We start from the raw sequence: 72089 nt of genomic DNA on the forward strand, positions 1-72089 counted from the left end.
AATTGAAAAATGAAACCTCTGAGTTGCGCGTAAAAACAACCCGTTTACAGAATAGCTATGACATTTTGCAAAAAAAATTCGATACTATTCAAAACGAAAACAATGTCCTGAAGCATGATAATGCTGCATTAAAAAGTCAAATTACGGACTCGCACAACTTAAGTATTCATACAAAGCAACAGTTGGATTCCCTCACACACTCCATTGCCGCTTCAAACATCCAAAACGTTACCACAATACAAAGCAATGTTGACACGCTTACATCTCAAGTAAAAAGTCGACTTCATTCATTGGAACAGAACTATGCTCTTCTTTCTAAAGAGATCAGGCCCCGGCGCCATAAAACTATTTGAGTACAGTTTTTTTACTCAGCCTGAGAATTTTCTCAATTTTTTTATTCTCAGCAAAATACTCCGCCATAAAAAAATTCTCAGGTATTTTCTTACTCAAAGTTAAGAATATTCTTAAATATTTGAGTACAGCCAAAACCATACTTAAGTCAAGACTTAAGACTTAAGTATTATATAAACAATGGCTGCTGTCCATGTACGCCGTATGAGAAATCGCAATCGTAGACAGAGACACCTACCTAGGCCAAGGGTTTTTAGAGACAGGCTCAATCCACTTGAGTCTATGGATGACAATGAGTTGTTTGAGAGATATAGGTTTCGTCGACCAACCATCACTTTTATTTTAAATGGAATTCACCATTTTCTTGAGCGTGAAACTAGGAGGAATTTCGCACTGTCTCCAGTTATTCAGTTGTTGTTATTTCTAAGATTTGTGGCAACAGGCACTCACTTGAGTTTAGTTGGGGATAGCTTGAATGTATCTGAATCGGCAACTGGGAGGGCCTGCAGAGACGTTTGTCAGGCCATCATAACCGTATTTCAGCATGTTATTTCTTTTCCCGTTGGTGAGAAGGCTATCCAAGTAATGGAAGGATTTAGGAGAATTGCTGGTAAGAAGCTGCTATCTATTCAGTTTCAGCATGCATCTTACTCATCATTTCACATAGCAATTTTCCGAGTAATCGGACTTTTGTGTTTCACAAACACGTCTAAACCGGTTTACGCTCATCACCACTATGACTAGTTTTTGGGCTCTCTTTGAGAGCACTTTTAATATGTTCATACAAACTAAATTGTTGGTTCTTTTTCATTATGTGACATTATGCCAGTTTTTCTGACCTTCTTTGCCTTCCCGGCTTTAGTTTGAACATGTAAATTGTAAACATTTGCTGTACGTACCTAATTATCATGTATAGTATACAGATTTTCTTGACAGTAACAACGAAAATGATGAAAATAATGACCGTAAGATTACCAAATAAAATTGCATTATGCAGTTTAAAAGATACTATAATGCAGAGATATTTGGATAATTTGACAATCTGTCAGGAACCCTACAGTAGAGGAGCGTCTGCAAAATCTTAATAAAAACGACTTCGGACTTGCGTCATCCGGATCAACATGGTTGCTTCGTACCTCGAATAGCACCGTCCCTTTTTGGGGAATGTTTGTTTTATGAAGTAAAATTCAAATCCCTTTATAGTATTTTCCTCCCTCTAAAAAAAGAAGAGAAAATACAAGGGTCGACAGGAAACAATACTCAAAAGTTTTCTCTGAGTTCATCCCTCTACTTTATTCCACTTTACAGATAGTTATTTTTTCGTTAGAGGGCTATTGCAACTACATGTATGAGGGTCTGGATTGGGGGGGGGGGGGGGGGTGGTCTGTTATTCTGTAAACATTTAATTTTCACCCCTTTTTTCTCTAATCTTTAAAAAAAATAACCCCTTTTTTCTCTAATCTTCAAAAAATTAACCCCTTTTTTCTCTAATCTTCATTTTTAATTCAAACCCTGATGTATTTTCCAAATATCCATTACCCGATAATTAAATATTCCACCGGGTGAATAAGAATTTTCACTAACATAATCGTAAACTTTTAAAATCAGTTAATAAGCCATGTAAAAAATGAGGGGTTTAAATTACAAAAATCTCCGTAGAAATGAGATGTACCGTGACTTATATTATAACATATCATTAACTTACCGTATGTTGCTCCTATTTAACTTCTCATACTACATCATAACTTTCACAATGAAATGCCTTTTATAGCCGACTATGCGGTATGGACTCTGCTTATTGAAGTACATTGCCCTATAGTAGTTGTTAATTTCTGTGTCATTTGTTCTCTTCATCTTTTTATATACATTGTAGTCAGGAAGCTAATGTTCAATGACAATTGTTTGTTAATGTGGTTCATAATTGTTTCCCGTTTTTATAAAGATTAGACCGTTGATTTTCATTTTTGAATGGACTAAAACTAATCATTTTTGAGGCCCTTTGTAGCTTGTTGTTGGATGTGAGCCAAAACTCATTGTTGAAGCCCATGCTTCGACCTATAATGCTTTACTTTTCCCCATGTGGGTGTTGGATGGAGAGTTGTCTCATTTGCACTTATATCACATCTTTTAACATTTATATGAGCATAAACCTTTTTCAGCTGATGCCCCTGGAAACACTATACTTTTGTCTCAGTATTTTACTCTTTGTGTAGGCAAGACAAAAATGAAATACGACTGAAATCATGACTAAATTTCAGACACCAAAAAAGCAATGTAAAGTCAACAGCTTCTTTTTGTCGGAAGAAATAGATCAAAACACAAAAACTTAACACTGTGCAATGAACCTTGAAAATGAGGTCACGGTCAAATAAAACCTGTGCGACTGACATAAAGATCATAAAATATTTCCATACACCAAATATAGTTGACCTATGGCATATAGTATTAGATAAAAAGACCAAAACTCAAAAACTTAACTTTGACCACTGAACCATGAAAATGAGGTCAAGGTCAGATGACACCTGTCAGTTGGACATGTACACCTTACAGTCCTTCCATACACCGAATATACTAGCCCTATTGCTTATAGTATCTGAGATATTGAAAACTGGGCCCATAATCAAAAATCTAATTACATGTTTAAATTCAGCATATCAAAGAAGCCCAAGAATTCATTTTTTGTTAAAATCAAACTTAGTTTAATTTTCGACCCTTTGGACTTTAATGTAGACCAATTTGAAAACCGGACCAAAAATATATAGAATATGGCAAAATCCGTATCACATTCGACCAATATCATCCCTCGGGCTGATATTGGTGTCTCAGGATGATACGACATATGATACAGATTTTACCATGTATTATTCTCTATATATCGACCTCATACAAAGGCTATATTTGTTTAATATCCAAATTATATATTGTACCAATTTGCACTATATATTATATAAGTTGTATTGTTTACGAACAAATAATTCTTAAAAGGTTGGTCGAGAGGACCTCCGGTAGTTGAGATTGATGTTGGCTATTTTTCAATAGACCACATTGGCCGAACTTCTTTTCATAACAAATGTAAACAAGATGGCGGTGATAATAACAAAGAAGTTAATAAAATTCAATTCACTGCACGTTATTCGTTAAATAAAATAACTAAAACAAATAGATTTGTTTGAATGATAAGAATTTTTGTAGTTTAATTTTTACAAGATTGCAAATTTCAAGGTATACATATTTTTGCATAAATATACAACTTATGTGGGACAGAGGTTAAGTGTTGGGAAAACATATTTTCCTTATTTCAAATTTTAAACAATTATAAGGATTGAATGCCTTTTTAAAGGAATTCATTGGTGTATAAACTGGACCAAATAACTCATAAACATATAATAAAAGTCCTTCAGACTTCAATTTGTTTGTGAGTGAATTGGTTGAATTTACACACCAGTGAAGTCCTTTAAATAGGCTTTAAATCCTATGATAAAATATTGTTATTATACTGAGCACCTTTTAATGATTCTTTTTTATATTTGAAGGATTTCCAAATGTACTAGGATGTATAGATGGGACGTTTGTAAAAATTATCAGCCCACATGAAAATGAAGCCGATTTTTTGAATCGAAAAGGAGTGCACTCTTTAAATATTCAAGTAAGATTAACAATTACAGAAAATAATCCTTCAAACAATATCATTTTTTTTTTGTGCTGATATAATCATAATTTCATTCAATTACAATTTTGCATTGTACTTCGAAAAATGAATTGTCGATTGTCAAATTTGGAAATAGTCTTATATGCAAAAAAGAGAACTGTATTTTAATGCAAAAGTTAAAACTATTTATTTATTTTTATATTTAAATAAGCGGATCTGTTGTGTGCAATTAAATACTACATTTTTTAAGGTAAACAATGTTAATTTCAATTCCTGATAATTTGAATGTCATGCCAATCAGATTACATGATACATACTGTTTACATTAAAAAATATGTTGCCTTAGTTTTAAATATACCATTCTTTTTTTTAAAGATGGTTTGTGATCCAAATTTTAGAGTCACTTCTTTATGTGCAAAATGGCCTGGATCAGTGCACGACAGCAGAATTTTCAGAACAAGTGGACTATGTCAACAATTTGAAAATGGTAACTTAATCTCATTTTGTTTATTCTTATTAGTAGAACTGTAGAAAAACTTCTTAATCTTCAAAACTAAAACTTTACATACTAACATATAGTATATTCCAGCATTTACACATATTTTAGGTTTAAGATGAACTTGCATGTAAATTTACCATAAATCTTACAATATAATAATGAGTCATTTAAATAGCTAACACAAGCTAGTAAACATATATACATATTTGGTCATTTGGTGTTGATATGCTAATTACAATTTCTTGTATATAGTTTTTGTGAAGGAATGCAAATAAATTGTTGTGCTTATACTTAAATGCATCAATAGTGGGGAGATAATTGTGAAGTTACTTCCCTTTGCTGAAAGTATATTATTTGATTTTTAATACAAATAAATTGGAAGCTGTAGTTTCTATAACTGTTTATGTTACAAGCTTTAACTGCTTTAAACTGAATGTTGATTTATTTGATTAATTTGAAATACAATCTGTAAATATTACATTAAAAAATTATTTTAACAGGAATTCACCAAGGACTGTTACTAGGGGATTCTGGGTATCCATGTACCAAATACTTGATGACCCCGTATCTAAGTCCAGCTGATAACTGCCAGGGAAATTTGAACAGAGCTCTTTGCAGAACACGGGTTCTAATTGAACAAACATTTGGGATACTAAAAAGGAGGTTCAATTGTTTACATGATGGTTTAAGAACAACACCAGAACAGTCTATTAAATACGTTACATCATGTGTTATTTTACACGATATCGGCATTAATCATAATGACATAATAATAAATAATAATATTGAGGAACTTGCTATTGCAGATTGTACGGGTTGTATTAATATGAACCCAACCTTTGACGGCACCGCAAAAAGGAATGACATTGCAAGACAATTTTTTTAAGTAAACCTTGCATTTGTAAACATCTTACTAGATTTCCATATTCACATTCTCTTGACCACACTTGATTATTATAACATAGAACTTTTCTAAGTCATGTCTGACAGGTAAAAATACATTTTTGGTCTTATTTGAATTAATAATTACGAATATATTAAAAAAATAAGGGATCTCTTACACAAAGATTTGATAAGCAATATGCAACATATTTATAGCCACTACTGATCTAAAACCTGAATTAAATATGCTGAAATATACAGTTGGTTACATTTAAATGATATGAATATATGTCAAAGTGACAAATTCTAATGCAACAACGTTTGTAACGTTCATTTTGATTGGATAACGTCACTTATCTACAGGGCATCAATTAACAATTGATGCTATGGAACGTACGCGCAAGCGCAGACGGCATATGCCAGTTTTTAAATACATGTTTTAACGTTGTTTTTTGTCAGTTTCATTAGAATGGAGATAACAATATTGTATTTTAAGCTCCGACGGCATCAATTGTGGATTTGATGGTCGCAAATAATCGTTTACTGTCTCCGCTTACGCGTCACCAGTTAACTGAATTTACGACCATCAAATCCCCAATTGATGCCGTCGGAGCTTAAAATACAATACAGTTATCTCCTAATTGATGCTATGAAACGTACGCGCAAGCGCAGACGGCATATGCCACTTTTTAAATACATGTTTTAACGTTGTTTTCTGTCAGTTTCATTAGAATGGAGATAACAATATTGTATTTTAAGCTCCGACGGCATCAATTGTGGATTTGAAGGTCACAAATACTCGTTTACTGTCTCCGCTAACGCGTTGCCAGTAAACTGAATTTGCGACCATCAAATCCCCAATTGATGCCGTCAGAGCTTAAATACAATACAGTTATCTCCTAATTGATGCTATGAAGCGTACGCGCAAGCGCAGACGGCATATGCCACTTTTTAAATACATGTTTTAACGTTGTTTTCTGTCAGTTTCATTAGAATGGAGATAACAATATTGTATTATAAGCTCCGACGGCATCAATTGTGGATTTGATGGTCGCAAATACACGTTTACTGTCTCCGCTAACGCGTCGCCAGTAAACTGAATTTGCGCCAATCAAATCCACAATTGATGCCATCGGAGCTTAAAATACAATACAGTTATCTCCTAAATGGTTACAATGTTAAACAAAATTTTACCAAGTACATGTGTTTGAATGAAAAACAGTAATAATTTTAAGTTATTTAAAATTGAATGCCAAAATATCCAGATTTAAAGGAAGGCCAAATAAAAATATATGTGTGGTTCCAGTTACATACTTTTAAAAAATAGGGTTGGTAGGTCAGCAATTTTTTTTTTTTTTTTTTTTTTTTTAATGTCAAAATCCGGAAAAGAATCGTGTGTTTACCGAAATTGTTTCCCTTATTATACACGCCCCAACCGGAAGTTTGACATTTTTACATGGGTGTGGTTGTAAAATGAACAGCCATGATACATTTTTAGTTAAATTTTGTTGCATTCTGTTATGAATTCTTGCATTTAACCATAACAGATACTTGTGATGGAAATTCAGATGACAGAAATCTATGAATTTAATTATTTTAATTCACAATCCTCAAAATTTGATCTTTTGAAAATTTATTTTTAAGAAATGAAAAAAAAGTTCTAGGGTCTGGGGGTTTTAACTAGGGTTGGTCGGGTTACTGGAACCACACATATATTTTTATTTGGCCTAATAAACATGTTGTAATTATGGTTCATTTAAAATTTGTACACAGTCAGGAAACTCAGACTGAAGTTTACAGATTAAAGTTTGTTTTTTCAGGATAAAAACTTCTTTTGCCAATTTCAAATTTTCTTGTTCCATCTTTATTTTTTTGGTTTCTTCACGCAACCTTTCATTGTCCAACATTAAGTTTTCCTCTTCCAACTCTGCCAAACTCCTTCGTCCCCTTTTGATGTTTCCTATGGACATGAATTATAAAACATATAAAGTTGTTATAAAGTTATACAAATGTACATTCTTTTTGAATTTCATGATGAATCTGCTTTGTGAGCTGTGTCATAAAATAAGTTAATATCAAACCTTCTTATAATAAAATAGCTGAATCCATTTAAAGACATCAAGAAAATTAATTTGTATTTATTAAGTTATGTCCTATATGCAAATTACAATTGTGCAACAAGGTGGTTAAATTTTCAAAGATTTAGTTCCCCTTTGCTTGTTGAAATAATTATTCATTTTAAAATCCTAGAAACATTTTCATTTTCATATATCTGTTTTATTTGTTAACAGTGTTTAGAATGAATTTTTAATTATAATTCTACATAAATAAATATGATTTGTTTTTTGTACCTGAATTAAGCCATTAGTTTTCTTTTTTTTGAATTGTTATACATCTGTCATTTCAGGGACATTGATAGAAGGCAATGCTGTATAGACTGCTCATTGTTGAAGGCTAAACAAAAGTCTTTAGTTGTTAATGTCTTTTGGTCTATTGAGGAGAGTTGTGTCATTGCCAATTATACCACATCTTCTTTTTTAAAGAAACATTTATCCTACTTTTAAAATGATTTTATTTAATTTCCTAGGTAGCAACATGAACAAATATGTCTATGTTGATCTCTTGTCTGGTTCAAAGTGATAATGATGTTGCAATTTCAATTGTGACGGCAATCATGTGATTCACATGTTTTAATCGAATTTATTATTAGAACATGGTTGGGTTTCCAAAGCCATAGAATAAACTCATATCAGAATCCATAACTTTTGAAAGACAAATTAGCCCTATGTTAGGAAACTTACCTTTACCTTTACCCTTTGGATTAGAACTTGGTACACTTGTCCTTTCACCATTTTGTTCTATAAAAATCAATTTTCATGTAAACATTCATAGATTTTTATTACATTTTACATGGACGAAGACTTCAATTTTCAAACATCAACCCCATCGATACATTGTAAAGAGGTATACTATTTCACAAATATATAGGAAATGCCCAGGTTTTATTTGCTACTGTAGACGTTTATTATCTCAAAAAGGTTATATATATATGTTTTATTTCAAATATGTATTTAATAACAGTTTTGATGTTATCAACTTAACCATTTTCTTTTCAACAATTATCAAAAATCACTTTTTTCATATGTTTGTCATATATAACTTGATAGTTTCAATTGCAAACTAAAAAAAACTGTTGTTCTAAAATAATCAAATATACAATAAGCTGGGTTAATTTCATGTTATGTCCATGCCATATCTGGGGCCTGTGATTTTGAAGTATTTTTTTTCCATTTGTAAAGGTCACCTGTGTGTAATTGCTCAATCAAACTTTTTATCACTTGTCAATTTTTCCAATGGGATCCATTACAGGAAAGACAAAAATGAAATACTTTATGTAACATATATGTTACTGTATAAATGTTGAAGACCATATTTTTAATAGATTTTGTCATACTCAAGACTTTGAATTATATACATGTATTAACAACTTTACCTTGTTCTTCCACTAAATTTACTTCAATACATGTAGGCTCTTTGTCAGCTTCAATCTGTCCATCAAGCTCCTCATTTTGTGTCGATTCTGAAATGTAATTGCATTATGTTGTATAAGTTTATTAATAATTTACTATAACTTCAGAAATGTAATAAAATTGACACTGCCTTGACAATATTTTTGTTGTTATTTTTAAAAACATTAACTATAGTTTTTTTACACTAAAACTTAGTCTGACATGAGCAGTGGTGAGGGAGACAAATTACAATATTGAGAAAATTGAGAAAGGAAATGGAAAATATATCAAATGGTCAACAACTGGACCCAATAGAAGTTGACCTCCTTGACCTTTCACACCATCACATTGATTGTATACTAATATATATTTTAAATAACCGGAAATTAGTTTCTTTTTCTGTTGCCAAATTATTCATTTCATGTAAATTGGTTGGAGCAACAAACCTTTATATGTGTTTTCTTTTATAAATATCACCAAATCATTGATCAACGAAGGTAAATCAGGTGTTTTTAAATTTCTCAGGCAACTGTATGTGTGACATAGGTAATTCACCAATAAATCACTTTGTGATTCATCTTGCTCCACCTCACTCTGAGAAATTCCCTTTAAGGTATCCATAATGTGAATATCATTGGCTCTTGGGACTGGTGTTACAACTGTATGAGTGTCTAAAAAATTTTCTATTTTTACTGCCATTTTCTTGGCTGTTGTCACCAAATTTCTTTCTGAAAAATGAGACAATGGTTGAAATGACTTTATGCATGTCATATTTCTATGCATATTCATTTCTGACCTATATAGGAAGTTGTAGTGCAAGACATACATGTCAGGTTGGTGCTTATTTATTGTATATCTAAACTTAATTGTCATTATGGGACTTCAGGCAGTGACCATTTAATGAAAGTTTAGCTTTTTTCTTAAGTAATTTTCTGATTTATAAGCAGGAAAGACAGACATCTATAAGTAACAATATCTGTTCCTCAAATAATATCAGTTAGATTGGAGATGATGAAAATCTTACCCCTGAGCATGATCAATTTTCAAGCCTCTTTCTTTCATATGTGTTTATTTCTTACACAAGAAGCATGAAAACAGCAAACTGTAATAAATGTATAAAGAAACAAGAGATTGTAAAAAATAAAAATACCTGATAGTTCTTTGTAGGCATCAAGAGCCTCCTTCTGTCTTGAAATCCAAGATCCAGAACATTCAGGTTGTGATGCAATTGCTGAAATAAGGCATATACTATCAGTTCTCATTTCGGACAAAATACCACATGTAACTAACTGACCAACAGTCCCACAAATAAAACCTTTAAATTAATTCAAATCAAAATGTAGAAAAAAAAAAGACAGATGACTGGTTTAATATAGGTTAATTACAGATCAGGTTACATGTGTTTATTATGCAGTAACAACAATAGAAAAACATTATTAACTATATTGTAAAAACCATCCTATGATAACTTTAATGCATTATTGATGCAACACCAAATTTATCAAAAGCTGCATATTATTGTATTCAGTTTTAGACTTCTTCTATACTTTATTATTTACAGACTTTAATAAATAAAATCTACATGTAATTCTGGTGGTAATTCCACGTTTCACATGCATGTCACAATATATTGTCAGAGAGAATAGAGTGATTAATATCTTGATGTAGGAAGATGTGGTGTGAGTGCCAATGAGACAACAATATATATACATGTAATACTAACTGTCAGTGTCTACACCGTCTGGAAAACCAGTCAGCTGTGTACGCTTCTCTTCAATCATATGACTGATGAGGAGTTCCTCTGCCTGAGTGGTTTTGGCAGCAGGACCTCCTCCTGTTTTTGGTCTCTTTTGTAGGTCATATTTTTCTCTACCTAAAAAGCATATATGTTTTTCAAATTAAGCAAGTTAAATATATTGGACTATAAAACAACTCAATTTCTGTTATTATGTCAATGGTAAAAGGGATTAAAGGGGATACAATTTGTACCGGAAATTATTAGGACAATATCAGCCAATCACATTGTGAGAAATCGTGATAATATTAAACATACATTATAGAAATGTATCAACGATTTCACATCTAAAGGAAGCATTAATGTTTCCCCATTACACTGATGCCCCACTTGCACTATCATTTTCTATGTTCAGTGGACTGTGAAATTGGGGTCATATCTCTTATTTGGCATTAAAACTTTTAAAAACAAACATATCATGAGGAACATGTGTACGTGGGGCATAAAAATGTTGCAGTTAAAATGTACATTTTGAATATAGTATGGAATGAGAATTATTTTCTTAATTTTCTGTTGTTTTTCTAGTTCCCATTTAATGAAGCAACAAATTGTTAAATTAATGTTGCCTTATGATGAATGAGATATTATACACCTGTTGACTGGGGGTGAGGGTAATAGCAAGTTTTTTGTGCCTGAGATACCAACTATTGCTTGAGGCAAAGCCGAGAGCAATAGTTGGTAAGCGAAGGGACCACAAACTTGCTATTACCAGCACAACCAGTCATTAGCTGTTTTATTATACTGAACAACACAGCCGCTAAGTGATTTTATATACAAAATAATTATTTTTCTAAGTGTATATATAACATCTGAAAGAAAAGAACTAGAGGCTCTCAAGATCCGGTATTGCTCACCTGACTCTATTAGAGTTTGACGTTGCAAAGCATACATAACCAAGCAGAGTAGTCAATGACATCATTATTGTCCAATGAAAAATAAGCATAAAAAAGTATGGGAAAGATGATTATGAAACTATTAACCAGGGCAATAGTCTTTCAAATTATTGACTGGCAAATGTTTCTGTGGAATGAAATAGCACAACTATTTCATTATTTTTTATATAAAAAAAACATACTGAGGTATAATAAATTGCTTTAGTATAAACACAACATGAAACTATTGAACTTACTTCTCTGTTTTAGGTTGTAGTACTTTTTCTTTACTTCTTCAGCTGTTCTTTTACGAACTGTAAATCTTCTGCATTAGAATTAAAAAGCCAAATGTTAATGAATAATAGGAAAATTTAGGCCCTGAAATTAATTTAAATTTAAAAGAATATGGATTTAAAATGGTGCTTAACTAATAAATAAAGGAAAATCAAATCATGGGCGACAATGATTAAATAAATAAATATTTGATAATCCCATTCTAAGCATTCAAACCCTCATTTATAACCGTTGACATGTTCCCCTACGACTATGTTCATTGACTCTGGTACCCAACAAAACAAAATATCATAGTGCACAGTATATGCTGTGCTTCTCAAGTTTCAGTCTCACTATTTAAGTACATAATAGACGTTTTCACAAGCAGGGAATTTAAAATATTTAACGGAATCACTAAACACACAAAAAATATGTTTGTTAGTCAATTCATTATGTCAGTTTATTTATAAAAACAAATCAACTAAATACCGTTCATTTATAATGAAGACTTCAGAATAAAGTAAATGTTAGTCATTTGCCAATACACCTTATCGCTATTTGTCCGCCATTGCTGGAAATCACACAGGTTCCCGTAAAATTTTGACGTCATAAAACAAAATGTCTGACGCCACAATGGAAAAGTGATTGTTGTTGACGTCAAAAGTTCAAGCGGACGGGTCAGCCGGGAATAGCGATAAGGTGTATTGTCATGTTCATCGTGAATGAAAGAAAAGGGATACATGTATTTTCACATATTTTGTTATTTTCATAGCTTTGAGTATAGATAGTAAGGCATGTTATTAACACTATTATGATGAAATAACATTGAACAGCAACTATTTTTAACAATTTTTTCTTGTTCAAATTGTAAAAACCTAAATAGCTTCAGGGGGTGCCCCCCTGACCACCTGCCTCGTTATAAACAGAAGGCAAGCTACGCCACTGAAATTACATTTAGTTTCCAGACTAGTATCATGCAGTTATATTGGCATTGCTGGGACTGGGAACAACTCGTCAACTATTTTGTTGACAAAATCAATAAAGATATCAGGGCGAACGTGAAACAGTGCTAATCGCCAAATGGATCCGGATTCTTCCAATTATATAATGACGAAGAATCTGATACAACTGACATACTCATTCTGAGAACGTTTAATAAATTGGGAAAATGAGAACCTACGCATTCAAAATATCACAGATTTCCTTCCAGCCATTTTGCCGAATCGTAGCAATTTTCACATCCCCACAACCTTTCATTTTCCCAAAAAGGGCATCCTCCCTTTGATTTGCGTGGTCTATAAGGGCTAGCTCCTCGTCAGTGGTCCAGTTTGCACCTCTCTTGTTTTTTTCAGCCATTATGGAGGCCACTAACAACAGAACTTACCTTGACAGACGACTCTACCATCAAAACTCACCTGCATTTTCGCGGACTTTAGCACTCTTTTTTCGGTTTCAAGCACGAAAGAGTTCCGTCTACCGCTTACATCGTGGAGAAAAAAATTCTCAGCTGAGAAAAAATATTCTCAGCTGAGAATATTCTCAACGTTGAGAATATTTTTTTATGGCGGATAAAAAAGTTCTCATTCTTAGCTGAGTAAAATAATTCATTCTGAGAATATTTTTTTACTCAGCAAAAAAAAGTTTTATGGCGCCGGGGCCAGAACTGTAAACGGAACGATCAAGGAAATGGACCAACATGGTACGTACATAAAACATTCTTCACATTATCTAATAATCTATTATCATATTGTAGTATACTGAGTGACTGGCAACCATTTTGTCATTCGACATCTATTTTAATTAATAAATCCTTTAATAACAATGACTTTTCCTGCTTCGAACAACATTCATTAACAAAAATCAAGCATCTTCGACGTTTACCTTTTCGGATTTTCTTTTATCAGGAAAACGCAGGATTGAAATTAAGTCCAACCGTGTCGAGTCTGATGTTGCTCAAATAACTTTTTGAGTAAATCTTGAAATGCATGAAATGCAATCTTAACACTACGGGATTGACTTTTAATATCTAAATCATCCAAGGTTTATTATTAATTTTTAGATACACAAAAACAGTGCATTTATTTAAACACTCTTTAAGGGGCACTAGCTACGAGATATATAAAAAGTCTAAAGTATGATTTTTTTTTATCAATCATTAATGAAAGTCAAATAGTGAAATAATAATTTGCTTTTATCAGCTAAAATAGTTCAATTTTGTCAAATAAAGCTAATAAACATTGATAATGAGTTATTCACTTGCAAGTGAAAAACTCGACCTCATTAAATCCGTATTCATGTGAACTCCAATTTAACTCCGTAGAAAGAGACAGTATTTGCATGCATTGCCCGTGTATGGTTATTTAAAGGAAAATAATGTCAACATTGAAAGTGAAACAATCGTAAATAATTTGTTGACTAAATCAATCCACAATTTTTTTTCTTATAAAGGTAAAAACGACGATAAACATAAATTTAAAATTTATAAAACAAAATTTAACAGACCTATAAAAATATAATTGCACGAACTTCTTGATCTATTTATATCTTTGTTTATGTTTCCATCGCTTATATGGTCATAGAAGGTCAACTCGATAGTTAATTAGATGGCGTCTTGGCTAAAATTCTTACCAAACGAAGCTACATCTTATCGAGACCATGGCCTGTAAATTGTTTATCTTTTACTTTTGATAGTTTGGGAAAATGTTTAAGAGTGTTACAATTAAACAATATATTAGAATTTGAATCAAATCGGTGAACATGAATTTGAAGCTAGTGCCCCTTTAACATGATATCCATGAAATATTTCCTATAGAAATCATTGGTCTTATGAAATGGATCTCAAACAGACTTGCTTGATTTAAGATCTAAACATGAATGAAAAAGTGTTTGGTTGTTTAAAAACAAAATAATAAGTATTTGAAACAAGATTGGAACAAATTGTCTGTACCAAACGAAAGTCCCCCCTTGTTAGCCACAAGATGAGTGGTGAGTTCAAAAGAGACACATGGTCACATTTTAAAAGTGCCTCAAGTCACCCATTTTAGTAAAGCTTTGACTAGAAGTTTTTTGCACTTAGTAAATACAGCTGTTTCTTAAACCCCGTCTCTTTTGGGTAGATCTGTAAAATTCATAGATAATTTTATTTGTTGACATTATGGTTCCCAGATATGAACTCTATGTTTTATAGAGACATGATATCAGACATAACTTGGGACTGTTACCAGCATAACAATATACTATATTGCTGTGAAAATGAGTTCTGAAGTAGGAAAAAAGTAAAGGAAAATTCAAAACAGAAAATCCAGTAACAAACCACAAAATTTAAAGCTCATACGCATCAAACATGCAAAACGGGTTACTTAGTGCAACCTACACTGACATTTCGTCAAATAGAAAACTCTCTAAAACACGTTTTTCTCACAACAGTACTTGTTTATCAGAAATATAGCCTTATAGAAATCACTGTATAAACTCTCTATATAAGTTTTCTGTTAAATAATTTTAAAATAATAAAATGATAGCATGTACAAGTTAATCATCTGTTTTATGACAATATGGGGTAGACATTTTTCTCAGTTTTTTGCACCTAGGTCCTCGCATTTACTAAATTATATCTCTGTAATTTTTGAAGCCCCTTATAACTTGCTCTTTGGTATGAGCGTACGCTCTGTGTTGAAAACCGCACCTTGACCTATAATGTTTTAGTTTTATAATTTCACAATCGTAGAAATGGAAGCCATTTTAGGGATGACGCGCTGCCAATTTTGCTCTTGAAAACCGATAAATTTATCCGCATAACACCATTGCGATCCTTATATGTCAGTTGTATTTTAAAAGACAAATGTATCTACTAGCTAATGAGCATTAGTTAATGATCTTGTCTGCATTGATTCAACTTAGAATTATTGTCTAATCGGTTGTCATGTGGAATTTTTGAAAATTCATAAATATTTAAAAGAATTCTAATTAAATATTTCGTGGAAGAGCAGACTAGATTTCTTTAGTGGTTGAACACTATAAACCTTAGTGTTCACCCAAAAAACATTATGAATTTTCAAATATATCTTTTTTCATCATCCAACTTGAAAGACTGTCGTCAAGTACTTTTATTAAAAAAAATAGCTATTCGAACACTCTGTTTTTATGATTCATTAGATAGGTATTTCATTTGACCCATATAGTTCATCTTTTAGTACCGTGATTTTTTAGGTTATAAAGTCAACCTGTAGCTTTGATATATAAAAATGATAGAATCTGAAGCGAGATCATGTATTAAATATTCTTGCTTTGTACGTTTTCAAGACAAAATATTCAACTGAAACACGCCCTGACGTAAAATGTGCACTTGATTTTCTCTTTTCGATACAATTGTTACCCATTTTTTAGAATTTTTTCTTGAGTCACATAATGGAAGGGCAGACACGAAAATAACGAGACAACGCTCAACTATAGCAAAATAACGTAGAAGCTAAATAAAATATGTGTCATACCAACTAAAACAATGAAACAAAGACACAATGCATAGTCAGCTATGAAATGTCTCGAAATGAGAAATGTAAGACAATTCAAACAAGAAAAATGAGGGCTGATTTGTGTTCAAATCAATAAACGGAAAAAGATGTGATATACATCGACAAATAACAACCATTAAATGAAGACAGACATCCAACGCGAGAAATTCTAAAATCAATGAAATGAAACATTTATTCCTATACATGTTTCCTCTGACAACTTCACAACAATGCATTGGAAAAAAACACCTTTTTATTTCATGATTGTAGCACAAAGTAGTTTTAATTTGTCATTTTCTTCACTTTTTAAAAAATGACTCGGTCAACATTTTTACATCAAAATAAACTTATAAGAATAAACATTCAACCTTAAAACATTTATTCATTATCACTTAACTAGTATATACATTTGTTTAAGGGCCAGCTGAAGGACGCCTTCGGGTGCGAGAATTTCTCGATGCATTGGAGACCTGTTGGTGACCTTCTGCTGTTGTCTGTTCTATGGTCGGGTTGTTGTCTCTTTGACACATTCCCAATTTTCATTCTCAATTTTATATGACATATGTTCTGAACGATAATTTTTTAAAAGGAATTTCATAACCCGTCGTTGTTCCACTTCTGTGTTCAAGAAAGTAAACTGCATTCAAAATATTCTAATGTTTGTAAGTTACAACATCATTACTATATTTAGGTTTAATTTCAGGTTACTTTTGAAGATTTTTCATTTTAATTTCAGTGGCCTTAACATCATGTGGTAAAAACGATGCAGATTATATCGGTGGACATCTTATAAAGTTTCCAGTTACTAAAACTTCAATAGGAATTAATAATATTGCAGAATTCGTGAAAACTGGACAGTTTAATTGTTCAAAATCCGGTGTGTACCTGTTTTCTGTGTTTGTTACGCGTGTTGGCAATGGTGATTCACAATTCGGAATGTACAGAAACGATCATCCTATCTCATCTGTAATGATTGAATATGGCGCAAAGGGGAACCATTTTTCAGGATCGGGAACTGTTGTCGTTCAGATATCTGCTGGTGATATCCTCTCGGCAAATACCGTTAGCAGTTTCCGTGTCAGTGGTACTTACAGCTGTTTTACTGTAATAAAAATTTATTGAAACTTTGAAGTTTAAAATTGTAGAACCAATAAATGTGGTAAAGGAGATAAGTTGAACAGACTATACTATTTAAAGTATGGATATATTTGAAATAGGCCTATTTATAATAATGATGTGAAATAATGTCGATATGACTAAGGACTATGAATAGGTTCAAATTTTCGTAGTCACAAGTACGTTTTTTTTGTATGTTAATCATCGATCTTTTACTTGCATTGCACAAGGCGATGGGAGCTTATAGTGAAGCAGCACCTCCTCATCCTTCTGCTGAGAATCCTGAGATCATGAGTTTGGGTGAGGTTCATGTTACTCAGTTTTGTATTTTGTGTAGTTGTTATAGACTGCTCCTTGTCATTCAGTCGGTCCTTTATTTGGCCAGGAAAATGTCTTTGATTTTAATGTCCGCTCTTATAATATTTTTTCACGATAAGAGACAGGACAATTTAATTTGAAAAAAAATCTTTGTTTAAGGGCAGTCGATTATTAAGTTGCTTGCAATATAACCTCTGGTTATATTTTTTAGCAATGAAGAGATATTTGTTAGTAATATTTTGAAACAACTGGAAACCTTTATATACATTTGTTCGGTTAGTTATTTTCGAAATGCGTAAATGAATAGAAAGGGGAAGATTTCAAATGGGACAATAGTCGAAAATAAATTGACAACGCCACGACAAGGAGAAAACAACGAATACAAACAGCACACAGAACACAATAAAAAAAACCAAAAAACATCACGAATACCGCCAAATACAGGGGTGATTTCAGGTGACTCGGAAAGGTAAACAGATCCTGCGCAACATGTTGCACCCGTCGTGTTGCTCATGTTAGTACAAATGGTTAAACTGGTGATATGTCTATATGACTATATTGACTTTTGATAAGTTATAGTCAGCTTAGGTTTGAGTCTGGTACTGGCCTGACCCTACTAATAAAGTTTAAGGTATTCTTTAACTTTACTTTTTGTTATATCGATGCTGTTCTCTCACTAAATAATTCTAAATTTGGTGACTATGTTGAACGCATCTATCCAATCAAACTAGAGATAAAGGTACAACAGATACAGATAAATATGTATCGTATCTTGACTTACATCTGGAAATTTACAATGAGGGTCGGCTAAAAACAAAACTTTACGACAAAAGAGATGATTTCAGCTTCCAAATTGTGAACTTTCCAATTCTATGTAGCAATTTTCCAGCAGCGCCCCAATTGATAGGATATTCCCGGGCTTGTATTTTATATCATTATTTCTTCACAAGGAAGCTATTTAACCAGGAGTTTTTACAGACGCCATCACGAGTTGGTTGAGTGTTATGGACTATCCATTTATAAACAGATGATAGCGGATATGGTAACTACAATCCCGTTCATTATTCAAGAATGTGACCTATGTATACCGAAATAGATTTTTTAACGGTTTTGTACAAACATGAGCAAAACACGTGGAGTAGGATCTGCATACCCTTCCGGAGCACCTGCGATCGCCCCCAAATTTTGAAGGGGTTCGTGTTGCTTAACCTTTACTTTTCTAAGTTGTGTTTTGAGAACTATTATTTATCTGTTTGTCTTTTTCTTCTTTAGCAATGGCGTTTTCATTTTATTTAAGATTTAGGAGTTTAGATGTCCCTCTAGTATCTTTCGTTTATCTTGAAGAAAGGATACATTATATACAATATAGTCTACCCCATATATTGTCCTACATTTGGAAGTGGACAATGAGATCAAACTTTGGGCAACAGACGATTTCAGCTTCCTTAATGTTAACATTGCATTTCAATGCAGCAAAACTCCTACAGCGCTAGCTAATGGTTTACATATATCCCAACTAATACGATATTCCAAAGGTTGTATACTGTATCATATTATGATTACCCTGATATTTGAGGTCGAATGTCACCTACCGAATTATACTTATCACCGGTAGTCTACTTACATGGAGGGCAACACGATGGCTGTCGTATGTGAAGTAGGATCTACTTACCTTTCCGTAGAATATGAGATCGTCCCGAGTTTTTTGCAAAAGCATGTGTTGCTCAGTCTTTAATTTAAAATGATGTGTTGTGCGCGCTGTTGTTTGTTTGTCTTCTTCGTTTTCACAACCATGACGTTGTCATTTTAAAAAACGGATTGTGATGCTTCTTGTTTATATGCTGTATTATGGAATCTTTTTATATGGCAGTGTCCATGTTGTTTATATATGTTATACATGTACTAGCATTCATATATATATCACGAAACAAATGTTCCCTGGGTAACAGATACAAAATTGGCGAAGGATATCAAACATGTCAAAGCAACATTCGAACTTATAAGTCAAAAATAAACTGACAACCCCATGCCTAAAAAAGAAAAAAGAAAAACAGCCAACAAAAGTACACGAAAACAACATAGAAAACCATGGATTCAGCAACACAAACCCCACCAGTTATTATATCAAGTGTTCCGGAAGAGTGCGTATATCCTGCTCCACATGTGGCACCCGTCGTGATACCCGGTGATAAGAGTAATGAGATAGGTCACATTCGGGAAAAAAATCATTTAATATAGTGTAATGAACTGGCTATTTCTGTATTGGAACTGTGATAGATTCTCGATTCTAATATGACGTTCGTCTTTAATTTTGGATACAAAGCTTTGTTCTTATTCCAATAAAATATAGGCTGCACGTGATTGATGTCACAATTTAAATTGCAACTTTAGATGCATTTTTAACAACGCCGAAGATCAAAATGAACATTTTTGTTGGTGTTGCTCGCTAGGAAATTAAATAAAAACATTATAAAAGTAAGTTTAAATGTGTCTTCTTTTTTATCTTTATAAACTTTCGATTTTTTTCCTGTAACGTTTTAAGGTTCTTTAAATCAAAATAGCGACATGAAGAGCATGTATTAAAGGTCCGCTTCGAAGTACAAAAGTTCGATGTATTCCTTTCAGAATCGAAATAACTCTATCATGCCTCTTTGCTAATTTTAACATGGGTAGGCATTATATTTGTCAACATTTTATACCTCGTAAACGCTCGGTCTTAACATATTGCCAATATAATGCCTACCAATGCTAAAATGAGCATAGAGCATGGCACGAGGAATTATTTCTCAATCAGCTGTGTTGACCCTGGACTTAATAACACCATATATGTAATAAACTTATTAAAACTGCCTTTGCAATAAAAAAAAAGTGTTAACTCTGCAAATACAGAATAACTCGGCCAATATTGATTTTCCTGTTTTGCCGAGTTCTTATCCGGCAAATACAGTATTTCAGACCGTCTCGAGTTTTAGATTGAAAGTCAGAATCAACACAAACTTGTGCATGTAAATGTAAAAAAAAGACGTTGTTTATTAACTCACCAAAAACAAATCGAAACGTTCATTGTGGCAAATATAAGCATGATAAGGACATTCTTAGTATTTCGAAAAATTTATGCTTTTGCAAACAGTAAATTTATAGAAATGACCATATACTTGATACTCATCTCAAATATCTAAAATTATCTCTACACAATCAAACATTGCTTATTTTTCATAGAAAAATAAAACGAAATTAAAAGACATATCGATGAAACAATTTATACAATTTCACTAGCCAAAATTTAAAAGGATTAAATTATACCTTTATTTATTCCACTATGTATTTATGCACGATATAAACACTTGGAAAAAGGTATTGCAACACCAAATTGAAATTTAAATTAACAAAACACTCTTTTATTTTTTTGTGATATAATTTGTTGAGTAGAACTAGTTAAACATCAATTAAATATCACCCAAGTTTAATCAATAAATATCGACTCGATAAGTTCTTATCTGCACATGCATCTACTGTACTCGTAAACAATAAAACAGATGTTTTTATCCTCACTGTTTTCAACACTTTGAATAACCAAGTTTATAAAGTTTATGAAACCTTGTAATTGGTCATCCACATCTCTGCATGAGAGAAGCATGTATGTCGCTGTGACAATTGCAAGTATTGATGGTCATCAACATTCCACTATAATTCGTTTTGAGAATAAACATCAGGCTACAAACGATGTTAAAAACCTCCGAGATCAAGAAAACCCCCTATAACATCTGCTAGGGAAAATCAAGCATAATGAAGGTTGGTCAGAATGAAACCCATTGCAAACAATACAATCATAAAAAGAGAGGGATGAACATACAGGAGCCATTTAACAAGAACTGTTCGAGATCGGCTCATCGCTACTGGTTATCGTGCGATAAGACCATTTTGGGGACCTTTGCCTACAAACAGACACACCATTGCCCGTATCCAATATAGTGCAGAGCTCGCCAAAGTTGGAAATTAGCATCGTAGAGGAAGATCCATTGTTCCAATGGAATTCTGTTTATCTTCCGCGACCCGAACGTAGCCCGAATTTCAACCATATCGAGCATATATGGGACAATGTTGGGCGTAAAGTGCACGAAAGGACACACCAGTTCAAACATGTCATGAAAAAAACGATATCCTTCGTCAGGAATGGTTGCTGCTACCTATGCAAAACAATAGTCGACTTATGGCAGAAATCAGAAGACGTTAAGATGCGGTTATCCGTTTGAATGGAGGCTGCGCACAATGTACTAATTCTTTGGCGTATAACAATCAACCATGATGTGAACAATCATCTAAAGTTTAATTTTGACATTATAAAGTTCGACTACAGAAAAAGTAGTAAAATGCATTTTTTAGTACAAAAAAACACTTTATTTTGTTATAAAAATTTTGGTTAGATAAAGCCTTTTTTTCATATTTTTTTTAATGCCAATGATATCATTAACTACGTTTCAATATTATTTTACAAATATTTCATCATATTCTTTTCAAAATAAGAGGCTGATTTTTTAAGTTTTAAAAAATCAAGGTGTTGCAACACTTTTTTCCATGTGTATACATAACTAGATTGTGTTACATTATGTATATGCTTTCTTTGAATATGTCAAAAAAGAATATACAACACCATCGGATAGTCGAATAGTTTAAAGATCACCTTTAGTTCTTGGTGGGGTTCGTGTTGCTTATTCTTTAGTTTTCTATGTTGTGGCATGTGTACTATTGTTTGTCTGTTTGTCTTTTTCAGTTTTGGCCATGGCGTTGTCAGTTTATTTTCAATTTATGAGTTTGACTGTCCCTCTGGTATCTTTCGTTTCTCTTTGATAACAATTGTAGGGTTTATGACATTTCCCTACGTTTGACACCTCAATAAAATCTTGTTAGGGAAATTTTTAGTTTGTTACATCTTTAATTGCTGTATGTTTTACATATTCTTACTTTATAAAAATAGTTTTACTAACCCAGTATCAATACGGATGTTTTTCTAAATCAATTTGCTGTTTACAAATCTCTAAATCGTTTTCAGTTATTGAATGTATCTCTTATTGTATAGATCTGATTCATTGCAGCGGCTGCGCTTTTTTGGGGACATTATGGTTAATAAGCTCTTCAACGTATGTATAAGATGTTGGACTTTTTAATAGTGAGGCCTCGAGCATTACTGATCGACATGCATCTTTGATGTAATACACGTTGTCTGTTACTGTTATGAATGAGGGGAAGTTTAGAAATGTTTTATATATTGGATATAAACTCAGAAAAACAATTTTCTATTAAGAAACAATTTTCTATTCCTATTTTATGTACAACAAGTTTTGTTGTTTATCCAGGAGGCAAAACAGTGATTAATAGCGAAAACTTTGACACCGAATCATGTTTGTTGGAAAGATTCCAACCCTTTTCTTTTTCAACATCTCAAGCCAATAACTGTATTTACAAGAAATCAATGTGCAGTGAAGAAGGACAACTGATTTTTAATAATGTAACTAGCAGAGAGGACAGAAAATGTAGATGAGATTATACAAAGAATTTCAATTTTGTGTCTACAAAAAGAGTTAACATGTGTTCTTGTGATCCAAAAAACGAAGACTGTTCATCTTACACGCTAGGTTAGAATACATGTAAAGCTTACTTACAATTAGTTAAGATATGGATTACCATGCAGATCAGTTCTGTTTTAGTCAGTTGTTTGAACGTTCTTACATTGCGGGCATAAGATGATTTAATTTAAACGTCTTAATATTCAACAACACGACATATATTCACTATTTCATTAAATAACTTTAAACAGTCTAAAATATCAACTAAAAAAAAAACCCGCTTTGTGACGTTTAGTCCATAAGTATACATCTGCATATGTAAAGTATCAATTTTTTCTTCTAATTAGGATGGAACTCATGATAGGTTCTGTTAGTATTGGGTAACTCTGACTGTCATTTGTCTAGCTACTCTTTAAACGGTGCTTTATAAAAGTTAATGATATGTTTTGTGACGTACAAATATCATGGGTAAATTATTTATATTGCCTTAAGCTCCAACTGCAAGGATCATTATTTATTTTCACAAACAAACCATCACTATCGCAATATTTGGGCCTATGTGTTTTTGCATCCTGTCTGCTTTGGGATAAAAGAAACTGTAAAAAGAATCAGTGCTCTATCGTAAATATTAATAATTAGAATAAAGGACAAATTTTAAATCCTAGAATAGGTCGAACGTAATAGTTTTCTGATGACGAGGATTTTCGTGCGCAACCTGTCTGGGATTGTTTAATAACTCATTCGACCCATTATTCTCTTGTTATCTAAAATACTAATATTTTAAAGACTACAGATGTGTTAAAATTGAAGACTCCTATGGGAAGTTTGTTTGCAAAGACATTGAAATTCAAACGTAAGTAAACATGTTTTGAAAGATTATCACATGAACATTTCTTGTGAAGTAAACAAATAGGTGAAAAATCGGAGAACATCATATCCTTACAACAAAACATGGGTTAAGCTGGGGCTTTGGTTGCTTATGTACTCTATTTTTATGAGAAACGTGCGTTATAGTTTTTGTCCTTATATAAGTGATAAAACTTGCAGATTTTATTCAAGTGCTTTTTAATTGAAGCAATAAAGGAAGTTATTGGAATCTTGGGAGAGCATGAAATTAAAACAAGTATGATCTGTATTAATCTTTATCTGGCTATTGTAAGACTTGATAGTCGGTATTAAAGCTATTTCAGATTGTGCCGAATTTTCGTATCATACACGGAAAAAGTATTCGACGATTCGATTGGAAAGTAAATGACAAAACTTTGAAATAAAATAAACATCTTAAGGTGGTTTAAAATCCTTTAAAAATAACCAAAAATAAAACACAAAATCATTGAACTCGTTACCCTTATTTCACACCACATACCATGTAGTAATATGAACAATAGCCACTGCATTGCATACTTTGGACTTGGAAAACCCTTTCCTTGCCTTATCCATGGCAATGATGTAAAAGCACAACAAAGAAGAACACAATGTCCAAATCAGTTGGAAAGGTCTCATCGAAATCGATGCAATGCAATGAAATCAAGTAACATAAACATCCACGACACATAGACCCGATCTGTAAGTATTGGGACCTAGTTTCAATCCAATAACAACTAACAAAAAAAAATCAGGAATCCAAGACTGCTCCATTTTTTAATTTCAGAATGAAATTCTGCTGCCAATATTGTGAACTTTATAATTTGGGCATATTTCCAATTCTGGGACATACATTACGTAATCATAGAGGTTGATTTTTTACAGTAAAACGAAAAACTACTAAAGATAATTCCCTGACATTCTTTGGTATGCCTTGTCATGGATTGTATATTTGCGAAAGCCTTGTTGCATATAGTTCATTTGAAGGGTTTGTATTTCAAGTGTTATCTGTAATATAGTTGACGTGTTTCCCTAGGTTTTAGTTTGTAACCCAGGATTTTATTTCTCACAATCGATTTATGAATTTTGAACAGCGTTATACTTTTGTTGCCTTTATTGCAATGGCATTCAAAATATATGAGAACTAGCATGATCTGTCATATAAATAATTAGGCCGATTCTTGTAGAATACTTTTTTCTACAAATATCGCATATCAAAGGGGTTGAATGTTGTGATTCATGGTCCTTAAAAGCCCACCTTTCGACGAATCTCTATAAACACTGTGAATAAATTTGTTCCTCGTGTGTTATCAAGTGGCGTGGCAAACATCATCTTCCAATAATTTTTAACAGGTTTTGCCGAACTTAAGTTATTTTTGGCAAACTCCGTTGATTTTTTTATAAATATTTTCATCTAACTTGATTACATAGTTATTGCTTGAAACTACTGTTTTTTATTTTTTTTAAATCTAAATCTGTATCACCAACAGCTTCAAATGCCCGATCTTAAGCAGTTGCCTCTGCAAAATCGAATGAATTCAATTTAAGGAATTCGTCTAGAATATATAGTTTTAGCGTTTGGGTTAGATAACAAAACCAATTATAATGAATTATTTGATATTATCGTTTGGTTAATTTTGTAGTTATGGTGTCCTCTTCAAATCGTTTGTTTAGTTTTGAATTTAGGTAACTGTATCGAAATCTTTTAACTTAATTAAACTATGCCAAAACAACTGTTCTAAACACTCCTCGATATGACAAAGTTACTACCAGTGAAATCAATCTCTAGGATATAAGTAAGATATTAATTATGTATTTTTCATTATAATTATGATAAAAGTCCACGTAAAAGTAATAATACAAATCAATTTTCTATTAAATACAAATACATTGTAGTTTTTTTTCACTTACAGAATTCAAACAAAAGTTGAAAAACGTAATGAAACTATGAATGATAAAATTTGTGATATTTGGTATTGTTAAAAGGGTAAAATACATAGCAGCAATATATAAATCATCCGTAAGACGGGGAAAGACTCAAGAAAGACTTAAGAAAAGATTCCACATAAACTAAAAATGAATATCAACTCCACATAATACTTTAGATTGTTTGACAGTTTTTAATTCAGAGCCTTTTATTGCAATCTACATATGTTGAAGATCGTATGATACCCTACGGTTGCTAACTATAGCTACCACTACTTTTTATTTGGTCTGTAGCTTGTTGTCTCATCGACAAGCAACACAGAATGTGTTCTTCTTTATGTTATTTTCATTCATATTTGAATGTGTTTACATCTACATTAAAGTCTTACCTGTGATGAAACTTTATTTGTGTCTTAATTTTTGAGAGATAATTGATGAAACAAGAGCATGCTGTTCCCGCTTCTTACTAAATATATTCAAAGTAAAGCGACAGTTTAAAAAAATACAAATCGACCTATTTGAGAGATGAGTTAATGTGGATATTTTTTTTAATACATTAAAAGAGAATCCTTTTACACATGTTTCAAGAGATATGTTATAATTTATGCTAATGCAGTAATTTTCAAAGTTTGATAATAGTTCAAAACTTTCCTTTGATATGTTCTTTCACAAACAAATTCAGAACTTTCGAAAAAATTTCAGTATTTCATTTTGCACATAAAACTAAATATAAACTATAAATTATTTAGAAAGTGTCGCATTTAACTTGTTTTTTGTTGATATATATTATGTGAATTTTTAACAAATATTATTTTGTTTTTGAAGTATGGATTGCATGCCTGACAGGAATTATTGTAGTTGGTAAGTGTGTATGCAATTCCAAAATCGATACAAAGAAGTAAATACCCCTTAGATGTCAGATTGGATGTAATAAAAAAAATCAAGATTCCTCCTAAATTTTCAGAATTAAAACGTTCAATTGACGAACTTGGCATTATCCTGGAGTTTTAGATTCACATATTTCGTTTTTATAAGTTGAATTGCCAATATCGTTTTACGTCGTTGAAAACATATTAATGAGTTTTATTTACATCTTAATTCATACATTGTCATTTTCTTATAACTTTACTAAAAAAAAGCGTTAGAAATATACACCTCTTTAAAGGATTGTGTTTATCTCTATTCTCAATTTGTCACTTATCAAGAACTAAATCATATGTTAAAACTGAATGACGTCTTCTTTCTAGAAGTTACACCAGTTGTAATTGAGTAGATTTCTTTCAAGTGCTATCAGATCTTATAACTTTATCAGAACAATTCTTTTTATTGGTGCAAACTCTTAAAAAAAAATCATGTCATTTAATGTATATATCAACTTATTGTTCCAGGTTTCCTGTGTATCTTCCTGATTCTGCCAATACATACAATAACTGAAATAGTTAACACAGGTACAAATGTATATAATTGTGACTCCTTAACATACTTCAAAGGTACTATTGTAACATTATATTTTTTGTCTTATACGGCATATTTTTACCATCGGTTTGTGAATGCTTCGTGTCGCTCAATACTATTGTTTTACATTTTTATTTGTCTTGTTCTCTTTTGGCCAACATCACGATGATGATGTCCTTTCGTGACAAAACAAAAAGAAACTTTTAACTTCAAGAAGGCGACATTAGAATGTAAATTCATAAGGACTCAAGAAATTGAAGATAGGAAAACTTAAGTTATAAGTAGCTGAACATGTATTAAGAGGTACCATACAACATTATTATGAATAATAATATCTTCATAAGCAAGAAGGCCACACGTATTATGACATGCTGTAGCGTTGTTTAATATGTATCAAATAATAAAATACTACATAACTTCTCTATGAATCTTTTAATTTATTTCTGGATTCAATATTTCAATGTCATTCTACTTAATTATTTCAAACTAATGTGTAAGAGTATGAATAAATTTGATAACCTTGTACTTAATTTTCAAAAAGAATTTTCGGGAAAATTTAACGAAAAGAAAGCCAATCTTATAATTTAGAAAATTTTGTCTTTACTAAAGATCAAAACATGAATACAGAAGAAGATAGAAGTAGATATAGAATTCATAAAGCAGTCGTGGAGTCTTACAATAGTCGACCATATAAATTTACAGTATTAAAAGATCTGATTGGAGGTAGATTGGCTAATGTATATTGTATTAGTACCTCGACTTATACACAACATGTATCCAACACAGCACTCATTTACATCTTAATAAATAAATCAAGTTTTGAGTTCGTCTTATTAAAAATATAAAATAAAAAATAATTTATCACATTGAATGTAACTTGGTATAGTGTGTTGTGTGTAGTGTTTGTCTGTTTGTCTGTTTGTCTTTTTCTTTTTTAGCCATAGCGTTGTAAGTTTTGTTTTACTTAGTTTAATATCTTATCGAAACAAAAATAACAAATGCAGCCTAATTATAATATAAAATATTAATGTTTATTCTACTGAATTCGTGTAATACAATAAGTTCAAGAGCTAATCAAACTTTGGCTCGAATGTATTTAATATGCATATAATGGACAACGAAATCAGTAGCATACATTAATGCAAATAGCGAACCAGCAAAATCTGAAGGACTTTTTAATTGAGTGTCCACATTATCATCAACGTCAACTTGTTTGGCAGTTAAGAAAGTACATAGAAACGGTAAACTTCTTTGGAAAGAGTCACAAATTTCATATGACAATAACAATATCAAAGAACATGCTATACCAAGGCTGTCCAAAAAGGGACAAAAGACAAAACTAGTCTCAATCTACAAAGTATGTCTAATGAATTACAGGAAATCCATGAGTGGCCTGAAAATTTTTAAGAAGAATTATAAGTCCATGAACAATAGGAGAAGTTTTTTAATTGAAGGTGTGTTATACCTTCTAAATATGTTTTATTGTGACGACAGAAACGATTCTTATGCTCTTCAACTTCGAACTTTACTTGGCCTTTTTAAAGTTTTTGATTCAAGCGTCACTGATGAGTCTTTTGTAGACGAAACGCGCGTCTGGCGTAAATATAAATATTCAATCCTGGTATCTATAATGAGTTAATTTACATTATTGATTTTTTTAGATGGAACGATAGAGATTTACGATTGTCCTGAAAATACGACAGAGTATGTAAGTAATTGAAATGGTACTAGTGTTGTAAGTTTTCCTACACCGCTTGATTAAAAACAAATTAATTTGATTGGCAGAAACTCGGTGACTAGAAACTAGAGTAAAAAATATTATCACTTGGGCTAAATAATTCAAACTTGTATACTAAGATAAAACGAAATGGAATGAAATTGCCATCTTAAAATTTCCCCGTAAGAGACCAAACGTCGATGATGTAAAAAAAAGCAATCATCCTGGTTACTATCTTACTCATACCTGGTAAGCACTTAAAAGCAATATATACATTTATAAAACGTAAACGGCTTATTCGGGAATGCTATAACATCCTTTAAAAATATAGAGACAAACATACGGCAAAAAATAATGGTAGATTTCCAATACAAATTAACACGATTAAAAAATAACCAGAAATCGCAAAATTGTATTACATTAAGGGTCTGGACAATGTTAATTTGGAGGCAATTGTACGAGTTATCTGTACGCTTTAAAACTGATTAAAATTAACTTACAACAGTTGGGTAAACAAGCCAAAGCAAACAGCATAACCTGAAATCTCTGATGTTTTTTTTAAGAATCATCGAGATCACAGAAATGAAATACCGTAATAGAATAGGCTGCAGTAACATTAAAAGCTGATTTTCCTCTTATACAAGAAATGTTTATGCTATTTATCCTTCGTGATATTTTTGTTCTCTCATAGACACTACAAATTGAAGAGGAAAGAGTACTACAAAATCTATTCGAGGAATATAAGAGTGAATACATTATTTGTAGAAGAGAAGTAGAGCAAAATCATGCAACTGTTATGGACGAATTAAAGAGATGGACTAGTGGGACGTTTCGGCATTTCAAAACATGGATAGGGTACAAAGACAATAAAAAAGAATTAATCATGTGAATTCTTAAACAGAGATTTTGGATTATATAGATATCAATCTATTTAATTTCTTTAATCACTGAAGACAATTATAACAACCGTGTCAATCAATGAACATTAATTGTATAACAATGGCAAGCAGTTGTTTTCTTATAAATGCAGTTCGTGAAATTTGAGATCAATTGCATCAAAGCATTGAACTTTCACTGTGTCTACATTTACAACTTTGTGATTATAGATTTATAAACAGATATTTTTTCCTGATAAATTAAAGGGGTCTTAGTATACATCGATAAGCAATTTTCATAATGATTAAAGGATTTTATGAAATAATCCTCATAATACGACATCAGGGTTTAAATAAAGCATAGTTTAATCTTAGTTGATCTTTGATGAATTTTTTATTGTTCTGGTTTTATAGCTTTTCATTTTCCGTATTCATACATACGTGACTTCCAAGTGTTTGGCGTAGAGCTTCCATGATGAAGCGTTCGATCGTACGCTTGACGTTTATTTAGTGTTGAATTACTAGGAGAGGTATATATATATATTGCACAACGCAAGCATAATCTGTCAGAATTGCCTTTTTAAAGGAATAATAAAAGTATCGTTCTTTTATGGGTATCTAGATAAAGCCCTTATAAAAGATTAGGAAGTACTTTTTGTTATATTCTTACAGACAAATGATAGTCCAATCACTGATATAAAAAAAACTATTAATTACTGCAATATTTGTTTTCATCATGTAAACACAAATACAACCAAAGAACAAATAACAATAAAAAAAAAAACTTTATTAAAGTCACTTTCCTATACAATGATTTTGTCACTATCAAAACGGTTTCTTGAGGAAACAAATCACTTTTAAATTTATTTTTAACATTTCAAATACTTACATCACAGCCATTTTTCTCATGTTTTTAAGTTGTCTATTTGAGCACTAATTCAATAAGTTGATCTTGTTTTTGTTGTTTTTATGAATTTCTTTTTTCAAAAGGTTTATCCTCTTCCGTCTTTAATTTATCAAAATTGACCTCTGGTGTTGCTTTTATTCTTCCTAACATCATTTACAACTGCAATAAAAATGTAAAAAAGCAATAAAGTATTGGTTCTAAAATTTGATAGATCACGCCGCAATACAAGGGCCATGATCAACCTAGACCTTATTATGTGTACAAAGTGCGAATCTAGAACTTCATTCATGAACTATAGGGGACTATAATAGTTTTAATAATAATTTTTATTTTTCGACGTTGATTTAGAAGTTTACAAGTCTGATATTGTTGCTTCATTATGAACAGAATGCAACACTTCGCTTATGAACGACGATGCATATGGGGGGGGGGGGGGGGGGAATAAAGGAAGGCGTTACCGCATTGTATCTGTCAAACAAACCAATCGGATGTCCGATTCGCACTTTGTTCGCAGTGATCGTTTTATAAAAGATTTTAAAAAGAAAATAGAGACAAAATAACGTTCCAGTAACATTTAAAAACACAAGTGACTCAATACACAAATAAACGAAAAAAGAACGACACGACCTTGCAGAAAGAAAACAATAACAGAAAGGGGGTGGTGGTATTCAGCTGGTTCCGTTTGGGTGAACAATAACAGTCTCGTGAAAATATCAACAAAAGAATATAACTGATTACATGTTGTTATCTCTTCACTTGTTCATATTAATTATATATTTGAAATAAAATCGACTGCGGTGCACTCGATATGATTAAAAAAGAACCTGTCTTTAAATGCTATATTTTTTTTCTCTCATTCACCTAGTAAAAAAACTAAACCCGAGAAAAACAAGAAACAAATAGGAGAGGACTACATTTTGAAATATGATATATTTAAAACTTGCCATTATTAGCTGCTTAGACTATATCCTCTTTGTAATTCGACTGAAATAATGTATCTGAATAGATTCTAAACACATATTTGATTTTAATCCAAAGTTTGACACAACACAATCAATAATAACCACATCTCTTTCTTTGTTTTTGCATCAAGAATATACTTTCATCACTTTATTCATTTTGAAACACAAAACGCATGTAAAGGTATTCACGGAAACTATGAGCGAAAAATATGAGTAGTCCTTGCGCACGCAGAAATCATGATACGAATATCCTGTCTCTTATTCTTCATTTATCAATACATGTTATTTATCTTCAGCTGTACTTTCTTTTTGTCTATTTTTTTAAAATTGAGCTACTGTTTAAAGGGGCCAACATGTAGGATATATTTTGATGTAAAGAAAGTTTACTCACAAACAAAATTTCATACATGATGAAGATAAATTTTTGCTTGCTTTTTCTTTTGTTTTACTTTTTTTACGTGTTAAACAATGTTTAAAGTAAGATATAAGCCTCTGTAAAATATTGAACAGGTCTACTGCTTGCGGCCTCAGACCTATCCAATATGTTACATAATGGACTGATATCGGCTTATATCCCTAACTGCCTGCTGTTCATCCTAAAGCTTTTTGTAATGCCTTAATATCGTCAATAAATTTGCAAAGAAACTACCGATGAAAAGAATCTTGAAAGCAGGTTTGTTAATATCCGAAACGTGAATGAATGCCTTGAAAAGTTGTTTTTTATTGTTTACATCTTCCGACAAAAAAGTCGAGTAAACACGTCTTTTATAAAAGACATGAACCAATATGATGCATAGCGTATCATTATACTTACAATTGACTCCCTGTAAAGCTTATAACTATCACCAGGAATTAGGCGTCTCAGAGTAAAGACAATGCCTTATACTTACCGTTATTTATTTAACGTCGGCTGTCTATATTTTCAATACAATTTTTACTGTTTGCAATACTCATACTCGCATTTTGTCCATTCTTTAAAAATCGCAATAATTATTGCACGCTTTAACATCTGAATTTCAGAATATGATAAACGATGATTAACAAAGAAAACAACTACAAAAATAACAGTTTCAAAATGAGTTGGCAACAACATATTCATTTAATATGTTGAGAACATAAGAACAATATTTTTAAAGCGGTCTCCTTACCATGAAAATGTGTCAAGTACAATCATTGTATGACAGACAAAAGTTTTGTAATAAAATACATTTATATAACAATGGTATGAATCAACCTGGACCTTTACCCTCTGACATATTCAGTTTTAAAGGAGCAGTTTTCGCGGTTGTACTGTAATTTATATGTCTCGCATTCTGCAACTTGACGGTGTTGATGGGTTTTCAAATTAACACTAGTAGTAAATACTAAACATAAAAGTTAAAACATCTTTTAACCATTGTATATTTTGTATGCTAGTGTGCGTGTCAAATACATCAATAATATGCATAACTGAGGGGGGCCATCAATATTTCTTAACTATATGTTAGGAGTATTACCAATTCTGCTTCATACGATATACAGATGTGTAGGATGGACTGACTTAACTGTATCTCGTTGACATTTTGATTTCACAACTTTTTTTCTGGTTGCAGTACTTCTCATTTGTGTTATACAAATATATAAAGAACTGAAGATCTTGCGTAACATAACACAAAGTTCGTAACCAATTAAAAATATATGCGTTCATAGGAAAATGATATATTAACCGAGAATGGACGAACTAGAAACGTTTTCTAGAGTTTACTAGAAACGAATCTAATATAGTAATGAACCAAGGTAACAGATACCTTACAGCCGAATAAAGTGGTAAGTGTGTTCCCTATCAATACACATATTAATCTCTTATGATATTTGATCAAAGAAATGTCAAATAAGTCATTAATGCAGAAACTATATCGATAACCCTTAAAGTATATGAATATATTTCACTCTTTATAATCAAGTATGTAGGGGCGATAAACTGTCTACATTTCAATATAAATACGAGATCATGATAAAGTGATAATAATGTAAACTTTACATTTCACTAGACCGAGACACTATGCATTTTATAATTATACAAATTGCAAAGAAGAGAAAAAATTAACAAAAAGAACAATCTACATGCACAATTCATTCTGATTTAACACAAGAGTTTGCTTCAGAAAAATTAGTATGATAGGTAGCATGATATAAAATAAATTATAACATTAATGATATTTAAAGAATTTGTTTGTATGTGCCCGGCTGATTCACTTTTTGCATTTTTCCTTTCTGATCTCAATTGACACTGACACATACTTTGGCTTCAAGAAATGAGTTGTTTCACAGAATTACCCTCTAAAGCATAATTTAGTTCAAAGAAATCCAGCCAAAATAATTTGTTTTCTAAGTCATTATAAAAGCAGTTTCTCCATTAATCATACACTTCTAACTTTTGATTAGCCGAAATCATTTTTCATAACGCTAAAAAGGCTAAGAAATAGAAGCCGAAGAAAGATGATAAATATACGAATTGTTCGTTTTAATTTGAGATACTATTGTGTCTACACTGTTCTGTATTGTGGTAACATGTTGGATGTTTGAAAACGCAATGGATAATGTTAAATAACTTTATAGTGTTGAATTAGTCGAAATCATTTTTTATAACGCTAAAAATTCTAAGAAGAAGAAGTCGAAGAAAGACAAAATAACTTTATTGTGTCGAATTTCTTCTGCAAGGTGCAATAACTCTTCTATAAACGGGCTCTCTTGTCAAGCAATTAAGAGGATTCCTCTTTTTTTAATTCGACAAAAACACGCGACTGAGTGTTACTTTCATTTTTTTAATTGTTTTTAAAAACAATTGATTATGTGGCACTGTTACCGGACTTTCGAATAAATCTATCACCTCTAGGTTCATACGTTCAATATTGAAATCTCAAAAATCTATACATACATAAAATGCTATATTTTAAGTGACATAGAAATAATAATTCATAAAAGTCCGCTAGCACAGATGGACATTTATTTTTTTGTTAATACAATTAACACCTCTTATTTTAATAAAAAAAATGGGAATGTGTCTTTAACCCGACTTAAGAACAACAACAAAAAAAAAACAAGCCGAAGGCCACCAATGTCATTCTTTATCACAGCTAGAAAATTCAGCACTATCAAATCGGTCTTCAGCTGGCTTTGAACAAAAATCTGAACTATATATAGCTTGTACAGTGAAAATAAACGTCATAATAAATTCCAAAACATATAATTGAACTAAAATTTCAAATGCCTTACAAGACCAGAGGCTCCTGAATTGGAACAGGCGCAAAAAAGCTGCTGGGGTTAACATATATTTGGGATCTGAACCTTTTAACATTTACCTGTAGTAGCTATTTGAGATTAAACAAACACACAACAATACTCACAGTAAAAATAACTTTAGATTAAATCCGAGTCTGAGGTCAGAAAAGATAATAATAATGATATTATAAACAAACCTTAAAAAGGTAAATATGCTAGCTATACTTACTGGAGGTTTGAAGAGATAATTGAAGCTGTTTATTTTTTCCTTGGTAATATTTATATACGTTTCGGCATCAAAGTTTATCGACAGGTTGTAGGTATCCCTATGGGCACTTATTGCGCCGCTTTAATAGCAGACTTGTTTTTTAATGTTACGAATCCCAGTTTATGACTTAACTCAGTAAAGACCCGTAGAAATTGCATTTAATTGATAAATTCAACAACACTTACCGTTTTCTTGATTATATTTTTTCGTTAAATAATCAAGAATTTTCTCAATATACTGCTGAAATTTACCCCAATGAAACTCCATACAAAAAAATACGACAAAAGGGACGATTTTTCGTTTCCTATTGTTAATTTTCAAATTTAAGATAGTTACGTTCGCTTTGCCCGTGCCTGTTGTGACGTTCATGATTTTAACGAACGTAATCTATGTATTACTGGTAAATTATCAAACCAGGAATATCGTTGCCATAAATTACTTAAAACATTTACTTAATTTTTCTATAGATATAAAGATTTGGTTTTGAAGTTTAGTTGTACCTGTAGAAATCTTATTTCAAACGGGATAGCACATCCTCATTTTTACGGAAATGTTGTTAACCGTGTCCGAAAATTTAGAAATGATCTTTGTAAACTTATCGCTCCTTTTGATAAACTTATTCTAAAAAGGTTACCAATTCAACACTGTAATAAGATCATTGAATATTGTTTTTATTGGTATAAATATTGATTTAGTTATCAGTAAATTAAAATCAAACTAAATATTACTAGTATGTTATATACATATACACATTCATGGATCTACAATCTATCTGTATATACCTGTATCTTGGCATTGCACAAGGTCATGTTTTTCTTTGACTGTTTATGACGTCTTAAACTTAATCCATTGTATGTTGGATGTGTACGGATTAATAATTGTGTCTTAGATGCGTGATTTTTTTGTAAGTTGTGAGTGACTTTGAACCAGCTGTCAGTTAACTGCGAGTACTCTCATATATGTTCCTAGTGTCCTTTTGTTGTTGGGATGTACAAGTACCAGGCCACGTACACTTGTATTTTTGTCAATCTGATAAGTTAAGCCTTTTTCAAATGATTTTTATAGATAGTTCTTATGTTGAACTGTTATAGCACTGTCCAAGGTTAGGGGAGGGTTGGGATCCCGCTGACGTGTTTTACCCCGCCCCATTATGCCTGTCCTAGGTAAGGAGCCTGTAATTGAATGGATGTCGTTTTTTTATATGTTACATATTTGTTTTTCGTTCAATTGTTTTTATATGAATAAGGCCGTTAGTTTTCTCGTTTGAATTGTTTTACATTGTCATTTCGGGGCCTTTTATAGCTGACTATGCGGTATGGGCTTTGCTCATTGTTGAAGGCCGTACGGTGACCTATTGTTATTAATTGCTGTGTCATTTTGGTGTCTTTTTGAGAGTTGCCTCATTGGCAATCATACCACATCTTTTTTATACTTATCAGCCGGGACAAATGGAAATTCCTTGGCGAGTTCTTTTGGCTAATGTTTGATCCGAAAAATAGGGCTAATATGTTCTTTGTAATGAGTAATATGTTCTTTAAAATGTTGTATACGTAATTCGACTATGATTATAACAGCATTGAAAAAAGAATTATGGTATTTCTTATCAGCTTTTTCTCATTTTATACGTTTCGAGCATTAAGTCGTGGATAATGTTACGGCACTCATTTCAAATTTAAAATAACTGACCGGGAACGATATAAAGGTACTTTAATTATCATTTACCGAGTTTCTTCACTTCCATCAAAGAACTTATCGTTAATTTTTGTGATGAATCAGCAGAATTTCACCATTTTACAGGGTAAACAGTTCTTTGGAAGTTGTACTATACTACGTACTTTTGATGGTCCTTTTAATTAGTTTGAAAGTTTTCACTTTCCTATTTTTATACTTACTTTTACTACCATCTTCCACAGATTTGGAACCAATATATAATTCTTATTCTACAAAATGAAACAAAAGCCATTTAACATGTTTAATCAATGTTCAAATATTTTATTAAAAAATAATGATGTAAAGTTTAAGGGATAAAAACACTATCTACGACTCTATGATCTGCAGTCCGCAAAAAGGGAGTCGTATCGGTATTTTTTCATGTTTTTATTCAAAAGTTATCAAAGGTACCAGGATTATAATTTAATACGCCAGACGCGCGTTTCGTTAACATAAGACTCATCAGTGATGTTCAGATCAAAATAGTTATAAAGCCAAACAAATACAAAGTTGAAGAGCATTCCAAAAAGTTGTGCCAAATACGGCTAAGGTAACCTAACCGTGGGATAAGAAAATCCTCAGTTTTTCGAAAAATCTAAGTTTTGTAAACAGACAATTTATAAAAATGACCATATAATTGATATTCATGTCAACACCGAAGTGCTGACTACTGGGCTGGTGAAAGTTGATTACATATCGTATTAGGTCACTACCACACTGTGTAACTCAAAATATCAAATATTTTGGTCTGACATTGCTGACATCGACCCACACTATTCTGTTATCTCATGATTTTTTTCTTTTTTCCTCAAAACTTCAGAGACTAAATTTTAGTAATTGCTTAGTAAGAATGTTTTGTTTTCTTTTTGTCGCAATCACAAAACAAATATACAACATTTTTAAACAGAATAATAGCATATGAAACAGTAATATGATTCAGAACATGTGTCGTTTTTTAGATAAACCCGTTTATGGAGGAATTGTTTTAACAGGAAGATGATGATTAATATGTTTAAAAAATATATGTACGTATAACCTAAAAAAGTTTTGAAATGGTATTTCCCTAATATTCTTTTCCATAACATTGAATACATGCGTATCCTGAAACACTTGAACGTGAAAATACTCAATATTTTAAATTGTAATTGAAATCATCTAAATTAAAATTATTTCCTTATGACATTTAATTGAATCATGAAAAAAAGATGAAAGGCCTAATCATTTTACAACTTACTTGTATAAGTATTGTGGTTAGAGGATTAACACAATTCGTCGCTAACACATGTTTAGATAAAAACTCAGGGTTTGTATCATTTTAAAATTCATTAATGCTACTTAACAAATATCGATTTTCTCGGGGAATACGTTCAAAATATTAATAATAAACCTGTTATTATTATTTTGTTCGGAATTGTCTTAAATGAAGCGAAAGGAATTTTTTTCTTTGAAAACAAATTTTTAAAGTAAATATTCAATAAGTTAGAATATATCAGCTGAGTGATCAAGGCTATAATGAGTTTTAATAAACAACGATAAAATAAAAAGTAGGAGTGCTGCAAATAATCTCATTTCAAGATGATATTCAATGCAAATCTTAATCAAATTGAAGTAAGTTATTTGGTAGAATTATAATTTAGATTTTTGAAATAAAACAGAAGTGAGCTTTTTATTCACCCTATTGTTAATTGTTGATGTGTAACACATTTGTTTCTCATTCATTATTTTGTACAATAATGAGGCCGTTAATTTTCTCGTTTGCATTGTTTTCCATTTGTTATTTCGGGCCTTAAATAGCTGATAATACGAAAGGGCTTTGCGCACTGTTGAAAGTCATTTGGTCTCTTGTAGAGAGTTGTCTTATTGGCAAGCGTACCACATCTTCTTATTTGTAAGCTGAAATGTAGGATAGAATTTTGCGATAAAGGCCAGTGATACATTTACATACTTTAATCTATCAAATTTATTAAGATGCACTTTTCAAAGACTATTGTTTTACGAAATGTCAAAGTGCAAAAATATGAAAAAGCTACGAAAAAGAGATAATTAAAGCTAAATGAAACTTTGTTCAAATATAGCGAAAATTTTATCAACCTTCACAAAGTTTTTAATCAATAGACCATTCCTTATTATTGATGTAAGTTATATTATAAAAACAGATATGTCATAACTTACACTAACATTGCAGTGCATATTGAGCATATGACCTCTAAACACTGGATACTGTAAATCCGAACAGCATTGCCATTGGTTTATGGTTTGATTTTTTGTCATTTAGATCAGCGTTACTGCACGATGATTAAATAGTGTCACCTTTTTAACCAATAGGTTCATTGATGCCATACTTATTTATTGGAATTCAACAAAAAGGTTAAATTTACTGAGTTGGTCAATGAGCTAATTCTGCCGAATTTTACGCATTTAATTGACATCTATTTTTTCATATTTTATATAAAAGTTTTACGATTTTGAGGATGATCATGATGGATGGGTAATAATATGCTAGATAGCGAAATGAGTTGTTTACAATATTGGGTGATATGTATGTACTTTTACAATGCTGGGTGATATGTTTGTTCTTTTACAATGCTGGGTGTTATGTTTGTTCTTTTACAATGCTGGGTGATATGTATGTACTTTTACAAATCTGGATGATATGTACATGATGTATGTACTTTTACAGTGCTGGGTGATATGTATGTACTTTTACAGTGCTGGGTGATATGTATGTACTTTTACAATGCTGGGTGATATGTATGTACTTATATTTTTGTTTATAATGATCGATCAAATTAAAGGGTACTTCAGCTTCTATGTTTGTTTGATACACAATGTATACTATTGATTATACTCAGGGTCTTATAACTCTTTTGACGTTAGCTATAATAAACATTCTTTTTTCTATATAAATAAGGCCGTTAGCTTTCTCGTTTGAATTGATTTACATTGTCGTTTCGGGGCCTTTTATAGCGGACTATGCGATATGGGCTTTGCTGATTATTGAAGGCCACACTGTGACCTATAGTTGTTAATTTCTGTATCATTTCGTCTCTTGTGGACAGTTGTCTCATTGGCAATCATACCACATCTTTTTTTAATATGAAGAATCGGTGTTATAAAAAATAAATGTTTGAAGTATCATTTTCTAACTATTACTAATTCTAATCATTTTTAAGAACTGTATCGTATTCTGACGTAATCAGGAGACGAACAATACTCAATGTTTTAAATTTCAATTGAATAGTTTCCGTATTAGAATTGTTTTTCAGTCATGTCACATAATTGATACATTTGGGGACCTCTGCGGGGTTGTCTTTTGTTAAATATATTTGTGTTGTTCTTTTATGAGTTTGGAAGTAACATTTATCTTTCAGCGTCTTGCATGTCTTGTATAAACAAAGGCAACAGTTGTATATCGTATACGTTCTTCACCGCTGGTCTTTTTTTCCGCCTGTAAATAATAATATGTATCGGTCGTTCCACTGTCTAGATCACACTGCTCAGCTGTTAATTAAATTGCAAATCACAGCTATGTGACGTCAAATACGTTGACCCGGCCTTAATAATTTTGACCCGGATATATTAGCAACTTTTAACAATGGCATGAAATTCATTACATGACGTCACAAAGTATATCGGTTTTTAGATATTCTAAAAATAACCGTGCAATATGCTTTTCGCTTTGAAATATGCTTTTTGCTATCCGCCGTTTTCTCTCTACCCTGGAAAATATAGTCTAACATGTGACTATCCCTGAACGAATCAAATTAGTCAAAAATATACGAATTAATAATATTGTAAAATATCGGCTGCTCGACACAATTTGAAGGCTTTTTGATCTCGTTCACAATGGTCAATCGTAAAAACGCTTCATAATGTAACACGCAGGTGATTAATATATAAACATGCAGACAACCTGTTAATCGGTACTTTTGATACTGACAAGAATGGGACATAGACATATGAAGCAGTTTCAAAAATAAAAAAATACCATTAGCTATATAATATGTAGAAAAATAACATAAAAAAGCCTAGCATGACATAGAAAATGGTATTTTAATATCCAGAATGAACTTTCTTCCATTAAAACAGAGGAGCATTATTTCTTTAATTTGCATTTTTACTACTATGGAATATCCAAACGTTTGCATATTTTATTTCAACAAATAGTTTATATTTTCAATTCAGGTTTGAAAAAGCTGCATTCAATAATTATTGCCGCTGTTTAAGGAAATTTTCCTTTGATGTAACTGATAATTTCCATTCTCTGCACAGTCGAGTGATCTGAAAAATTATTATAAACTAAGGGCGCACGTATCTATCATCAATGAAATTAACAAAGTCGTTATAGGTTAAAAGCGTCAAAAGCGATCAACAGATTAATGTTGGTCATCTTAACTCGATTTCTTTTTTCACTTTCACCGTAACGGCTCAAGCGTGCAACTCAATTTCGTTGAGATGACCAACGATAATGTATTAAGTCGGCACTGTTTTTTCCCTTTATCTTGGATTTTGAAGTAGCTGGTAACAATTTGTCTATATCTTTAATGAAATGTGCAAATTTCGAGAGTTGTATGTAATCAATGTGTAAGACTTTTCATGTTGTATACTTAAAATGTGATAGTCACCCACAGAGCCTCATAGACCGTATCGAAGACGAAGATAACCACCTGTATAAATGATAGCAACTATCGAGCCGTTCCGAGAATTTTATTCTGACTTCCGGGTGAGAGATATCGAGTGGCCCATAGACACATTCAAAACTCGCCAATATATAAGCGCGAACCCCTCAAAGTTTTATAATCGTCAAAAGCAATATATGCAATGGGGTAATTGCCTAAGTGGTTCCATCGAAAAATTCTAATATTATATACGAGTAAAATAACAGAAAATTGAAAAAGTATTTATATTTCATGTCATCTAAAATATACGAGTAATTAACAGAAAATTAACAAAGAATTTATTGTTCATGTCATATAGAAGAGGGCCGAGGGATAACAGAGGGGCATTCCAATTTAAAACGGTGAAAATTTATCATTGTGTTTAAACGAATAACTCAGGAGATTGCATGCTATTGCTTCGGAAGATAAACAATTATGTCAACCCTTTCCAGAGGATCTGTGGCCGAGCAGTCTATTTATACGAACTACTTTATCACTAGCATGTCCACACTGCAGTTGCAAAATTGAAGCCCACACGTGACAGATGCGCTCGACTCCAATCTTCATTGTTTACCTTTTACACATTGTGATAGACTGGAAAATTGTCTCTTCGGCACTCATGCCTCATCTGCCTATCTATTCATGTTATAAAATCTTAAATTTTCCAACAGAACGACAGCGGTGGTCTACAGACACTCCGACTTCCACCATCAATAAAACCTAGCGAAACGAATAATCATAAAGGTGCTTGATACATTATTTTTAACTAATTTTAGGTTCTAGTTAATACTGTTACCACTGCATTCTATTTCATTTCAATGATGAAATAGTGTAACTAAGTGTTATAGATTCAGTATTGTATTAAATCGTTAACCTTAACCTTGTGTTGTTTATACGGCATGATTCATTTTTATTGTCACATAAACTAACTTATTTTTTAGAAAATATTATTGCTGTTCGAACTATGAAGAATCTAACGGTAAATGTTATCGTAAGTATTACATTAAGGCGACGGTTATTTACCGTTGTTCAAATCTCAGAAATCGCGATTAGCATGAAACAGATCCAAGTAACAAAGTGAAATTGATTGAATCACATGAACTACAAAAACAGCAAGACCCGGTACGTCGACGTTGTCCTAAATCTTTAATACATATACAATACCTACCTTTCGATTTAAGTATTAAAAAGGGCACAATCAGTAAAATTACTGATAATACCACTGCCTAGTAATTTTAAGAATAAAGACCTCGAAAAAAACATAACAATAGTGACTAAAGGAACCAATCAACCAAATCATGAGGGTGATCTTCTTATTATTTCGTGTTGATATCAGTGTTTCTTCCTCATAACTCAGAATGTAAATTTGAAGGCAAACTTAATCAGTCAGCTACACACTTTTCGTTACTGAAAAAAACGTATCTTAATTTTACAAAGACCCTTTTATTAAATAATTAAAACGGTTACTACAGAACACATTACTACTGACACCTTCCTTTAGATCATATATAAGAATCATTGCTTGTGACAGAATACAATTGGTTTTATCTTTACTTATTGACAGTTTAATACATTTCTAGAATGTAAACTAGGATTCCAGTCACGGGATGGCAAAGCTTGTGAACCCTGCTCATCTAATTTATTTGGTAAACGTTGTTCTCAAGTATGCATTTGCAATGATTTGCAAAGGTAAGAAAGATTAGAAGGTACAATTTGAACACTATATTAAACCGTATTTTGAAAAAAATACAGATAGAGCATAATTAAATAATATGATATTGGTATACATTAATAAGTGGCAACCTGGTATATCTGAATGATTATTGTTTTCAAAAACAATAATATCATTTTACGGACACTTTAGAAGTTGTCTCTGTTGGTTTTTTAATTTGATTTCGAAGATTCCGCATGACAAAACATTTGCGCAACGATTGCAATTGCATGGCTAATGATTCCGTTACCGCTTACAAAAAAAAGTAAAATCACAAAAATACTTAACCTCGAGGAAAATTCAAAACGAAAAGTCCCTAATCAAATGGCACAATCATATGATAAACACATCAAACGAATGAACAATGACTGTCATATTCCTGACTTGGAACAAGCATTTTCAAATGTAGCAAATGGTGGATTAAACCTGGTTTTATAGCGCTGAACCTTTTTTGATATGAGCGTCACTGATGAGTCTTATGTAGACAAAACGCGCGTCTGGCGTACTAAATTATAATCCTGGTAACTTTGATAACTATTTACACCACTGGGTCGATGCCACTGCTGGTGGACGTTTCGTCCCCGAGGGTATCACCAGGCCAGTAGTCAGCACTTCGGTGTTGACATGAATATCAATTATGTGGTCATTTTTATAAATTTCCTGAAAATAAAACTTTGAATTTTCGAAAAACTAAGGATTTTCTTATCCCAGGAATAGTTTACCTTAGCCGTATTTGGCACAACTTTCTGGAATTTCGGATCCTAATTGCTCTTCAACTTCGTACTTGTTTCGCTTTATAAATATTTTGATATGAGCGTCACTGATGAGTCTTATGTAGACGAAACGCGCGTCTGGCGTACTAAATTATAATCCTGGTAACTTTGATAACTACTGTATGACAGTCGTATTAAATTCCATTATATTAACAACAATGCGTCAACAAAACAGGCAATATAGGTAAAATCATCAAGCGAAGTTAACTTTAAGATATGATGTTTAGTAGGATCTTCAACTCAGAAACTAAAATATAAGTTTCTCGGACTATATTCTGTGTGTGTAAACTAACGTAGCTATTCATAGTGACCTATGTATCAATATAAAATGAAATGTCAACTTCTCTCGTCCGTACGTGCTGAATATTGCAGCCTACATTTTAAGACCTTTCTTACTGGTAAATATATATAGTTGCTACAAGCATTTTGTATCTTAAATTACATTTTTTAATCCATATTATATGTTCAATTGTCGTAATATTTGTTATAACTAGTGTCAATGCAGGAATCGAATATTGTTTTTACTGAAAGTCGTATGAAACGAGTTTCTTCAATTTTTCTATTGTCGAAATTATTAAACCTATAGATGCATAGCCAGCATATATACTATACTAAGTCTTGCATATAAAAAAGAAGATGTGGTTTGATTGCCAATGAGACAACTTTCTACGAGAGACCAAAATGACACAGACATTAACAACTATAGGTCACTGTACGGCCTTTAACAATGAGCTAAGCCCATACCGCATAGTCAGCTGTAAAAGGCCCCGATAAGACAATGTAAAACAATTCAAACGAGAAAACTAATGCACGAATTGCATGCAAGGTTTTTTTTTGTGTTTCTTACACATCGTTAACGTATTATAGACAAATACTGTTTCATTCAGTAGTAGTTGATTGTATGCTAATTAACTTTCGTGATTGATAAACAATATAAAAAGAGCACATGGAAAGCGTGACATAAATGAAAGAGCCATACAATGTGTTATTTTTATATTTTCCATTCTTTTCCAAGTGTTAATCATGTTATTTAAACTGTTTTTAAACAGTTGATTTGTAGAAATAAATTTGTTCTTTCAGAATCTGTTATTTCTATTAACCTCTAAAAGCTCTTGTACATGTTGTGTTACATTCTCCATGTTCTTTCATTATGGTTGTCCTCTTGCACGTGCCCTGTGCGATGGTCACTGAATATGGGAAAATATCGGCGAATCAGTATCTGGAAAGTCAATATTTAAATATCGGTACATCTAAGAAGATTTTGAAAATAAAAAGGATTTTGGTAGTTCATGTTCACTTCTTTGAAAGTAAAATGTAACCATTCACGTATAAAAATCATTTCCATCTTATTTTTAATTTCAAGACTTATAATTACCGTTATCTTATGACTTTAATTGTCTATTCATCTGTTCATTATCATTGATATTAGCTTTTAATATTACTTCTCATGCTAATATTGTCATTATTATTCATAATATTATTGTTATCATAATTGTCATTTTTGTCATTAATCAAACTATAATATATCATAATTCTTATTGAAAAAAAGACTTTGTACATATAGAATAACAATACATTGTCTCGAAATATCAATGTTATTTGTACAAGGCTTAGAAACAGGTAGAAAACGAAGCTGTGCCGAGCATTTCTACCTGTTTCGAGCCGAGTACAAATCACATTGATATTTCGAGACAATGTATGGTTATTTTTTATATACTGCAATTCTTATAACTGTTCTAAATAAAGTTTTTTGGGTAAAAAAACATCATTTCTGAATTTGGAGCGGACGATGTTATATTTCCGTGAACCTGTGTGTTTTATTAATGTCATTAATAAAACTCTACGAAAACGCATTGTCAACGTCAAAAACAAGGCGATATACGGTCATTGACTGTATATCACATATGAATATACAGTCAATGCAATTTGACTGCTAAAATAGCGAAGATGCAGGATATATCTTGTTTTCACGTCAAAAATACCGTATATCCGCTTTTCTGCGATATGTTGACAAAATGGGCAGGTTAAATTTTCTCTGTGCATTACTTTCGCTGGATGGAAAAATATTTGCAAAAATATAACTGTATCGTATTGTTAAAAATGTAGATAAAATAAACTTGATTGGCTGACTGGTAATCGATTACAACTGAACATGAGTACAGTATATGTAAAGATCTGTAAAATATTCAGGTTACGACACCAATTACTATGCTTGCTGTCTTTTCAAAGTATGTGCTTTATATAATTAGTCATTTGATTCTATTAACAGAGACCTTATTCAAGTACATACTTTCTTGTGATACCGAACAGCACAAAAACAAATTCAACAATTACACGCCTAAGTATAATGTACTAGTATAAAACTTGCATACAACTAACTTATATCAAATATGGAAATATGCAGCGACTTTTACGCTGGTCGAATTTTGAGTTTCTTTAGCTGTTGCGATCAAAGTGCAAATTGACAACACATAAACACAGAGAAATACGGTACCCTGTTTAGCTTACTTGGTAAGTACAATGTACATGTATTCATATATATTTTTCTGCCAGTATTACCAAAGCATTTAAACCCGTTTGACAGAAACAGTTTTTCCTTATAATTCATAATTTCTATCTATAATTCAGATGTGACAATGCCTTTGGATGTGTACACAATGAGACTACAAGTACACGTAAGTCTTATTTTATGAACTTTTCAATAACGAAAAAGACAATTATTGTTTTATTATTTTTATCGATTAAAGACATAATTGATATAAATAAAAAACATTACACAAAGGTTTACAATGCCTTGAGGGCAATGTTTGCCCACAAATGTCTGCAGTTATATTATGTAGCAATATTATATTTACTTTGTTATCAACGCTGCATTCAAGATACATTCTGAGACTTTATTGGAGCACGTTTACTCAAAGTTTCTGACACGAGATAATCATATCTTTTTGCAATAAACTGTTTAGGGAAAACCTTTTACGAAATGTTAAATTTGACTCAAGAATGGTATTGATATTAAATTTTGAATTCTGCGGGTTTTTTCATAAACATGTAGGTCTCACATTTCGGTTACCAGACAAATTCCATTCAATAATTGAAAAATACCCTTATCGGTTTTAGGGATTCCATAAGATATATTTTAAAACAATATGTCAAAATGTCTAAAACTCTTGCCACACATGTACGTTTAGAAAGAAATTAACAAAACCTCTACTGAATTTTATATCAGCAGAATAATGTTCACAGTAATAGTGTTTTACTTATAAATACAATGATATCTCACAAATGTTTTGTTTCCCATATGTATGTTAGGTTATTTATCAGATTTTTGTCAAACTTTTTGAAAATGCGCCTTATCGGCGAATATCACTCATATTGATTTAAAGGTTTCTTTGAAGACAAAATTATATCATAGTACCGTATTACGAAAAGAATCAGTTACCTTGAATGTCATACTTTTCTTTTAAAGTTGAAGTCCTATCCAACGCGTATTCAACTAAACATATCACTTCGGAAGGAAGTGTGACAATGGCACAAAAAGACGAACACAATTACGGTAAATAAAATTGAATTTAAGAAACATGATATGTATTGTAAACATAAAATTTACCAAGTAATCTTTTATGTCTATAATTGGTGCAAGTTTATCCTAAGATATACATACAAACAATGAGCTACAATTCACTTTGAGGTTTGGAGCAATTTATTTAAAACAAAATGTACGAATATACACTTTTTTTGAATAGCAAAGCATATCATTTCGTTAAGCATTCAACCTGACAGCTATTTATAGTACAATTTTTTTTTTTAAATTTATTTTCAAACAATAAAATACTTGTATTGCTATATTTCCGGTCGGTACTAGTAAGCTTCTTCTTTTGCAATCAACTCACTTATTCACCAGGTTCAATACATGTTTGTACACTTTGCATTCATTGGAGTTACATTTGAATTTATTGCACAGCGGCTTAAATTGAATAAAAATATATAGTATGCTTGGCATTGAGACAACTTTCCATCTAAGACCATATCACAAGGATGTTAAAAATAGTTCACGTGACGGAAATCAATCATAAGCAAAACGGATAGCGTACATGTGCATGTACAGTAAGATAAACATGTCCTGAAATATATATAACACATTCAAATAGAAAACTAATAATTTAATTTTTTAACTAATGAATAAATCATATTAAAGATCGCGACAGATAGCATCCGATAACCACCACTGCATTACTATCTCCTGATGTTAAACCGACAAATTAAAATATTAAGCGCGGCTTAACCGGTAGTGAGCATTCAACCATCCCCAAACCTGAGACAGTGGTGTTCATCTTAAAGGATTGAACAATTTTAAACTATGATTTGAAAAGAGACAATTTAACGGATAAACTGATTTATTAATTAGTTCACCTAAAATTTTTATTCACATCTCATAGTGTCCAGACCTTACTTACATAAGAAAATGAGATATTAATGTAAATATATAGGTGTAATATCACCACTGATAATCCCCTATTAGTCTGTTAAATTTACAATTTTCAAAAATATTTGAAGAATTCATCTTTGTTTCAAATTAAAAAAATACTTGCCATGAGTACAGTTATATTCTGTATAGTAGTATAGACAAAATGTCACATAAAAGTCAATGCATATAGAACAAAAAATCCCATAACACATAAAGTTAACAATCAAATGTCCACCTCTTTTTTTTACCTGTGTGCAAGCTAATGTTACCATGTGACCTCTAGTTTCCAAAATAATCTATAGAAAAAAAAAAAGAAAAAATAATAGTTCTAAGAAATACCCACGACATATATTTATAACCCAGATGGTTTTTGCTGCAATGAAATGTAGAATTAACTACCCACAATTTAAGGGAATATGCAATCGGATGTGACGTACATTGATTTGATGGGATTTCACCAGAATGTTCAAACTTTTAATTATTATAAAAGACACTTGAGTAGTTATATGTGTCAATGCGCGTTTCCTGATTCACATGATTTTTTCCGGAAACTCGTAATCTCAATTGTGAAACCCAGGATTTTTCTTTAAATAATTGAGAATGTTATTGCTAAATGACAAAAAATATATAAAAAAAATAATATTGTTCACTACTGTCACACCTATGAGTCGGAACCTTTGTTGTTTTGATTATTTTTCGAATTACCGTTGATTTGTTTTTAAACATATATGAATACACTCATCATAGATACCAGGACTAAATTTAGTGTATACGCCAGACGCGCGTTTCGTCTACAAAAGACTCATCAGTAACGCTCGAATCCAAAAAAGTTAAAAATGCCAAATAACGTACGAAGTTGATTTATCGTATTATTATTGACATTAATTGATTACAAGAAAGTCTTATTGAACAGGTACTGGTATATCAAAGACAGAACTACTTATGCTTTACTCTGGAGCTTCTGGGATTATTGTAATTCTTGGAATGTTAGGAATACTTTACTGCTTTAAGAAACGAATATTGAAGTCTGAATCGAAAAGTGTCGAGACTAATAAAAATGAAGTGCAAAACACGGCAGGGAATACTAAGCAAGACACTTTGGAGCTTCACGACAGAATATATGAAGAAATAGACGAAAGTAGAGTGGAAAGCATACTTCATCCACAAATACCATGTCCTAATTTCGAAACAGATGAATGCACGCCAAGTTCTGAAAGTACAGCACGTTGTAACCTACCAAATAAAATTAACGAAACCCGCTTAGCACTCCCATCTGTGAAAAAGTCTAACAAAAGTCTACTTGACAAAGGTTCATCTATCTTTCATGCAGCGACAGAAGATGACTCGTCGAATTATGGTAGTACAGAAAATTGTGACTACGACAGAACAAGCTACCTTCATCCATATAACACTTTGTCTAGCAAGGCATCCAATTATCACACATATGGATATGCCAAAAATGTAGTTCCTTCCGAGGAAGACTCCAGTTGAAGTAACTGATTGAACACACAAACAAATGAGAGACAAATCCTGAGATTTAAACAAACGAAAAAAAAAGCCCAAAAGTTTTGAAACTTGTTATCTGTATCTTGTAAAATTGCATGACTTTAGAATTCTTGTCAATTTCAATTGTTAAAAAAAATGTCCTTGTTACAGGGGACTGTTACGAAAAGGCCACACCAGTAGTTTGCCATATATTTGAAACAAATAAAAAAAAACATGCTGGATGAACGTCGTCCTTACTTAAAAATTTATAGCTAGTAATAAATATAAAGAAAATTAAATGATTACACTGTGATTTCACCTTATATTGAAAGTGTGAAGTACTGTTTCAATTTGATATGCTTGCAAACCACCTCATATATCATTAACTTGATACAGGAATGACTCACGTACAGACCAGTTTATATATATTATTTATTATCGTACTACTGTTACTGTTAAAAAATGAATCTATCTATCATAAGTTGTTCATTAATCATTTATAGTTCAGATAGTATGGTGCGTGTGTGTTCCTGTAACTGTTTTGTTATTGAACTATTGCACAATCTCTCTTACTCGTAACAATTTTCTAATTGTTGAAATAAAATTTTATTCTCTTTGAAAAATGTGTTAGACCAGTCATGTCTACCTACTTTGTTGTACACGGAAACAAAGCGTGTATATTAGCGATGACAATATATTATTATTTCTAAAACCTCATCAACCATACCAGGCTTATACATTTTCTATAATTCAAGAACATATATATACAAAATACTAAATAATATAAGAAAGAAGATGTGATATGATTGCTAATGCTATGAGACAACTCTCCACAAGAGAGACCTAATTATAGGTCACTGTTCGACCTTTAACAATGAGCAAATCTCATACTGCAGAGTTAGCTATATAAGGTCCCGAAATGACAAATGTAACACAATTCAAAACTAACGGCCTTATACATGTACCAAAAATGCACGAAAAATAAACACATGAAGAAAAAAGTAAAAACACAAAAATACTGAACTCCGAGGAAAATTCAAAAAGGAAAATCAAAAATAAAAAGGCAAAATCAAAAGTCCAAACACATCAAACGAATGGATAACAACTGTCATATTCCTGACTTGGTACAGGCATTTTCTAATGTAGAAAATGGTGGATTGAACCTGGTTTTATAGCTAGCTAAACCTCTTACTTGTATGACAGTCGCATCAAATTCCATTACACTGTCAACGATGCATGAACAAAACAAACATACTCAAAGAGTAAAAATGTCAAAAATAGGGGTACAACAGTCAATATTGTGTTATCATCTTAATATCACTACATAAACAACAAATGTAACAAAGTAGCACAAAAAGGCATACATCAAATTTAACATTCTCATTTTGCTTTTCTTATACGGCTGAATTTATCTATGTAAAGTCTACCCATAAATGAAAGAAGGTTTTCATTACTGGTGTAAAATTGCGCGTTTGAAATTCGCACAGGTAGACATAAAAATAATTTTGTCGTATGACGGCATACATAAATGCAGACTCACGCAAAGTAGATATAACAAAAACAGACTTACAGTAAAAATAATAAATAAAATAATGGTGTGGTTCAAAGCATGACGGGACACATAAGTACAGTTTCACGTCAAATACGGCTGAATTTATCTATGTAAAGTCTACCCATAAATGATAGAAGGTATTCATTACTGGTGTAAAATTGCGCGTTTGAAATTCGCACAGGTAGACATAAAAATAATTTTGTCGTATGACGGCATACATAAATGCAGACTCACGTAAAGTAGATATAACAAAAACCAGATTTAACAGTAAAAGTAATAATAATAAATAAAATAATGGTGTTGTTCAAAGTATGACGGGATACATAAGTACAGTTTCACGTCAAATGTATATCATAAAAAACAGACTAAACAGAAAAAGTAGTCTTATTGAATAAAATAGTTTAGTCATTCATAGTATGTCAAGATCCTTAAGTAAAAGTAATATCAATAAATGAAATAATTTTGCCGTTCAAAGTATGTGGTTTTACGTAACCACAGAGTCACTTCAAATGAATATCTAAAAAAGACATATAAAAGAATACAATAATACGTAATTAAGATGATAACAAACGTCAGTACGCAAAATCTATACTTCAAGACCATTTTGTATTATTTGTGAATTAAGTTGATACGGAATATTTATCAACAAGTTCTGGGTATCTTCCGATGAACTTTTTTAGAAAAAGGACGAGACGTTCTTTGACATACCCCTGGTTCATCAATTTTCTGCTCAGAGACTGGTGACGTTTTACAAAGTCTGAATAGGAGCTGCAAGCTCTTGAATACCTAATAAGTTGGGAAATGTATATTCCATATGCAGGTGAAGTTGGTATATTACTACTAAGGTGGGGGAAATTGATAATTTCAAAATTAAAATCGTCTCGTTTGTCATAGATTCTGGTACTGAGATGACTGTGTATGTCAAATTCGAGGTATAAGTCTAAAAATGAGACAGAGGAAGCCGTGTCTGTGGTCTCTTTAATTTCTAGTTCTGGTGGGTATATTAATGGAATCCAATCAGAAAAGTTCGGATTGTTAATGGAAAGAACATCATCAATATATCTGAAAGTGAAATTAAATAACCTGGCTTCTTTGATCTTCTTGTTTTTGACAAGTGTCTGAAGGAACTCCGATTCATATGAAAATAAGAAGAGGTCGGCAAGGAGAGGCGCACAGTTCGTTCCCATAGGAATGCCGACAATTTGTTGAAAAAGTCTACCTCCAAATTCAACAAATATGTTGTCAATAAGAAACTCCAGCATACTGATCACTTGTTCCTCTGTGTAGTATGTTTTACCCTTTTGTTCCTTATTAACCAAATATGCCTTATGGTATCCCAAAGTGATAAATTTATAGCGTATGCTACCATTTTTATGATGAAAAGCATTGTGAATTATTTCTTTTGGACGGGTTTTCAATTTCACATGGGGAATGGTTGTATGCAATCAAAAGTTTTAATAGAACTAATTTCAGAAAAAGACCGAGATTTAAAATTATCCAGAAGTTCTTTAGAGTTTTTCCGAATCCACATATGGTTAATACCACTACGTGAGTAAACAGTTTCACAGTATATCTGAAGACCCTCTTTAACTGCGGACAGAATTTTAGTCAATCTAATGGACAATTCTTTAGTAGAACAAGCAGATGAGCCGGCAATGTACCGTTGTTTGTACGGAATTTTGTGAAGTTTAGGTATCCAATACAAACAAGGTAAGTCCTCCGATTTGTTGTTCAATGCAATGTTCATAGAAGCCATGAAGGACTTATGATTCGCCAAAATCTCATCCTTGTCAAATGATATGTTTTTGTATGTGGGATTACCTGAGTGTTCATTTATTCCTAATTCTTTTATAAGACACTCGTAGTAATACGATTTACATACAAAGACAATATTATTTGAAGTTTTGTCCGCAGGAACAACAACATACTTATCTTGAAGAGATGATAGACATTTCACAGCCTCTTTGTCACTGAAAATGGACTTAGGGGTATCATTTGTATCAGAAGTTTTGATCCATATCAAACATGGTCGCTATGGCTAAATATAGAAAAATATGCAGTTCTTGGCTTATATCTAAAAAACACTACAGCAGTAAGAGCAAACATGTAAAGAGTTAAAGTAATAAGTGGGTCAGGATCTATCTTTTCGAAAATTGTCAGACAAGTTCGACAACCCATTGTTGGGTTACTGCTGGAAATAGTAAATTTCTATTTAATTAACTATTTTTAGTTATTTTCTTTGATATTATAATAGATAGAGGGAAAGGATAAATGGCAATAGACAACTTTCGAGTTCGATGCATTTCCTTCAAAAACTTTGGTTTTAGTGACCATCATTCGTGCGTTTAGGGGCATCGTCACCTCCGTTCCCATGTTCAGCGAGTGGTCGGAAAACTATAATGCCATATTGCACGTATTATTCTGCAAATTAAATTCTCATAATTGACAGTCAGCACTGTTGTCATTAGGGAATAGTGATAAAGTACCTACTTAAACAAACAGTATTTCTAGTTTATCCTGCATAATGATAATCACTAAGACGCTTGATGAACGTTAATAGCGCAGGGATACAGGCGATCCCCTTTATCTGGTGAATGACGTCATAAACGCATAATTGACGAGTTTTTATCGGTGACGGACAAAATCGAAAGTGGTCTGTTCAGCTGTTCAGATTTATATACAAATCAAGAAACACAGATATAGATATACCACACCAAACGTTAACAACTGAAAAAAAGGCTCCAGTCTTGGGACACGCAAAAATGGCGCCAAATCCTATCTCTAACCTGGGACATTGTGGAACTGTACGACATCAGAAATAAACATTGAAAAAATAGTTTAAATGGACTTTTTTCGTTAGATCCATATAAACAACATATAAAAACACTAATGCAAACACAAAAGCCTAAGCTGATAGCTATTCAAAGACGATAACAATTATTAAATTGATAAAAAAAAAAACATATGGCAATGACTTTATATATATCAATCATTATACATTTGAATCCCAAAGGATTTAATGTAAGACGTCATTCACAGACAGCAAAGAACATAATCTTGTGCTGTGGGAATACGATATAGTTACTATTATGGTTTACCTACTTGGGGAGGCCTGTAATGAATGATTCCGACACCATTGTGAAAACAAATCAATTTCAATTTACGGCATAATAACTTGTTATTTTTTTTATATCGAAATATAACGGAAGTTCGCAAACGGCTGACATTTTTGACGTATTAAGGTATAAAGGATTTTTTATGAACTTTATCGCGTTTGGTGGAGCCAAATTTCAAAAAACCAAATTGTATGGAAGAATATAGTTAACATTTCAAGTAACTTGTGGTTACGTTATTCTTGACAAAAAGATTTACTATTAATTAATAGGTAACGTTTTTTTCTGAATCCAAAAAGTCTACAGACAAAGGCATACCGAGCAAGTTGTGATATGTAAAGATGGTGCTAAAAGGAACGCAACAGTCGACAAAAGTACAATTCCTCATCGGGAAGTCAATACCATTTTATTTAGATTCCAGTATGAAAATAATATTAACAAAATACTTACGATGAGTTGTAGAAATTTATATTGCACTCAATTGTTTTTCAATGGACAGTTTAATTGAGTAGGAAAACATTTGTTTGGTAAGATAGAGTGCTAGTTGTGCGTAAAGAGTTGAACAGTCACAACATTTTAACCGATTCAAATGGACCATGAAAAAAACAATCCCAGGTTTTTTTTACTCTTACAAAAGTTAATAAAAAAATCTTTGTTGAAGCCAGTGAACTAGTTACAAGCAATGCAATGTTTGTTGTAGAACACTTGTAAGAGACCAAGAACTATATGTAGAAGAATTTATACTTCTGTATAGTATTTACGTCGTACACCTCAACTTTACTGGATGTTTTGTCTGCCAGTACAAACTCGTTTTGCGATAACTTGTAGATTGTTTCTTATTGTAACAAATGGTATTCATAATCATTTGTATTGCATAGCAATATAATATTTCCCACAGAAAGTTACCAAAAGTTAGCGTGCAATAAATTCCACTATTGCACTAGTGCAATAAATCTTCAAAATTAATGACGTCATCAACGACAAAATCTTAGTTTAATCCAATTTTTACTTTCAAATATTTTATTGCTATACAATAAAAGGTTTATTGTATGAATATTGGGGAATATTGTCCCTCGTAGAACATATATTGCACTCGCAAGCTCGTGCAATATAAAATTCTACTCGGGGCAATATTCCCGAATATTCATGCAATAACCCTATATTGTTGAATTCTAAATCATTTTCAAAATTTGAAATTCGTCACAATATTCATGCATTTTGTTTAAACAACAATCAAGAGATTCATTTCAGATTTATCCCGTTTACTACAATTTTTCCATAGAAAGAGTGTCTTTTATGACCACACGACAATGTTTCCAATTCATTGTAGATCGATGACATATCGTTTGTTCAAGCTTTATTTACATTTCGGTTTGAACCGAACGTGAGGCTCAAAAGTTTGTGTTTTTTGAAATAAACATTGGGGTTGTGAAAAAACCTACGGAACAAGTGAAAAAAATATATTGAATTTGCTTTCAGGAATTAAACAAATACATAATTATATTTTATTTGTAAATTTGTTTTATTCTTCTGTTAGAATGATGAATGTTTCATTTCATATCTGTTGTAGCATGTTTATCTGTTGTGATAAAAATTCATAAAATCTAATACAGTTTGTAGATTTTGCTATATAAGTCCTTATATTTGAATAAAGTAACTTGTTTATAGGGGAAAATTGTTTTAACGTTAAATAAGCTATAATTAAAAAATGTTTACTAGCCCCTCTCTGTGAATAATGTTAGGCAACTCTCATTATGTTTCCAACATTCCATCATTATGGGGAGATAATATAATTCGTTTTTATAAATAGTATTTTTCAAAAAAGTAAAAAATGTTTGATTTAGGTTCCAATTGTGATTTTTCACTAAAGCATTTGACATAAGTTTGAGTAAAGTGGATGCTATGGTGTTCTGTTTTTGCGTTTGTGTGATGTGTGTTTGTGTTAGGGGTGTTACACTTCTTTCATGTATTTGTGTCCAGGAATCGTGTAATGCAGAGAAATTAAGTTTTCAGACCTGCTGACAAAATTGTATGCACCATATTAAAGCAACATATGCTTTAACAAGAAGCAGGATGCATGCTTTTGCAGGTTAGATGATATGTACACACAGTTTGTCTAACAGTGTATCTTTGATAGCTGACTGACTAAATCTGTCTATTACACGTGTTTTGATCACCTGAATGTTTAACCTCATATTATATTTAGACAGTATTCTGTTCTATCTGAGGCATTGCACTGACCAGGTATATTTCATTACAGTGTCTCACTACACACACTGTCTTGTGAGAAAGTCTTGCATTTCAGTGTCGTAATTAAATGTGTGTAACTGAATAATATGTAAAAATGATTAACTTTTCTTTATATTGGTATGAAATAATTTAAAACGTTTCAAATTTATAACATTATATTCAAAAATCAATGTCTTCAATAAACAAATTAAACAAAACTGAAATCTATAACTCATAAATTTTGTAATCATTCAGAATTAAATAAAAAAAAAACTATACTTCAAGGGATACAATACTCGCATAGCTTTTTCGAATCGGAACATAATACAAAGGAATGTCACACTGCATACAAATGACACATCAATATAATTAAGTAACTGCGCATTCGGGCTCATTCATAAATGAAGATTCTAAATCATAAATATAACCAAAAGTTGTCACTCTAAAGGATAGTGACGACTAATGAATGTTAACCCACAGTAAAGAATATTTCTTCGAAATTGTTTAAAACGTTCTCAGAAAACACTCGAGCTTTTTTACCTTCATAGCTCATAGTTAACGTTATTACACAAAATTATAATATAGTAGTTTAAGATTATTTGCTTCTCAGAGTGTAAGGCGCAATACAGGTCGTATGCTTGCATCAACTTATCCAATTACAGATTTAATTAAGTCCTGAACATTTCGATACTGTTTATTTATTTTTATCAATACCGGTTTGTAAACAAATCACAATTAAATGTTAAGAACCAACTTAATACCCATAAATACTCTACCTGCTGTATATCTCCTTGTAGTCTCGCTTAAAAAAGCATTTGCTTTACTTTAAGTTGCAATAGACCACTTTCGAGTTCATCCGTCACCGGAAAAAACTCGTCAATTATACGCGCCTTTATGACGTCATTTACCAGATAGAGGGGGTCGCCTGTATCCCTGCACTATTTACGTTCATCAAGCGTCTTGGTGATCGTCATTGTGCAGGATAAACTAGAAATAATGGTTGTTCTGTAGGTACTTAATGACAATTCCCTAATGACATCAATGCTGATTGTCAATTTTGAGAATTCAATTTGTCGTATAATTCGTACAATATAGAATTATAGTATTCCAACCACTCGCTCAACTTTGGAATGGAAGTGACGACGCCCCTAAACGCACAAATGACGTCCACTAAAACCAGAGTTTTTGACGGAAATGCATCGAACTCGAGAGTTGTCTATTATATCGTAAATAGTGGCAGAACAAAAAAGGTGACACGAATCCAGATGTCTTATATATCTTTTTTGTAAATTAGTCATTGAAATGAATTTTGCTGGTGACTTCCTTGTTTCTATGTAATGTTTACATTATTTTCCTTCTTTTTTTTTTTTATCACAGAACATCCATAGCACATGCACTACCCATATCCGGCTATCTGAAGGTCGCATGCTATGAAATTATTGACTTGCAATAAATACATCAGCGATGTTTTGGACCATATTCTTACAAAATATTACCACGCTGGGTGCTACTAGAAATAATGTATTTGAAAACTCAGCTTTAGTACAAAAGTCACTGTTTTTTTCATAAATCTAAGTCACAGCTTGTTCAAACAGAAAAAAGTAATTTAAAGATTTAAATTGGCTTAGTACAACTTAAACTCGTGTTTAAACTACACAGAACTCACCGTGTAGAACAAAAAATGCGGGGTGTTAAATATATTTGTCACGGGCTGGCGGTTTTGATGCAGAGAAAAGGCGACCAAGGTATATAAAATTATCGAAATGTATTTTTGGGAAATATTTATTACCAAATTTTGTGATGCAAGGAAGGAACCGATCCATTGTTTTTTTTCTTCATCAAGCAGAAACAGACGTGTTCAGTGCTCCGTGTTATATCAAACACCTATCTCTGCAAGTTTCAATTTGAAATACCAATAAAAGGATGCGGTATGGGTGTCAATGACACACCTCTCCATCCATGCATAAACGGTTAACAGCTATAGAATAAAGCACGACCTTCAACACGGGGCATTCGCTGAAACCAAACAGGACGCTATAAAGAGCACCAAAATAACTAGAGTATCAATTTAGACAGTAAAACCAAAAAAACCAAAAAGAAGCACTTATGAACCACACAAAAAAAAAAATTATACTTTTAATAAGTGCAAACCTTCACCATAATCAGAACGGTTTGAACTCGGCAACCTGCAATTAAGTTTATGTATGTTTGTTCCACATTTAATTGAAATATGCCGTTTTTTAACAGTTTTTTGAAATAAAATATGACCCGCAATTTTATTCTAAAATTATTCTAAGAGTTATTCTAGAGTAACTGAATAATATGTAAAAATGAACTTTTCTTTATATTGGTATGAAATAATTTAAAACGTTTCAAATTTATAACATTATATTCAAAAATTAATGTCTTCAATACACCAATTAAACAAAACTGAAATCTATAACTCATAAATTTTGTAATCATTCAGAATTAAATAAAAAAAAAAACTATACTTCAAGGGATACAATACTCGCATAGCTTTTTCGAATCGGAACATAATACAAAGGAATGTCACACTGCATACAAATGACACATCAATATAATTAAGTAACTGCGCATTCGGGCTCATTCATAAATGAAGATTCTAAATCATAAATATAACCAGAAGTTGTCACTCTAAAGGATAGTGACGACTAATGTCAAATGAATGCACTGCAACATTTGAACAGAAAGACGCCCTTAAAAATAGACTTTTACATGTAAACTTTGCGGGTCAATGAAATCAAAAATAAAAGGATGAAAAAGTACACGGCCGACACTCGGCTAACCGAGAGATTGGTCGGTTAATCTTTATTGAGTATGCGGCTATATGGGCGGTTGGTCTGTTAATCGGGTTGGTTATACGTCTGTTAAGAGTAAAACGCACAATTTAATGTTAAACTCTGTTAAATATACAGATTTTTGGCATATTGTAAGAACCAAATCAAAAAAAGAAAAGTGTCTGACAAAATGATATCTATCATAGAACATTTTCCACCTTTAAAAACATTTCAGTCTGCGCAGTTTTCAGTAAAACGAAAAGGCGTCGCGCAAGTTTGTAGTATTAATGCTTATACGCACAGCATTTTTTTTTAATAAAAGGCGAAACAAACAAATTTAGATATCATTTAAAAAACACAAAATAGTACTTTGGTTCTAAAAAATAAATTGACATTAGTAAACATTTCATAATTGTAATATAACGTGAATATTAGTGAAAATTATGGGAATAAAGTCTGTTAATGGGTTGGACAATTAAAATTGTGTCAGTTAAGAGTTATTTAGCCACGGCAATAGTTTTGCTACCTTTATATTTTCCCATTGAAAAGGTTAAGAATGAGATGTTCTTGAGTAAAAAAAATGACAATACGGTGCAACAGTATCCTTCTAGTAAGAGCATTTGTATTTTGACTTTCTTTGCATTTTATTGAAGGGTGTGTCACTTCAATATAGCGTGATATGGATTGGCCGTCGGAATATGCATGCATTTATTATTAACGTTTTCAATCAACCTTAGTTTTTGTGTCTGTTCAAAGTAGCACGTTCTAAAATCCGACTGAAAGTGTCTTTCTTATACAACACAGGATACATATAACGTGTTGTCGTTCTCATATGCACATGATATTTGTCACTGGACGTTTAAATCCTAATTCGTCAGCATCATCCAAATGGTTCTTTTCTTCTATTACTTAATCATATGTTTTTTTACAAATCATTCTAAAGAAGTAAATTGTAAGGAGCGAATGTAGCTACATTTTGGTTATCTTAAGTTTTAATTCATTTTATTCCGTTTAGTTCCTTTCTACATAAGTGCAGAGGAGAACTGCAGTTGACGGCATGTAAACTTCTAGCATTTGTCACCAATTTGAGTACATCGCAATCCGTTACTGTTTCAACACCCAGGGGTGTTTCATGTCTGTTTTCTTAAACAATTATTATTTTTTCTTTCTTTTTGATATGCCCGTCAAAATTTTGACGGGACGTATTATGGTATACAAATGTCCGGCGTCCGTCTGTCCATCTGTCTGTACGTGTCTGTACGGCGTCCACATGTCGCACCGTAACCTGAGAACCGCTTATACAAATTTCATGAAAATTAACATAGTTGTTTCTCATGATGGTCAAACAATCTGTATACTTTTTGGTGAAGATAGGATTTAAACTTTTTGAGTTACGGGACTTTATAACTAAAACAAGGGTGTATTTTTCACATGTCGCGCTGTATCTAAAAAAAAAACGATATCTGATTATTGCTTTAAACTTCACACACTACTTAATTATATTAATCCAAAGATCTGTAACCTTTTTGGTGATGATTCAAAATTTTATTTTAGAGTTATTGATTTTTTTTCAAATAAGGGGGGGGGGGGGGGGTTTCACATGTCGCGCCATATCTCATAAACGATTTATGACTATTGCTTAAAACTGTACACAATTCTTAGTTATTATTAATCTAAAGATCTGTATACTTTTTGGTGATGATTCAATATTTTTATTTGGAGTTATTGAGTTTTTTGTAAAAAAAAAAGAGTTTTTTTTTTTCACATGTCGCGCCGTATCATAAAAACCATTAATGACTATTGCTTAAAACTATACACACCTTTTAGTTATATTGATCTTAAGATCTGTATATTTTTTGGTGATGATTCAAAATTTTATTTTAGAGTTATTGAGTTTTTGTAAAAAAAAAGTTGTTTTTTTCACAGGTCGCGCCGTATCTCGCCGAAATTATTTATGATTATTGCATAAACTTTCTCACACAAGACGAAGGGCGTATCATGTGCTCATGGCGCAGCTGGTTATTTAGCAATGCATCACTCTCTACTGTACTTATCTATTATTCTATATTCTGCGTCTCCATCCAGATTCTCGTGTATACAACGAGGGTCCAGATTAGGAGTGTTGTTTATTTCTGTATTCTTTAAATTGTGATGTCAGTTTTCTCTACATTTTATTTATCTTACTCATTATTCTTTCTCTATTCTTTCTATGTTAGCATCCCAATATATTGTACTTACTGATGTTTAGTTACATTACGGCGTTTATCTCTGATTTATATACTGGTTACCAATGTAGATAACACATTGTTGTCATTCATGACAATTAAACAGAATCCACATGACATATGCGACCATTCTTGGATGAATTTAACATTACTTTAATATTACACTTTTTGAAACCGTTTTTATCAATTTTCAACTTGCATTGTCTAAATTGTTCATTGTTCATGTGTTGTTTCCGTATATTTTACTTTTCATTGTTCATGTGTTGTTTCCGTATATTTTATGTTTCATTGTTCATGTGTTGTTTTCTTATATTTTAGCCGCGTCTTGAGCCTACCCATTTGATCCGATAACACCCCATATAGCAATAAAATTATACTTTTATTGCCATTCATAACTCTTAACAGACCAATTAACAGACCGGGTTTTATACATCCGACCCATTAACAGACCAGGTTTTAAATAAAAAATGATTAATGTCACCAAAATACAGATTTTCGTGTAGATTTTTCACACAATGATATTTACATGGTTAACAAACTTAATGCCTGTCTTTTTTTTGATGTTCAAAATATTGAATGCAAGTAAATTCAACCAACGTGTCATTTTGTGTACATTTTGTGTGTGTAAAATGTGTATAAATTTATTGATGAGTAACCCGCCTTTTCATTTTATAGATGGTTTATCGAAGCTAGAAAAAAAATAATTACACCACTGGATTCAGTACATTGAATTGTTTTGTCAGACATGAATAATTTTTATGATAAAAATATATTTAAAAAGTTATACAATGAAACATATTGAACTTGCTATGATTTTTCGATAACAATATTTTAAGTAAGTGATGAGTTATTATAGCAGAGTAGGATGAATTACAAACTAACAGATCAAAACCGAAATAAAGGCTAACTTATCCTTGTTTTAATCATTGCCTCACTCGTTGCGATGCAGCCTCTGACCCCCGGCAGACACTTTTTGATGAAAATCTTTTTTCAAACAAATAAGTCTAAATTTAGAAGCCGGTATTTGGTTAAATTATATGATATATTTTATTAAGTCATACAGAAAATTTCTCCGAAAGAAGTTCTGTAACCTAAATCTTTCATACATGTAGGAAGTCCCAAAATCTGCAATACAGAAACTAGGGAGGGGTGTTTGGGAAAACAAAGCACTAACATTTTTTTGTTTGATAGAAATAGATTACGGTTCGGTCCATTCCGTGTAAACCATTGTTTGGGACAAAACATTCTGTAAAAAATGTTTTTGATACGTTCACTTACACGTGTTGCATTGTTTACTTTTCACGCTTTTTCTCCGCTTCAAAACCACCAGCTAGTGTTGCGAATAACCAAAACCTCGCTCGCAAATAAAAGAGCCAGATTCATACGCAAGGAATTTTAAAAACACCAGAATGATGCTCAACACTTGAATTGATTTACTTGAAATGGGACAGAAATGTAATAAAATTACCCTCATGATTTTGTTATTTTTGCTGATGAAAAAAAATGTCAATTTCAAGTCGTTAGCACACATTAGACTACGAACAGAAAAGTGAAAATGTAAAACAAAAAAAGAACTTACGTATTTTGTGTATATTTTAAACACACGACGCCAAAAAAGAGATTTCTGTAGTCTCTAACGAACAATACGCGTAGATGTCAGTGACAAGTTTTGAAAGTGAAAATATCAAAATATTAATAAAATGAAAAGAAAGCCTTGAGTATTTTTAAGGACTTTGAAAATAATTAATGCCATACAGGTGAACAATATCACTTCTTGATACTAATTACCCCAAATATTACATTTAGTTTTGTATTACCAACATAAATATTCCAGCTATAAACGTTAACAAAACTAATTAAGTGCACACTTACTTAAGCGACGACACCCCATCATCCGAACTCTTTGTACACAATTTTAACTTGCATGCACATTCTAAAATCACAAACGCTAAATAAAATTGAAATATAAATAAAAAAATAAAAAAAAGGACAAGAAAACTGATCAACATCAGGCATAGAATTAGAATTGTTCCCGTTTAAAATAAAAAATAAATCAATATTTTGAAACATTCAACACACTGAACATCTGAAACATGTGAAAGTCGAATATTAAAATACAGTCGATAATTAACCGGATGTATTTTAAAAATTGTACGGGAATACCTTATTGCTATAGATAACAAAGTCATTCTTGTATAAATAAATGACACATTTTGTTTATTGTAACGTAAAAAGGAAGTTATTCTTATATTGTGTGGATGATCTAACAATCAGAAAATTATATGCGATTTTGGTGACTTTCATAAAACTGCAAAAGATGTAGTTGTACCAGACTGGTGGGTAAATTGTAGTTGCTTATATTAATACGGATTATTCAACCATGTACGGTCTCTTCATGTTTCTATTATATACAAATAATAACACATCGTTCTTTTATTACAAATTTAACCGACCAACATGACCAAGTCATGTCTCGCCATGTTTTTTTTTTTTTTTATCAAAGTCATTACACATAGAACGTTCGAAAATATCAGCAGAAAAAAATTAATAATAGATTTAAAGATATTTGCCTATCATCGGGAAGAAGACATTCATTGTATATTCAAATTGAGAATACAGGTACAATCTGGTATATCGAAACTGGAAATTCATTCAACCGGAAATATGTCAAACACCTAAAAAATAAGGATATTTTGCAAAATCTGCAGAATCTTATCTCGATTGGAGCTTTGAAATACTCCGATTTTCATGTTTGCATTAGACATTGGATTCAACGTCTCTTTAGTCTGGCTGTATATTTATCAGCTCACAAACCAAAGTGGGTGTTCCATGGTGTTGATGTAAATTTCCTGTATCTTGTCAGGAATATGTCAGTTGTTATCTAATTGTCCGTTTCCTTGTATGCTGTCGTTTGATTTTGTTGCAGTTCAGTTTTTCTGTTGTTCCGTTGTTTTCCTCCTATAGTTGACTCGGATTTAGTTTAAACATACTTTTTTAAATAGGATAAGGAAACAAGTTTTGAAACTTAAATGAATCCCTTTCCACATTGTGGATGCGAGTGCTGCCTTATAGCGGCATCCGCCTGCATGCTCTTTTTCGAAATCTACAAGAGTGTCTTTTACGTGCAAGATATATTACTCTCTCTCTCTCTCAACACATATCAGCCATTTATCGCCCCTTCCAACGGACTATTATAGTTTCTTTATGACTATACTCGCATATGGTGTCAAGTGATAACCAAAAATTCAGTTCCCGAAATTTTCATCCAGTACCGGGAATCAAACCAGGAACTTTTGTGCAAGTAGTCTGATGCACTTACCACTACACCGCGACTCTCCGGAGTTGCTTCGTTTAATCGATTTATGAATATAGAACAGCGGTATACTACTGTTGTAGTTATTTAAGCTTGACAAAGAAGAAACTGTGTTATTTTAGCTTGACCAAGAAGAAACTTGGTCAAAGTTCGGTATACAAATACATAAGGCTTTTTGTCGTTTTTTATCAATTTGAAAATGAAATTTTCATTAATCTATTAAAATGTTTGTTCAGCTTATTCTTATTTCCTCCGATTGACTATTTTATGCATTGTAAAAAAGAATAACGGTATGATCTTCAAGATACTATATATATATATCAGGTTCATTTGTAAAATTTGACATATAGAACGTGTTTTTTTTTTCTTTACTATTCATTTTGATAGTTTTTAATTATATCATTCAAAACTGGCTTTAAGGTTTAAGGTATTTCATTCTATAAACATCATAATGCTACTGAATCACTCGAGCAAGAGATTATTTGAAATGTATAAGATGAATTTCTATATGTCATTTTTAAAATCGTGAGAAAGGTCTCAAATATACAGGTGTGTAAATCGAAAAAAAAATTGAAGTATTCAAAAATATAACAGCAGAAAAAAATATATCATTTTAATTCAGAATGAAATTGATGTATTTTGAATGTTCAAAACTGCAACAAAAACATATAAAAGACATTTTTTTTAATCTTGAATATGTCTTTCAATCATGCAAATTTTAGCGTTTGTTCATCTTTATTCAAAGTATAATAGGTACAAAATTAACCGTTGGATATGACAGTTTATTGTACCTTGTACAATTTCAATCAACAGTTAGAAGATTTTCAATATTTTCAATTGTGATTATTTCAATTTCAATACAAAATGAAACAATCACGTGTTTTGTAAATGCCACTTCCTTTATAACTACTAAAGTAACGCCAATGTATTGTATTGATTGTCACATGTATTATCTCCCTTACTCCATGTGTCATGATTATACATGTATGATTGATGGGTTATTTCCCTTTACTGTTTACCGCCTCACGATCATTATTAAATGTGCCTTTCTAACGATCACATGCGTTATGTTTTCTCTGCTTACTGGCGTGGCGGCAGCGGTTTAAGAAACCCACATCTCAAATAACTCAACAATTTGAACATTATTCCACTCTAGAAGTAAAAGGTGAGCAGGAAAATTTGTTATTTATTCTGACTAACACGACAACATTTTCTATTGTTGGACTTAACTGATCTTTACAAAATGGCAGGCACACGTGCTCCAAAACAATGGTCACTCTCAAAAGTTGAAACAATAACATCGTTTGAAGCATGGAAACAAAACTTGCAATATACCTTGTCCCTTGATCAAAACTTCGCAGCGTTCCTTGTTGATGGATTTACATGGCTGAAGAAAACCAACGCCAATCCTTTAAGTGGCATTGCTGACGATGGCGAGGCGGTTGCCGAAGCTAACCGACAAATAGCAGCCCAAAAGTGCACACATTTGGACCTTGTGCTTGGGCAAATAGCAAATTACTGTCCGATTATTTCAAGAAACACTATAATTAAAAATTCGACATCCATTAATTCTATTTGGCAGTCAATTCGTCTACACATCGGATTTCAGTCTACTGGTGGACACTTTCTTGATTTTAATAGCATCTTTTTGGAACCAGAAGAGCGTCCTGAGGACTTATTTCAGCGATTGGCTAGTTTTATTGAAGACAATATGCTTCGTGTCGGTGACAATATTCATCACCACGGAGAAGTACCTGAAGCCGACGAAGAACCTTCTTTGGAAAACCTGATTGTACTAACTTGGTTAAGACTTATAAATCGTGACTTACCCAACCTAGTGAAGCAGCGATATGGAACTGAGTTACGGTCAAAAACATTAGCTTCTTTGAAACTTGAAATTTCACAGGCACTTGATAGTTTACTTGACGAAATTCATTCAGCCACTGATGCCAAGGTTTTACGGGCGTCAATAAAAGACAAACATTTTGACAGAAGTGCAAAAAAGACAGGTACTAGTATACTTTTAGTTCACTCACATGTGACCTCAAAGCCGGTTTCGTTAGATCTCCCACGCGACATATCAGAAACAGGAGCGATGAGAGATCGGTTTTTAATTAGATTGATAAGAACTGGTCGTCAAATAAAGTGTTGTATTTTATGTAAGCAAGCAGGTCGTCCGTCCCAACATTTTTTAAGTACTTGTAAATATATTTACCTGATGAAGACAAACAATATATGTCCAGAGTAAGGCAATCTTATTGTACAGAAGTAGGCGATAGTGAGTCTGAGGACAATGTTGATAATGAACAAGTCTCATTTTTAAATGATAATGTAGGTCCTAGTAAGCTTAGATCTGTATCTGCTTTAAGACGTGTGAGCACTAAACAGTCCCCTTACTTTAAGGCATTTTATAAACATTTCCCGCTTGAGCTAACACTAGATACGGGTGCTGAGGTGAGTATGATAAAAGCCTCTTCCGCGGATTACATCGGCGTAACAATCAAGAAAAGCAACCATTCCGCTTTACAAGCTGAAGGTTTTACCCCGTTAAATATAGTTGGTGAATGTCATTTCACACTTTCGAGAGACGGAATCGAGTTACAGTTAGAGGCCCTAGTAGTGAACGACTTGGACGTTGATATACTCGCCGGTATTCCTTTCATGTCATCGAACTACATCGCGATTTTCCCCAGCAAACATAAAATCGTAATACGCGAGAAGGTAACTGTTATGTATGGTAGCCCACACGAGGAACTTAACTCTAGTAAAACTCGCGTACGTAGAACACAGGCCTTTCTTATCCGGGCTCCATCAGCAAGTTCAGTAGTTTGGCCAGGATGTTACGGCGAATACGACATCCCATCGGAAATAGAATCGGATTGCATTCTCGCGATCGAGCCTCACACTGACGCTTCTCGTACGAAAGATTGGCCCAGTCCCCAAATTGCTCAGTCCGTCGCAGGCAAAATACGCATCGTGAATAACACGTCGGTACCGCAGTTCATACAACGAAATGAACATTTCTGTCGAGTACGACTTACGTCTACCATAGACAACGCACCAGAGGCTCCGGACAATATCCGTGACATAAAAACAACAAACTACATAGACTCAACACATACTTCTCAATTTTTCAAACAAGTCTCTGTAGACCCAGATAATTTACTTAGTCAAGATCTCCAAACCCAGTTTAATGAACTTCTGCGAAAGTTCAGTGAAGTTTTTTAGTCCTAACTTTGAAGGTTATAATGGAGAAATAGGTCCTTTTGAAGCATCTGTTAATATGGGTCCTGTCCAGCCTCCCCAAAGGAAAGGTAGAATGCCACAGTATTCAAAAAATAATTTGGTAGAACTCCAAAACAAATTTGTCGAATTGGAATGTAAAGGAGTGTTCCGTAAACCCGAAGACGTCGGAATTTCAGTCGAGTATATTAACCCTTCATTTCTTGTCAAAAAAGCTTCTGGTGGTTTCCGACTTGTAACAGCATTTGTCGATGTTGGCAGATATAGTAAGCCTCAACTCTCTCTTATGCCCGACGTGGATTCCACACTCCGTACGATCGCACAGTGGAAATATATAATCAAGTCTGATCTTACGAGCGCATTTTACCAAATCCCCCTGGCAAAAGATTCGATGAAGTATTGCGGTGTCGCGACCCCTTACCGTGGAGTTCGCGTATATACACGTTGTGTGATGGGAATGCCTGGTTCCGAAAACTAATGTGTCGTATAGTAGGGGATTTCTTACAAAAGGTTGCGTAGCTAAGTTGGCAGATGACTTATTTTGTGGCGGTAATACCCCGGAGGAGCTTTTATACATTTGGGAGTGCGTTCTTCAGTCGCTACAAAAATCAGGAATTTGCCTATCACCTAGCAAAACTGTTAATTGCCCAAAATCGATAACAATCCTAGGTTGGATTTGGTCACAGGGTTCAATTTCCGCTAGCACACACAGAGTAGCAACACTAGCCTCGTGTCCCGTACCAGAGACTGTGCGGGGTCTTCGCTCCTTTATCGGTGCGTACAAGATGCTAAGCCGCGTCATTCCGAATTGTTCCTACTTAATAGCCCCATTGGAAGAGAAAATAGGTGGTATGAGATCAGCTGACAAAATTATTTGGTCCGACATGCTAAGAGAACATTTTGCCCAAAAGTCTCTGAGCTCCCGAAAAGCCATCACGCTACCTAAATGCAGTGATCAACTGTGGATAGTCACAGACGGACCCGTCACTAAACGCGGTATCGGAGCGACCCTATACATAAATCGTGACGGTACAGTGTCCTTAGCAGGATTTTTCAGTGCTAAGTTGCGTAAACATCAAGTGTTGTGGCTACCGTGTGAAATCGAAGCGCTTTCCATTGCCGCTAGTGTCAAACATTTCAGTCCCTTTATTATTCAGTCTAAACTGCAAGCTAATGTGTTGACAGACAGTAATTAACCATGCGTACAGGGATTTGAAAAACTATGTCGCGGTGAATTTTCGGCCAGTCCGCGTGTCACATCGTTTCTTTCCGTTGTAAGCCGATAACAGGTCAGCGTCAACCATTTATTCGGTCGCGCAAATATTCCATCCGACTTTGCAAGCAGAAACGCACCCGTTTGTACAGAGCCTAATTGTCAGGTTTGTTGCTTTATATCGCTTACCGAAGATTCTGTCGTTGGAGCCGTAAGCATTCAAGACGTTCTTAATGACGAATTTCGCTTACCTTTTATCACCAGGTCGGCCTGGATTAATATTCAATCAGAATGCCCTGATCTTAGACGCACTCACGCTCATTTAAAACAAGGCACTCGGCCCTCCAAAAAACTGACAAAAATCAAAGACGTCAAACGTTAGCTGAATGTTGCATCAATCGCCAAAGACGGTTTGTTAGTTGTTCTGCATTGTGATCCTCTTGCTCCACCCAACGAATTGATCATTGTTCCACGTAGCGTTCTTGACGGACTCGTCACCAATTAAACCTCGTCTTAAAGCGCCACTTTTACGCTTTAGATATGCCAAAGGCGGCCGAACAGGCTAGTGACTCCTGTCACACATGCGCGTCTTTAAAACGGTTCCCTTAGAGCCTCGTCGAGCAGTCTTCAGAAGACCCACCGGACTTGGTTGACATATCTTACGTGGCCGACGTTCTTAAGCGCAACCGTCAACTCATACTGGTCGTCAGAGAAACTGTAACGTCGTACACTAGTACATGCTTTATCAAAGACGAAAAACTGGGTAGCTTGCGAGATGGGCTAATACACTTATTGATACCTTTAAAGCCTTTAAACGGTCCCAGTTATTTTGTTCGAGTTGACCCGGCCCCGGGTTTTCGCCATTTATGTGACGATTCATACTTAAAGCAACTCAACATATCAATTGAAATTGGCCGTGTTAAAAATCGGACCAAAAATCCAGTTGCCGATAAAGCCATCGCTGAGCTCGAAGACGAGTTACTTCGTGAGGAACGCGATCATTCTCCTCTATCTGAAAATACACTAGTTATTGCTACTACGAGACTTAATTCTAGGCTTCGCCAGCGTGGATTGTCCTCCCACGAACTATGGACTCAAAGAAGTCAGTTTACTCATGAACAATTGCCAATTTCTGACATGAACCTTATTCGCGCACAGCACGAGGCTCGAAATAAAAATCACGGATTTAACGAAAATTCTAAATGCAGTCGACCCGGTCGTCCGAACCCTGATATTAATATAGGGGATTTGGTTTACCTTTATACCGACAGGTCAAAGACCCAATCGCGAGATCGGTACCTTGTTGTAGCCCGTGATGGCGAATGGTGTTTCATCAAAAAATTATCAGGCAATCAACTCCGCGCCTCGTCCTACAAAGTAAAACTTTCGGAATGTTGTAAAGTTTTAAAAACCACTATAAGTGCCCAGCAAAATCCAAGATATTCTCAGAATGTGTACAAGCAGGAGTCTGATTCAGATGACCATGACGAAGATAGCCTTCCTGGGCCTATCCGTGACCTACCACCAGGTTGTGCGGAGCCCCCGCCTATTCTTATTTGCGAAAATATCGACGATGTTGAAAATCTGGACGAGCCGACTGCGCAACAAGATAATAGTCTCGAACATGACTTGACACTTAGTAACTCGAGCACTGAACAAGATAATAAGCGCGTTCTCCGTAAGCGCTCCGAATTGAAAACGACAGCGCGGTTTAAAGATTTCATTTCCTTTTAAATTTAATGCTCACTCGTCACCTTGGGTTAATTGTTTACTTAGAGATACGTCGTATTTCATTTACTGCTCATTTTATGTTTATTACAATGTATATGCACAGTATTTTTTGCTTAACTACTTATATAATAATATGCATTCGATGAAGATATAGAGACTTTAAAGGAGAAAAAAATGTCAGAATTATTTTGTTTCTTATTGATAGTTATGTGTTTAGTAAGTTTATGCATATTGATAACATTTATTTTCATTCATGTTCTTACAATAACAGAGATTATTAGTTGACAATTGTAAAG

The 72089-nt window shown here is 32.6% G+C and overlaps 3 protein-coding genes and 1 long non-coding RNA gene across 5 annotated transcripts; 3 read left to right on the plus strand and 1 right to left on the minus strand.

Moving 5' to 3' along the window:
• Window positions 1-531: 531 nt before the first annotated feature.
• Window positions 532-5385, plus strand: LOC139526362 (putative nuclease HARBI1). Its single transcript, XM_071321499.1, has 4 exons — window positions 532-961; window positions 3885-3997; window positions 4376-4487; window positions 5000-5385. The coding sequence occupies exons 1-4, from the start codon at window positions 532-534 to the stop codon at window positions 5383-5385; spliced, it is 1041 nt and encodes a 346-aa protein (XP_071177600.1).
• On the minus strand, window positions 3516-13487 carry LOC139527552 (myb/SANT-like DNA-binding domain-containing protein 4). 2 transcript variants are annotated; one of them, XM_071323062.1, is made up of 8 exons: window positions 13011-13487; window positions 11815-11882; window positions 10614-10763; window positions 10041-10121; window positions 9337-9618; window positions 8875-8961; window positions 8183-8239; window positions 3516-7341 (listed from the first exon to the last, which is right to left on the minus strand). In XM_071323062.1, exons 1-8 carry the CDS (start codon window positions 13184-13186, stop codon window positions 7127-7129), a joined length of 1116 nt encoding a protein of 371 aa, XP_071179163.1. In that variant the 5' UTR covers window positions 13187-13487; the 3' UTR covers window positions 3516-7126. The 2 variants fall into 2 exon arrangements, with proteins under 2 accessions (XP_071179163.1, XP_071179164.1); XM_071323063.1 differs by lacking the exon at window positions 9337-9618 and having other exon boundaries at window positions 13011-13479.
• A 1-nt stretch (window position 13488) lies between these two features.
• Window positions 13489-17465, plus strand: LOC139527553 (uncharacterized). Its single transcript, XR_011665377.1, has 2 exons — window positions 13489-13529; window positions 17078-17465. It is a non-coding gene; the product is annotated as an uncharacterized lncRNA (long non-coding RNA).
• Window positions 17466-28195: 10730 nt separating this feature from the next.
• On the plus strand, window positions 28196-30268 carry LOC139526069 (uncharacterized). Its single transcript, XM_071321226.1, has 3 exons — window positions 28196-28307; window positions 29246-29292; window positions 29993-30268. Exons 1-3 carry the CDS (start codon window positions 28202-28204, stop codon window positions 30188-30190), a joined length of 351 nt encoding a protein of 116 aa, XP_071177327.1. The 5' UTR covers window positions 28196-28201; the 3' UTR covers window positions 30191-30268.
• The last annotated feature ends 41821 nt before the right edge of the window (window positions 30269-72089 follow it).

The sequence above is a fragment of the Mytilus edulis genome, chromosome 6 (genome assembly GCF_963676685.1).
Source record: "Mytilus edulis chromosome 6, xbMytEdul2.2, whole genome shotgun sequence".
NCBI classification, from domain to species: Eukaryota; Metazoa; Mollusca; class Bivalvia; order Mytilida; family Mytilidae; genus Mytilus; species Mytilus edulis.

Bases quoted from the DNA above. Each gene is read 5' to 3' on its own strand.
- LOC139526362 (XM_071321499.1), top strand. From the start codon at position 532: ATGGCTGCTGTCCATGTACGCCGTATGAGAAATCGCAATCGTAGACAG. The intron at 962-3,884 runs GTAAGAAGCTGC...TTATATTTGAAG, and splicing joins AGGATTTAGGAGAATTGCTG to GATTTCCAAATGTACTAGGA. The intron at 4,488-4,999 runs GTAACTTAATCT...TTATTTTAACAG, and splicing joins ATGTCAACAATTTGAAAATG to GAATTCACCAAGGACTGTTA.
- LOC139526069 (XM_071321226.1), top strand. From the start codon at position 28,202: ATGAATACAGAAGAAGATAGAAGTAGATATAGAATTCATAAAGCAGTC. The intron at 28,308-29,245 runs GTAGATTGGCTA...TGATTTTTTTAG, and splicing joins ATTAAAAGATCTGATTGGAG to ATGGAACGATAGAGATTTAC. The intron at 29,293-29,992 runs GTAAGTAATTGA...GTTCTCTCATAG, and splicing joins CTGAAAATACGACAGAGTAT to ACACTACAAATTGAAGAGGA.
- LOC139527552 (XM_071323062.1), bottom strand. From the start codon at position 13,186: ATGGCTGAAAAAAACAAGAGAGGTGCAAACTGGACCACTGACGAGGAG. The intron at 8,962-9,336 runs GTTTGTTGCTCC...ATTACATTTCAG, and splicing joins AAAAGAAAACACATATAAAG to AATCGACACAAAATGAGGAG. The intron at 8,240-8,874 runs GTAAAGTTGTTA...TGATTTTTATAG, and splicing joins AAATTTAGTGGAAGAACAAG to AACAAAATGGTGAAAGGACA.